Here is a 72089-nt window from a genome sequence, read left to right as displayed (position 1 = left end):
TATCTTCCATGGGATTCTCTGTGTTTTGGACCTGGGTGTATGTTGCCTTCTCCAGGTTAAGGAAGTTTTCAGTCATTATTTCTTCAAATAAGTTTTCTGCCCCTTTCTCTATGTTTTCTTCTTCTATAATGCAAATGTTAGTATGCTTAATGTTGTCCAAGAAGTCCCTTAAACTATTGTAACTTTTAAAAATTATTTTTTCTTTTTGTAATTCTGACTGTGTGATTTCCACTATCTTGTCTTCCAGATCTCTGATCTGTTCTTCTGTATCTTCTAATCTGCTGTTGATTCCCTATGGTATATTTTTCATTTCAGTTATTGTATTCTTCAGCCCTCATTTGTTCTTTCTTATATTTTCCAATTCTTTGTTGGAGTTCTCATTGTGTTCATCCATTCTTCTCTCTAGTTTAGTAAGCATCTTTATGACCATTACTTTTAATTCTTTATCAGGTAGATATCTTATCTCTGTATCATTAAGGTCTTTTTCTGAGATTTTGTCTTGTTCTTTAATTTGGAACGTATTTCTGTTTCCTCACCTTGCTTGGCTATCTGTGTTTGTTTTTATTTATTAAGAAAAACTGCTTCCTCTTTCACTCTTCAAGGAGTGACCTCATGCAGGTGATGATTTTTCTTGTTCAACCCTACCATAGCTCTTTGTTGTCTCTAGTGTCTAATTTATTCTTAATGTGTCCCTCTTGTTGAGGCTGTGTTGAGACCTGTCAACGTTCCAGGGCAGGAATCTCATTTAGCACCTAGTTTCAGGATTATTGGAAGCCCGACACTCAGGCAGCAGCTTTTAAAGTATGCAGATATATATTATCCTGTGGATCTGCAATTGTAATCTCTGCTGGGCTCCTAACCAGATCTGGAGGTGTTTCCTGGGTGACAGTTGCATAAACTGGGGCCCCTGATGAGTAAATAAGCTCCTTTCTGGGGAGTATTATCAAGCTGTAGTGAGGCCAAGAGGGTGTGCTAGGATGGTGTCTCCCTGCTTTCATTCCCTGGAAGCTCCTCGTTAGCTTCCAAGACATGCAGGAAACCTAAAGCCTGTCCCTCAGGATGAAGTTCCAGGTTAAGGAAATAGGTCTTTTTCACAGGATGACTGGGGTTATGTTTCGGTCTGATTTCTGTGCCGTGCCCTGCGGGGTGGGGGGCGTGGCCTGCCAAACACTGTTTTGCTGATTGTTACAGTTCTGTGAAGCTAAGGAACACCAGTCCTTTGGCCACTAGGGCCAAGGGATCCAGGGGTGTCCCTGTGTGGATCACTTGTGCCTGCTGGATTTACCTAGACAGCTGGAGAGTTCAGGGGACAAAACCTGCTCTCTCACTTCAGAAAGGCAGCAAGGAAATGACTTCATTTCTTGCGCCTGCAGACTTCAGCCATACAGCAGGAGAGTACCTCATCTGTGTGTCCATTGGCTTTAGGCCAGGAGCAGAAGAATGCTGTGACTGCTCATGCTTGCCAGTCCCAGCCAGGGGACAGGGAAGTGTCAAGCTGCCTTTAGGCTGGGAGAAGGATAGCACCATGACTGCTTGTACTTGCCAGCCCCAGCCAGGGCATGGGTGGTGTCATAATCTCCTCCCCACACTCACAGACTTTAGCTATGAGAATGCTCTGAACATCCATGCATGCCCACCCCAGCTGGGAGTGGGGGAGTTCTGAAACTGCTAGAGCTCTCAGTCTTCAGCAAGATGGTAGGATAGTGCCATGGTTGCTCATCCCCACATCCAAGCTTGCACACTCATGCTGGCAGGTTAGATGGGGAGTACAATAGTGGCATCTGTCAGTCCTTCTGTATCTAGGGAGCACTTCCACCATCCCTCACCCCTCCAGATGATGCTTTCAGATTCTCAAATGACTCTCCTTCACATATAGTCTTGGCACTTTTCAAACTGCTATTATTTCTCTGGGTCTTAGGGCAAGTGCGATCACAAATGAGACCTTCAAGAGATAAGTCTCAGTTTTCTATATCACTTTGGGACACTTTGACATCAGCCTCACTGATTTTTCTAAGCCAGGCATCTTGGGGATTCCTCTCTTCAGTGTAGATCTCAGGAGCTGGTGTGCCTGATGTGGGGCAAAAACCCCTCTTTCCTCTGGGAGAAGTGCCCATCTTATGAGATCCCTATCTATGTGTGCCACCAGGCTGGGGGTGGGGTTTTTGGTGACAGCATTTCTCTGTCTCTCCTACCCATCTTGATGTGGTTTTTTTATCTTTTGTTTTGGGGCAGGTGTTCAGCTAGTTCTCAGATTCTTTTCAGAGGGAATTTATCCATATGTAGCTATATATTTGTTGTGTTCATGGGAGGAGGTAAGCTCAGGCTCTTCCTAAGTCATCATCTTAAACCACCCCCAAGCTGTGCTTCTGAATGTGCTAACATGACCTAGGAATAGGAGAAACAATCAAAAGAAGGTTTTGAGCCCTGGATTTTAGCCTGTTACTCTAGCATGTGCAGATCGCTGGGTGAGCTTATGCTCAAGTCCATTTAAGAGGAAGGATTGAAAATGTCCTAAACTTAGATTGTGGTAATTGTTGTACAATTCTGTGAATATGCCAAAAAACATTGAATGGTACAATTTACATGGATGAATTTTATGGTCTGTGGATTACATTTCAAGAAAGATATTTTTTTAAGGAAAGAACAAAAGGAACAAATCAACCTGGATACTGAACTACTCTGTAGGGTGGCACATCTATTATTAACAAGAGGAAGGAATTCACTCTAAGACTTATACATGAAAATCAGAAGAATATAAGTAGTTTATTGTCAAAGGATAAACATATTAAAGAAACTAAACAAGAAGCACTCAGTGGTTATAGTTCAAACCCCTAATTTTTACAAATGAATCAAGCATCTTGCTCAAAGTTACACAGCTAGCTAGGAGCAAACCTGGTTAAGACTCTGGTTCCTTGGATGCCAGTGCATTGCCCTTCCTCCTATACCAGTGGTAATGGATAGTGTTGAAACTTGGAAAAAATTTATTTCTGAATTTAAAGAGGCAATAAATAAATTCCAGAAACCATAGATCATTAAATATGACATCAGTTTGCATCAACTTCTAGACTTGATTTTAAAATATGTGATATGTGAACCTTTAGAAAAAAATAAAAGCAAGGATTTTTACATGAAGTCAACATGGATTACCAAGAACGAGTCTCATAAAACTGTTCTATTTGCTTTATGAAAAATATTCTAATATACTAAGGGTGACATAACTGTACTGAAGCATTTGATAAATTCTTTTACATTATTTGCAAACAAGATGCAAATGTGACCTAGATGATAGTGAGGTTTGGAATATGCATTTCTTATTGAACAACTACATTCAAAGAATGTTTGGATGTGTCTAGTAGTGGGTGAAAGGGTCTATTCATGGCTCTAACATTTCCATTGTTAATAGGATGGTAGAAACCAGGCATGGTAGTTGTCCATGTGAAAATTATATATTAATGTTAATTGAAACATCAGTATAATCTTGGACTGCATTAATATAGGATCACTGTATTTCGTGCTGTTAAACCACATCTGGGGATTTAAAACAGACGGTGACACAATGAAATAGCTTCGCAAAAAGGTAGTTAGTATGGTGGGGATGGGGGTGGTTCTAAAAAACCCACCATGGTTCATATGAAGAACAGTTTAAAGAACCAGTGTCATTTACACAGAAGAAGAGACTTGAGGGACTTCTGAGATCTATCTGCTATGTGAAGATGGATTATACTTAGTCCCTTGAGGCTCTGGAGAGAGAACTAGGTAAGGAGTTGTGTGATGGGGAGGAAATGGAAGCAGTATTAACTGGCATAACTGAAATTACTCTATACACCTGGGTCTAAAGCCTAAGTGCTCTAAAATTTATCCCTAGACCAAGAGAGGTAGTTGAAGGCTAATTACTTTAATGACATGGTTTTCGACTGCTGCAGAATTATTTTCACAGATATTCATTTTCTATTATATTTTCAAGTTACATGAAGGATAGTTCATTTAAAAAAACTATTTGATTGGAAAAATATGATTGAAGATATGTCCCGCACATAACTATTTGTTCCTTACCTGAAGAACACATAGAGGAATTTTCTTTTGCTCTAACTTCCAGGATAAATTTTGCTTCCTCTAAAGAACTTAAGGCCTCATTATCTTTCCCCTAGAACTTGATTGTCTCCTAACATCTGTCTCAGTGAATGGTGGCCACATCCATCACTCATCTGACATGCATTCTATTCAGACGGTCCCCATGTCTTCATTGCCAAGTCCTGCCAGTTCTCATGGTATGACACACTCACACGGATTCTCCTAGGTCTACCACCTTGGTTCCAGCAGAGCAAATGATATCTTGGATAAGAAGGAGGTCATCTCCTTTAAGTCTTCACTCAAATTTTCTCTCAATTACTTCAAAAGTGCCTTCTCAATGGACACTACCCAGACCACCATACTTCAAACTCTCCCCACCCCCAACCCTCTTGACATACCTTACCCTGCCCATTTTTTCTCTTGTTTTTTTCCATATAACTTCCATCTTCTAACACACTATATAATTCATTTTTAAAAATAATTTTTATCGGAGTATAGTTGATTTACAATGTTGTGATAGTTTCAGGTGTATAGCAAAGTGAATCAGTTATACATATACATATATCCACTCTTTTTTAAGATTCTTTTCCCATATAGGCCATTACAGAGTATTGAGTAGAGTTCCCTGTGCCTTACAGCAGGTCCTTATTAGTTATCTATTTTATATATAGTAGTGTGTATATGTCAATCCCAATCTCCCAATTTATCCCTCCATCTTCCCTCAGTAACCATAAGTTTGTTTTCTACATCTGTGACTCTATTTCTGTTTTGTAAATAAGTTCATTTGTACCATTTTTTTTAGATTCCACATATAAGCGATATCATATGATATTTGTCTTTCTCTGTCTGACTTATTTCATTCAGTATGACAATCTCTAGGTCCATTATTACTATAATTTCTTAAGTCTCATTTAAAAGCCACTTAGCATTTTCAATTTATTATGAATTATTTCAATCATACAGAAAATGCAGAGCATATTATAATAACCATAGGTGTAAGCACAACCCAATTTTATAAAATCTTAACATTTTGCCACTTTTGCTTCACATATATAATTTTTTTTTAAAAAAGACCCAAAGCATTAGGGAAGCAGGTAATGCTTCATGTGTTGTCCTTACTGGGCCCAGCCTCCCTTCCTTCCAGAGGTAACCACTTTCTTAATATGGTGGTTCTCCTTCCTCTGCATAGTTTTAGTTTACTGGCTATGATGTATCCATAAATAATACTGGGTTACACTTATTTAACCTTACAAAATGGATATTGTACTGTACATATTATTTTGAAGCTTATTTTTTTATACATTTGTGTTTTTGAGATCCATTCATATTAACCTATGTAGTTCTAGTTCATCATATTTCTGTTTCCTTCTCTCTGAAAGTAAGATTCATGAGCTCAGGAATTTTCTTCTGATATTTTTCATTGCTGTATCCTAAGCACCTACAACAGTGCCTGGCACAAAGTATGCAAGGAAAAAATGTTTGTGGAATGAATGAATAGACAGTACAAATGATACATTAGGAAAACTGGTGAGCAATGTCACCTGCTAAAGATACAGAATGAGGTAGAAAGTGCTATATGAGAGAACGCTCCTCCAGCTACAAATAAATTAAAATATTAGTTAAATATACAAACTCCAGAAAAAAATTTCAAAGAAGCAGCCATGCTTAAAAGAAAAAGAAAGGGAATTCCATGAGCCATTAATAAAGGAGCTCAGATCTGGAGATTTAAGAAGCTCTGACATTGCTCTAGCCTGAGAGTATCAGATGAGTGCACTGGCTTGAGACCCTGAGGTTTAGGGCTTTAATGCCTGTGAAGGGACACAAAACATGATCTGGGCCACCCAAGGTGAGAGGACACTTGAACAGAAACCCCTGTATAAAACTGGCGCCTCAGAGAGCTGCCCTGACTGTGAAAAGGAAACTGATAAAACACCACCCACCAGCCTCTGGGAAGAAGAAAGGAAACTTTCTGCCCATCCAAGACAGTATATGGGCAGAAAAGAAGCACCCCTGAGATTAAGAAACCCAACTCTGGCTTCATAAATAGATGCAGCACAAACTTGCCCTTATCTTCACTGTGCAAGAACCCTAAGCAAAGAGGCTAAAATAAAATCTGGTCCTAGGCTCATGGATCCCATAAAACACTGGAAGAAGCTAACATAAAACCATTTTGAAGAAGCCTCTACAACCTAGTATAGAGTATAGGACTTGGACAGAGAAACGCACTCCTACTAAAGTGTTATTTTGTGTTATTTTGCCCATAACACAAAATTACAAACTAGAGGCTAAAACAAGCTATTCAAGTGAAAGAACATAATAGCATGTTGAAACAGACGAGTTTGGAAAAGAATGAAATAGAACTTTTCAAAACGAAAGGGTACAGGGTCATTTAAATTAGAATTTAAGACAGGTGGAAGGAAGTGGCAAGAGGTGAATCATCTGAAACCAGATAATAACCGATTTTATATAACACCTAAGGAAGTCTGGACTTTATTCAGTAGTTACCAAAAAGCCTGAAGGTGGGTTTAAGCAAGGTCATGATATTGTTACATTTATGGTTTAGAAAGAAAACACTGGCAAACTTGTAATAGAAGATGGGCCAGAAAATTAAAATCAGGAAGACCATATTAGGCCTCATTCAGTTACAAATGACAAGAATGACATTCAAACTGACTTTGGCCGGGCCAGGGGTGGGGAGGTGGGGAGTGGGCTGTGGGGTGGATGGAGGGATATTATCAGCTCACTTAAATGAGAAATTGCAGGTACTTTATGGTTCATGAAGTGAAGGCCTGATCAAGATGTTCAGCAATATGATCAGAAAGGATCATAAAAACTCCATTTTTGCACTCTTGGCTTGTGGATGACGTATATTCAATGCATGACCTGTGGAATTTTTGAGCAGACAGTGTGACCTGTAACAAGTAGCTGAGACAGAAGGCCAACTCTGAGTGGCTTGTGGGTTTCCAGGCAGAAGATAAATCTCAGGACCTCAGAAGGCATACCTCAGTGACAGACGTGAGAGTAAAAGGGCTTTCCAGATCTGCCACCTCCTGATCTTGGCAATAAATACTCAAAAAGCTGGGGAGTCATATGTAACAGCTGTCAGGTTACTGTTGTTGCTGTTTTGTGATTATCAAACTTATTAATACAACTCTGTGATAAAAATTCCCATCCTATTCCAGATCCTCCCAGAAGTGTTAGGAGACCAAATGGAGTAATATGCCCTTACTTTTTCCTCCATCATTCCCTCCTAGTATTCTTACATGACATGATATGTTCATGGTTTTCCTCCTCTGCAGGACTGTCAGTTCCACAACAGACCTGTTTCCTTATCTATGAGGCCTTGGCTCTCAGTAAATACAGATTCACAGAGTAGAAGCATCCTTACTTCCTTCATCTCATATGTTCTTGTTTTCACAATTCGCCCACCATGCTGGTTGAAAGACTCTCTCCATTTATTAGTCTACTTGAACATGGGAAATATGATAACAGCTAAAACACAGTTGACACTTAATTCCGGCGGCCAGGCACTCTGCTGCTCGGGGCTCACAGTGACAGAACCAGCTGAAGAAACATGCTAACTCAGAAACCCCAGCCCTGGAATGCCAGGCCCTGCCCTCTAGCATAAAACCTCTCTGAGAATAGGAAAGAAAAGCAACCCAAGTTTTGCTGACTTGTGCACATTCTAAAGCATCCAAGAGATAGAAAAAGAAAGAGAGAAGTAACAATTGTCTATTTAAAAATAGCTGCTATTGGAGAAAACAGGATCATCTCTTCTGAATGTCCCAGAAAATGTTTCAAACTTACTGGATACATGTTGAACAAATCACTGAATAGTGGAAACCTTTTTATCTTCTGCTTACTCAATGTTTGATAACTAGAATCAAAATATCTAAAGATATTTTTAATCTGCATTATGAATGTAGCACTTAGCACTGTCTAGGATAATTGGAAGGCATTCATTACATATTTGTTGGAAGGACACTAACCCCATTGTAGGGACTCCACCCTCATGACCTCATATAAACCTAATTAGCTTCCAAAGGCCACATCTCCAAATACCATCACATTTAGGGATAGGGCTGAACATAGGAATTTGAGGGGAACACAAACATGAAGTCCTTAACACTGTCATTTTCCTTTTCTACATCCTTGGCTGAAGTCATCTTATACCCCAAGAGTATTAGAGTATCAAACTCTTGGAATGGGAAGAAACTCAACTGTCAGGGGGTGCAGGATATGCTGAGCATTTTGGAATAAGATCAGGGTGATTTAGGACTAGGGGCTCAGGAGTATCTGAATCCTGCTGTCGACCAGTTGTCCCTCCTGAAGATCCCTAAAGGAAATAGACAGCGCTGGCCCTCTCAGGCAGGACTGGTAGACGCCAACCTAGGACATGTCTTGCAGGATTAGAGGAAGCCAAAGTGATAGAGAAATGATGGGAGCTTCTCTAATGAAGAGCTGTCCCAGAACTCTCTCCATTCGGCTTCATAGAAGAAACAGAAGGGCTCTTCCCACTACATCTAACTTTGAACACCCACCAACAATGGCCAGTAAATGTCCCTGGCTTTGAATACCATTTCTCCTCTATGATGGAGTAGAATGAAATGCTGTGGTCTAACCCTGAAAAGGACTGAGAAAGAGGCCACATTTTAGCAATCTTCAGGGCGTGTCTGAGCCCAGTATGGTGAGGGACAAAGGCTTTGGAGTCAGAGAGACCTGGATCCATTCCTGACTCCATGTACTAATTGTATGCCCTTGTGAAAATCACTTCAATTCTCTAAGACTGAGGTTCTCCATCTAAACATAGATGATTCCTACCACATAGAGTTGTTATGAACATTAAATGGATAATGTTTATAAAGCCCTTAGTGGAGTGTCTGGCTCAGGGTAAGTGCTAAATCAGTGGTAGCTGTTGTTATCTTTATATAAAATCCAGGAGCCACTTTTGCAGCATTACTGACAAATTATTATCTAATTTCTGTTGGAATATCTCTGGAGACCTGTGCTCATTATCTCACAAGGGAACCTATACTATTACTGGGTAGCTGGAGAATATTATTTTTCTTTGTTTGAGATGGACATTGCATGCTCTTGCCTCATTCCCTGGAGTGATATAAAACAAGCACACTCCTCCTTACATGTGACAGTTCCTTACATATTTGAAGGCAGCTGTCATGTTCCCCTGAGTCTTTTCTTCTCTAACATCAACCCCCCTCATATTCTTAGTCATTTTATATGAATTCGTTTCTGGGCCTTTCACCACTCTGATCACTGTCCATCATACCAAAGAGATGATACAAAACTCTCTAATCATTAGTCTTCATTTTGTTGTCTCACAAAGATGTCTCCCTAAGATATCTCATACTGGACTTTTCATCACAAACACTGACTAACCATGGGAAGAAAGTCATGCTATTTGAAGTAAGGTAATTTATTAACAAAACTACCTAGCCTTATTCATCCATCCATCCAACAATGTCAGGCACCTTATTAGATGAACAAGACAGACCCTAGGTTGGCCCACAGGGATCTCACTGTTCCATGTGGGAGACCAATGGCAAGTGCACAGGCAACCAAACTGACACCACGAATGAACATGCTGAGAAGAGAAAGACTGTGACCTCCTGAGGGCAAGGTTACACCTCACTCATTCTCCATTCCCCACATTCCATAATCCTACTCCCATACTGCAGTGGACCAAGTGTTTGTGTCCCCCCAAAATTCACACACTGAAACCTAATTCTCCATGTGATGGTATTTGGAGATGGGGCCTTTGGGGCATGCTTAGGTCATGAGGTGGGGTCCTCATGAAAGGGATTAATGCCCTTATAACAGAGACCCTAGAGAGCTCCCTCACCCCTCCCGCATATGAGGCCACAGTGAGCAGAAGGTCATCTATAAACCAGACACCATGTCTGCCAACACCTTGCTCTTGAACTTCCCAGTCTCCAGAACTGTGAGAAATAAATATATGTTGCTTAAGCCACCCACCTATTGTATTTTTGTTATAGCAGCATGAACAAAGTGGCACATACCATGCTGCTGGAGTCATATTTTTTAAACATAAATCATATTATGTCATTTCCGTGCTTAAAAAGCCCCAGTGTGTTATATTTCCAAGGCATATAATTAAGTGAAACAAGCAAGGTGCAGAACGATATCTACAGTAACATATCATACGTGCAACAGAAAACAAAGCAGTTACATTTTCTAAGGAAATGATAGATAGATGAGAGAGAGGTATATAGAAAAGAAAGGGAAGATAGATAGATACTTTCGAAAAAAACTCACCAATGGTTTTCCAATGCACTTAGAAAACTCAAGCATCTTACCCTTGCCTATGAAGCCCAAACATCTCTCTCCACCTCTTCAACCATTCTTATACTGCTCTCCCCTTCATTGTGCTCCAGCTACGAGGACTTGCCTTTTCATGGAACACACCAAAATCATTTCTGATACAGAGCTTTCATACAAGCTGTCCCCCTGTTTGGAATTCTCCTCTCCCTGATCTTCATAGGACTTACTTTTCTTGCCATTCAAATAGCACAAGTTCCCCTCCTCCAGCAAGACTTAACTACCACCCAAACTAAAGTAGCCACCATGTTACTATTATATCACCCAATTTTAAATTCTCTGTTTAGCACTTTTCTAAATTACTCACAAATATTCATTGTAGGTGAGCTCATTTTCAGTTCTCCCCATCAGCATGTCAACTCCATGAATGCAGAATCCTTGTCTGCCTTGTTTACCAGTCACCAGGACATTACCTGGCACATAATTGCTATTCAGTAAATCATTGTCAAATGAGTTAATGAACTGTTATTGGTCCAATATCTAGCAGAGAGTTTGGAACCTAGTAGGAGGTCATAATATGCATTTTGAGAGAATGGTGACTTGGGACAGAAGAGAGAGCAGCAGGAGTTCACCCAATTCCTGGAAGGCAGAGACAGACCACGAAAGCAAACTTCCCAGGCAGCATGGTTTTGCTGTGTGTTGACACTGCCTGCCACTCAACTGTCATTCATTCCATTCTTACCCATGTGGAAGTAAATTTATTATAGGCCTGAAAGTCTCCTAATCTGCTCTGGTGTCATGTCCATACTGTTAGGAGCCAGATAATCAAAGAAGTAATCTCAGGGTTTCATCATTTATGGACCAGGGCTCCCCCATGGCTACAGGCTTTGCACCTCCATGGCTGCCTGGCTGCTGACTGGTGGGGCTGCCACCTGCCTGCTAGTCTTCCTTCAGCTGTCCCAGTGTCTACAATTGGGACAGCTTCTACCACATTCCCAGTCACCAGCACCTTCATGTACAGCAGACTGAAAGCTGAGACAGTAGTTTTCATAAGTTACAAGGTACTAGAAGATTCTTCCTACATTTGAGAAGTTTATGGGGGAGAAAAAAATGGGGTAGAACCAATAAATTATTAGGTGGCATAGTCAGGAAAGGATTTTTGTTGATGAGAAAGTCCTGGTCATGTTTATAAGGAGCCTTTCTCACACCTGTTTGACTGCAGTTCCCTTGTTAGGCAGGCAGAAGAGTGAGGTGGTTGAGAACATGCGTTGGATCTGGATTGAATCCTGGCTCTTCCAGTTCTTGTCGGATGAGTAGTTCTTCCAGTCAAAGCTCTGTTCCTTTTCCTCATCTGTGAATGGGACCCACAGCTTTCCTAGTGTGCCTGTCTGTATGACTGAAGCTGCAAAGCCAAACACTGCATTTCCCTGGCTCTCTTTTAGGAGAAGGCAAGCCGTATCTATGACATCTGCTTTGGTGGTGTGGATTTGGCAGCTGGCCTGGTCCCTGGCTCACAGTTAAGGCAGTGTATTCCTAGAGCAACAGCTTCCTGATCTCAGGATGACGGCCGATGAGAAGCATCCTGAAGACAGCAGTTCACAGAGCAGGTCCCTGACTGTGGCAGAGTCAGCAGTTCCTTGGTGGACAGTCAGTTCTGTGTGTTTTCTGGGAGTCATTTCTGAAGGACTAGCTTCGAGCCTGCTCCCCTATCACCCCCATGATTTTGTCATTGCCTAATTCCTCGTTTTAAATCCTTTTATTTCAAACAATAAGGGTGGTTTATGTTACCCACAACTAAACCTTAACTGATACTCCCAGCCATACAACTTTTTGTGAAAATTAGATAACTTGAGTGAAGCTCATGCCTGGGGCTTAGCAAATTTATTATTTGCATTTAGTAAATGGTAGATATTTTTGTTGTTTTTACATTGAACATCTCCTGGAAATTTTTTCTCCAGGACACTTGAAGTTTATAGCCTTGGTGAGGAGACCCTTTTTTTTCTCTGACCCAGCAGGGATGAAGATTATGCAGAGATGGAGCCCTTTTGAGGAAAGGGGAAGGTAGTTAAGAGTATTTGTTTTGAATGGTTTTCATCTGCCCTCAGATACTGAGCATGGGAATTTTGAAATCATAATAGTGCTATGTGTGAGATAATTATTATGTTGCAATAAATATTATAATGAGAACAGCAGCTCCTTTGACAGGGACAAAACTTAAGATCAGTTTTTAAGGCTCCAGGTAGAGAGGTGATCCATTGTGTTTCCCAGTGTTGTCCAAGAATATAGCCCTGCTGAGCAACATTTTAAATGCAGCAGACCTAGCAGGCAAGACCAAGACCAAACGGGAGCCTGAGTGGCCTCAGCCTGGACAGCTGCCTGTCAGGGGCCCTCCTGCTGCTATGACCTTGGGCACCCGCTTCTTTAGCCCTTCAAAAGCCATTGCTGGCTCTGCCTGTGGCCTCCTTGGCCCAGACCTGGGCTCACACGTGGTATCGCTCTGTCTTCCTCCAGCTCTACCTGTTCTCACTGAGCCTGACTTGACCTAACTGAGCACATGGCCTGCAGCCCCTAGGGTCTGCCCCATAAATCCCCGCATCAGTGGGGCTCAGAAGACCCAGCCCCGGTTCCCACTGGCCCAGATGCAGAGGTGAGTGAGGTAGGAAGAAGGCAGCCAGAGCACACACTGGCCTCCTTGCTATTTTGCCTAAAGCACTGATGGCAGCTGCAGACAATCATTCCTGGTGTGGAAAGCGAATTCCTGATTCAGGCTGAATTTTTCCCCATGTGGCACAGGGTTGAATTCTTTGAGGTCCTGTCTTATTTTCTATGCTTCCAAACTTAACTATGTCAGGTCAGTTGTTTTAAGTGATCTCAAATTTCCAGTCAAAACAAAATCATTTTGGCAGCATACTATTTTAATATCCCTAGGGCTTCTCATGAAACAAAAGAAAATGGGTAGATAAACTAGACTAGCAAGTCAAAAATAAAAAGACAGCATCTTCAACAAAATGAGATGACAAGGAATTCCACTGGGCCCCAAAGTGTACGTGGTTAACGCCAAACCACCATCCACAGCAGAATCTGCTCAGGACACGTGTGGGGTTATGGCCTGTGGAGGTGGTGGAAGGGGAGAAAAGGGAGTTCCAATGGCCTTAAGAGACTTGAAGCGCAGAAACTGCATCAAATGTTCACCCCCAACAAGAGAGAACCACACCCTGAGTGGAATCCTCAGCAAGAAAACGTGGAAAAAAGCAGTTGGTAAAACTGGAGGAAAGCTACCCAGACTCTAGGGAGCAGATGAGTCAAAAAAGACATACTAAGCACCCACGAGAAAATCAGAAGGTCCAAGGCAGCCTACACCCTCAAGAGGCTCAAATATCCAACAAGATCGTTCCCTCTGGAATGAAAGACTTACTCTGAGGGAAAGAAAAAAATGTACTATGGCTATAGAGAAAAGAAATGAGCACTGTAGAAACAATGGTGAAAAATGGAGAGAAGATTCAACTTTGGAAAGAAGAGAGTCCAAAGGAAACAGGACAGTTGAACTGTTGGGCTATAATTTTCAATATATCCAGGTAACAGCAGAGGAGGGAGCCTTAGAACCATTCCTCTAGAAAAACCACCCCAACCTGACTCCACAGGAATCTCCTAAAAAAATAAAAGTGGCATCTCAAATTAACAAGAGAAAATGAAAAGGATTTCAATTAAACCCCATATTAGGACATTGTGTGAAAAAAAAAGAGAAAAATAATCATTATTGAAGGCATTCCCTGCCCCGCCCAAAATAAGACCACAAAGCTGATGAAAACTACAGCTTAACATTAAAAGAGAGCTAAGATAAAAATAAGAAGTACAGGAGCTATGAAAAATTAGCATAACCTAGAAGTAAAATCTCAGAGATTAGATGAGTAAAAGCCAGAAGGATATGAAAAGTTCTGTCAGGGTTTAGGAAAAAAATTGTTAAAATAAAGAAAAAGAAAACCACTTTAGAATGAAGACTAAACCAAAAGAAACATGAGAAACCAGACAACAGAGAGAGCGGAAAATAAGAGAAATAGAGGACAGAAGGGAGAAAATAAAGAAATCAAAAAAGAAAGAAAAATAAGACTATAAAAAAGAAAACAATAGATATAGAATATGAACAAAGAAACTAATATGTGTGGTTAGAATCCCCAAAGGAAAATCCAAAGCAATGGCAGAATACAATTCCTACAAACTATAAAACAAGATAGCTTTCCTGAAACAAAAGTAGCCTGTGTATTGAAAGAGGACACCACGTATTTGAGAAAATTGACCCAGACATCAACACCAAGGCATATTTTACTGAAACTAAAGGACTTTTGGCAACATCCTTTAGGCACTAAAAATAGATTAAGCTACTTATAAGTAGGATGGTCATATAACTTATCCAAACAGGGATACTCTTAAGGGGCACCATTAATAATTGTGCTGAGTGAATAGACATAAACTCAGACTGTGCCTGGACAACTGAGATGTAAATTCACCCAGTATTATGGAAAATAAACAATGGACACCTTACTTTTAAGGGAAATAAAGCCTAGAAACAGTGACAACACGAGAGTGATCATACCTAACACCCATATCGTAGTCTTTTTTTAAAAAAAAAGACATCTTTATTGGAGTATAATTGCTTCACAATGCTGTGTTTTGTGTCTGTTGTACAACAAAGTGAATCAGCCATATGCCTACATATATCCCCACATCCCCTCCCTCTAGAGCCTCCCTCCCACCCTCCCTATCCCACCCCCTAGGTCATCGCAAAGCACTGAGCTGAACTCCCTGTGCTATGCTGCTGCTTCCCACTAGCTATCTATTTTACATTTGGTAGTGTATATATGTCAGTGCTACTCTCACTTTGCCCCAGCTTCCCCTTCCCCACCATGTCCTCAAGTCCGTTCTCTATGTCTGCATCTTTATTCCTGCCCTGCCACTAGGTTCATCAGTACCGTTTTTTTAGATTCCATACATGTGCATTAGCGTATGGTATTTGTTTTTCTCTTTCTGACTTACTTAACTCTGTATGGCAGACTCTAGGTCCATCCACCTCACTACAAATAACTCAATTTCGTTTCTTTTTATGGCTGAGTAATATCCCATTGTATGTATGTGCTGCATCTTTTTTATCCATTCATGTGTCTTTGGACACTTAGGTTGCTTCCATGTCCTGGCTATTGTAAATAGTGCTGCAATGAACATTGTGGTACATGTCTCTTTTTGAATTATGGTTTTCTCAGGGTATATGCCCAGTAGTGAGATTGCTAGATCATATGGTAGTTCTATTTTTAGTTATCATTTCCTCCTAACAGGAACAAGAGTTGCTGGGAGAAATTGTTGATTTCGGAGGTTGAGCAGGAAATGTATAAGATGAGCCTGAGATGTATTGCTCTGGCAGGAGGGAAGAAAGCCATCAAAAGGACACAGGAGCCCACAATGCAGTCACTATGATGATACTGAGGGATGAAATGCAGCTTTTGGCAACATAAAGTGCCTCTTTCTCTGAATGCTTGTAATACAATCAAGAATTTTCTCTCTTGGAATTGGTGATTCTTTGAAACAGAGGCATAAGGGTTTCAAACAAAAAATTTAACATTTTCTCTACTTTTTCTGTTCCAAAAGATATAGAGAAAATGCATCTAGTGCTTCTGTATCTTCCAACTCTTTTGTGCTGTTACAGAATGGATAAGCCATTCTATTATTATATAAAAGTGGTGGGACACCATTGGGATAGGAAATTTACAATAGACAGTAGAAGTGAATCCTTGAAGATGTGACAAGCCAATTCAAGTTCCTGTTTTCAATTGGGAGTAAAACCCTTTGATTCATTATTTTATTTTATTTTATTTATTATTTTTTTTTGCGGTACACGGGCCTCTCACTCTTGTGGCCTCTCCAGTTGCGGAGCACAGGCTCCGGATGCGCAGGCTCAGCGGCCATGGCTCACGGGCCTAGCCACTCCGTGGCATGTGGGATCTTCCCGGACCGGGGCGCGAACCCATGTCCCCTGCATCGGCAGGCGGACTCTGAACCACTGCGCCACCAGGGAAGCCCTATTATTTTATTTTTTAACTCTGATCCTACTTCCTTCTTCCGTCCCCCAACAAATACAAATATAGAACCAAAGAGTGGTAGGAAACAAAATAATTGCACTCGTAAACATTTTTTCTTAGGTTGTGGTTATTTATTACCATTGATTTGATATGTTTCTTAGGTCACTAGTAAACTCTTACTATGTTTGTTATTTATATAAAGGAAAATTTCAATCAGTGCTCCTCTATTTGCAACATTTTAGTTTGTAATACATTAAAAACAGTCCTCAAAAACATTGTTTTTTTCTATTAATCAAGCAATCATCACAAAATAAATCACAGAAAGACATTTGAAGTGGGTTGAATGGTAGCCCTCAGAAGTATATGTCCACATCCTAATCCCCAAAACCTGTGAATGTGATATTATTTGGAAAAAGGGTCTTTGCAGATGTAACTAAGTTAAAGATCACATGATGATCTGGGTGGGCCCTAAATCCAAAGTCAAGTGTCCATATGACAAGAGACACACAGAGAAGAGACACATAGAGGAGAAGACCTTATAAAGGCAGGGATTAGGGTGACACATCCACCAACCCTAAGAATGCCAAAAGCCACCAGGAGCTGGAGAAGGCAAGGAACAGGATTTCCCCTAGAGTCTCTGGAGAGAGTGCAGCAGTGCCCACATGTTGACTTTTAGCCTTAGAAACTGTAAGAGAATAAATTTTCTATTTCTTTATGCCACACACAAAAAAAGATACAAAAGTTAACAGTAAAAAGTGCCCATTTGCCTAAAATGGAGTAATGTAAGGAACACAACAAATGATGTTTGCAATGATTTTATATACTATATATGTGTGCTTTTATTTTAAATTTATGTATTTGTCTATATATTTTAAATACATATAAATATGTATTTTTTAATTTAAAAATAATGTTTTTTTTTAAAAGCTACTGAGGATTGCTGGAACATTAAGTTAAAATTGATAAAGGAAAAGAATCAAGTGTTTATCCTGCATTTCCAATATGCTCTATATTTCAAGGTAACCAAATTAATAAGAGAATGAAAGTCTTTACAGGATAATTCCAACTAATAAATGCAGAAGGAATTATGGAATTAAAATACCACCATTTTATAAATAATGGATATAGAAAATAATCATTAATGGACACTATAAAACAGCAGGCATAAGTTTAATAGAAAATTTAATAATGGAGACATGGCTGATAGCACCTGAATCCACTGATAGTCTTAGCATTAATAGTAGTGGGATAGTCAGAAACATATTCCTCATGATGTGATATAATTGGAAGTATATAGTACCAGCTTTGAATTTTTATTTCCTAAAAGTTTGAATCTGAATCAAATTGAGTTCCAAGATTTGACAGTTTATAAGAAATATAGAGGATAAAGAAACACATTGAAAGATACCATAAGAAAACAATCAAATCTTTTGTCTGCAGGAAAAAATGTGTTGTTTAAGAAAAAATCAGTAGTATTTATCAAAAATAGAGGGGAGAGTTTATAAAATAAAGAGACATAGATACTAAATGCAATGTGTGGTTCTTATAGGATCCTCACTTGAATAAGCCATCTTTGAATATGACTGTGTCTAGACATTTTTCATCTGCTTTTCTAGAACCACTCTATACCCTACTTGACTCTCTCTGTGCTCTAGGAAGCTGGTCTTTATGAACTAAAAGGGTCAGCAAACTATGGCCTGAGGGTCAAATCTAGCCAGTGGCCTGCGTACAGCCTGTGAGCTAAAAATAATTTTTACATTTTTAAAAGGTTATACATTTTATTTACTTTCTGATCCTTGTTACTTATTTCCTTCTACTAACTTCAAGTTTGTTATTCTTTTTCTATTTCATTGAGATGTAAAGTTAGGTTGTTTCCTTGACATCTTTCTTTTTTCTCAATGTAGGCATTCATTGCTATAAACTTCCCTCTTAGAACTGCTTTTGCTGAATCCTGTAAGTTTAGTATGTTATGTTTCCATTTTTATTTTTCTCAAGATAGTTTTGATTTCTCTTTTGATTTCAAAAGATCAATGAAACTTAAGAGCATATTTTTAAGAAAAAAAAGATAAACAAAATTGACAAACATTTAGTTAGATATACCAAGAAAAATGAGAGAGAACTCTAATAAATACAAATTATAAATGAAAGAGGAGGCATTACAGTTGATACCACACATATACAAATAATCAAAAGAGACTACTGTGAAAAATTTTAGAGCAACGAATTGGAAAACCTAGAAAAAAAATGGATAAATGCTTAGAAACATACAACCTACCAAGACTGACTCATAAAGAAACAGAAAATCTGAACAGACCAATTACTAGTAAGGAGATTGAATCAGCAATCAAAAACCTCCCAGCAAACAAAAGTGCAGCACCAGATGGCTTCACTGGTGAATACTGTCAAACACTTAAATAATTAATACCAGTCCTTCTCAAGCTCTTAAATTCTAAGTGAGACAGGAACACTTCCAAACTAATTTTACAAAGCTAACATTACCTTGATACCAAAACCAGAAGACAGACACTATAAGAAAGAAAATCACAGGCCAATATCCTTGGTGAACATAAATGCAAAAATCCTCAGCAAAATATTAGCAAAATGAATTCAGTACTTTCAGTACATTATAAGGATCATACACCAGGATCAAGTGAGATTTATTCCAAGGATGCAAGTATACTTCAGCCTCTGCAAATCAATACATGTAATACACCACACATCAACAAAATGAAGGATAAAAATCATATCATCTCAATGGATGCAGAAAAGGCGTTTGGCAAAATACAACATCCTTTTGTGATAAAAATGTTCAACAATTGCGGTATAAAGGGAACATACCTCAACATAATAGCCATATATGACAAGCCCACAGCTCATACCATACTCAATGGTGAAAAGCTGAGATCCTTTTCTCTAAGATCAGGAGCAAAACAAGGTAGCCACCCTCACTTTTATTCAACATAGTACTGGAAGTCCTAACCATAGTAATTAGGCAAGGAAAAGAAATAAAATATATCTAAACTGAAAAGAAGTAAAATTGTCTCTGTTTTCAAATGACATTATATATAGAAAACCCCAAAAACTCCACACACACAAAAAAAACTTTTAAATCTAAAAAATGAATTCAGTAAAGTTGCAGAATGCAAAATCAACATACAAAAGTCAGTTTCATTTCTATACACTAACAACAAATTATCAGAAAGAGAAATTAAGGAAATAATCCCCTTTACAATAGCATCAAAAATAATAAAAAGAAAAAAAAACTTGGGAATAAATTTAACCAAGAAGGTGAAAGATCTACATAATGAAAACTGTAAGACATTGCTGAAAAAGAACTGAAGAAGGAACAAATAATTGGAAATATATTCTGGGTTAATGGATTGGCAAAATGACTATTGTTAAGATGCACATACTACCCAAAACAATCTACAAATTCAATGCAATCCTTATCAAATATTCCATGGAGGTTTCACAGAAATAGAAGAGACAATCCTAAAATTTCTGTGGAACTGCAAAATACCTCGAATAGCCAAAACAATCTTGAGAAAGAATAAAATTAGAGGCACCACACTTCCTGGTTTCATACTATATTACAAAGCTATAAAAATCAAAACAGTGTGATATTGGCATAGAAACATAGATCAGTGAAAAAGAATAGAGAGCCCAGAAATAAACCCATGCATATATGTTCAATTAATTTATGACAAACGAACCAAGAATGTACAATGGGGCAAGGACAGTCTCTTTAATAAATAGTGTTGGGAAAAACTGGACAGTAACATGCAAAAAAAATGAAACTGGACCCTGACCTTACCCCTTACATGAAAATTAACTTAAAATGGATTAAAACGTAAATTTAAGACCTGAAATCATAAAATTCCTAGAAAAAAAACATAGGTGGTGAGCTCCTTGACATTGACCTTGGTGATAATTTTTGGATTTGACACCAAAAGCAAAAAAGAACAAGTGGGGCTACATCAAAGTAAAAAGTTTCTGCAAAGAAAAGAAAACCATTGAAAAAATGAAAAGGCAACCTCTGAAATGGGTGAAAATGTTTACAAACCACTTATCTGATAAGAGGTTAATGTGCAAAATATATAAAGAACTCGTACAACTCAATAGCAATAGGTAAACCAATCAATCAATCAAAAAAATAATCCAATTTAAAAGTGGGCAAAGGACTTGAGTAGACATTTCTCCAAAGACATACAAATGGCCAGTAGGTATATGAAAACAGCACTAATCAACAGGAAAATGCAAATCAAAATCACAATGAAATACTCCTTCACACCTGTTAGAATAGCTATTAAAGACAAAAGATAACGAATGTTGGTGAGCATGTGGAGAAAAAGGAACCCTTGTACACTGTCAAGAAAATAAAAGTATACAGTGTACAATACACAATATTGTTGAGAATGTAATTGGTACAGCCACCATGGAAATGAATATAAAGTTTTCTCAAAAAATTAAAAATAGAACTACCATGTGTTCTAGGAATCTTTCCAGTTATCTATTCAAAAGAAATGAAACCATTGCCTCAAAGAGATATCCATAACTTCCACGTTTATTGCAGCATTATTCACAGTAGCCAAGGAATGGATCAACCTAGGTGTCCATCAATGGATGAATGGATAAATAAAATGTGGTATATATACAGTGGAATACCATTCAGCCTTAACAAAAAGAAGGAAATCCTGTCCTTTGTGACAACATGGATGAAGCAGGAAGGCATTAGGCTAAGTGAAATAAACCAAACAAATAAAAACAAATACTGTATGGTATCACTTATATGTTGAATCTTAAAAAAAAAAAAGTTGAACTCGTAGAAACAGAGAGTAGAAAGGTGGTTGCCAGGAGCTGGGGATTGGAGGAAATAAGAAGGGGTTGGTAAAAGGGTATAAACTTTCAGTTATGAGATGACTAAGGTCTGAGGATCTAATGAATAACATGGTGACTATAGCTGATAACACTGTATTGTCTACTTGATATTTGCTAAAGAGAGTAGAACTTAAATGTTCTCACACACATGAAAAGAGAAAGATAAATACATGGGGTGATGGTCACATTGTACACTTTAAATATCTTACAATTTGACTTATTAACTGTATCTCAACAAACCTGGGGAATAAAGGGTTATAAAGAGAAAACAACAATATGGGACAGAGACTGTATGTGGCCCACATACAGCCAAAAATATAAACTTTCTGGCCCTTTACAGAAAACAAAATTGCCAACCCTGCATTAATTATTTGGGATCTCTTTTCCTCTGAATTCTGATTGGATCTGGCCAATGAGAGGCACCAAGAGGACCTCTGAGGGTAAAAAGATAGTAAGCAAAATGTTTATTCCTCATCTACCTCCCTTCCATCAGGCTTTCTCTCCAAGTTCCAGGATGCTTCTTCCCCTTGTTTCTTCAGCCCTAAAGGTGATAACAGCATTTCATTATTGCTGGCCTTCAGGGATGGCATCCCTTGCTGATTTTCTTTAATTATGGCTACAAATTTATAAATAGTCTCTGTATTAAAACCTCTTCAATTACCTCTTTTGAATATACCATCTGTTTCCTACCAGGACCCCGACTCATATAGACTCTGTGTTAGATAATAACATTTTTTGGTATGATAATGTCATGGTGACTATGTTAGAAAATGTCTCCAGATAGAGATACATACTGAAATATTCATGGATGACATGATATGACAGTTGGAATTTTCCCTTAATTACTCCTAAGAAATAAGTAGAGAGATAAATTAAATGAGCTATATATATACATGTATGTATATACATATATATGTGTATACACGTATATATGTGTATATATACATATATACACGTATATATGTTTATATATACATATATACACGTATGCATGTGTATATATACACATATATGTATATAATACACATATATACGTGTATATATACAGGTATATACGTGTATATATACACGTATATACACATATATATGGGATCATATGCTATTGGGTGTTTATGGGATCCATTATACTATTTCCTCTAGTTTTGTGTATAATTTTTAAAAATTCATAACATGCAAAGTAAGAAGAAAAGAACAATTATACTTTAACCCTACATTAGTTGTTTAATTAACTAAAGAAAAGGACAATCATATTAAATGAGTTTTGTTTAAAGGGCCAGCAAAGATTAGGATAAGCCCTGTGGTTAAGAACATGAACTTTAGTGATGAAGGCCTGGGTTTAAATCTAATTTCACACACTGATTAAGTAAGTGGAAAAGCTTTCTAATCACTTCTCAGTCTCATTTTCTCATCTGTAAAATGTGGATAATATCTATATCATTGGACTCATTAAAATAACTAAATAAAATAATAGATGCTTAATAAAGTATTGTTGGCACTGCTGTTAATATTGATTATAATAGTTTATATTCAGAGAATAGATGGAATTGAGTTTGGGAGCATAAGGAGAAAAAAAAGGGAAAGTGGGAGTTACCAAGAATATTTTAATAGGTATCTCTGTCCTCTGATATAGATTGGATTTATTGTGAGATTTGTCACTAGAGACCTAAAATTTTTTACAGGCTAATTGAACCGTATCATTTGAGATAAGAAGTGAAGTCAAAGCTATTTAAATAGCATGTAGTAATTAGGAAACGAGTTTAATGGAGAAAATCTCAAAGGGGATCAATTTTTTTCCCTGTTTGACAGAATGAATGCTTTAACACTTTAATAGGAGCACGATATTGGTTCAAACCTTTTAATTGGGATGATTTCCATTCTAATTCCATAGAAAGCTAAAATCACATTATAATAAGATGATGAAGAAGCACAGATGTTTTGTAATTTGACTTTATGCCTGTCCTTTTGAATGGTTCAAAAGAGAGACATAGTGATGTATTATGGGGCACATTTGTTTTCATATTTGGCTAGAGATACTTGATAAATTATTAACTGATCAAAATAATGTCGTATGAAAGGGCTATAAAACAAAATTATGTCTCCACCGAGATAAGTGAGTGGCAAAGATGTACTCATTAGTGGTATCTCCACATGAAAGGAGAATGACAAATTGAAACCATTCTGCTAGTAACCTCAGTCCAAAACCACTCTAACTTGATGTATTCACTTGATTGACGAAGAATTGCTTGAGGCTTTAAAATTTCTAAGTAATTGCTCCTATTTTCTCCCTCACATTAGTTTAGCTGTGCCTGCAAGCACAGATGGCCTGTGCTTTGTTTTACCACAGAAATTTGGCTGTTTAGCTGGCCACTTAAGGGGCAAAACGAGCTTCCTCTGGGTTCTTTGAGCCTCTTTCAAGAGATACCCTCTTAGGTGGTTCCAGTGGGCCTTTCCCCAGTATCCAAACACCTTCACCTTTCTACACACTCCTCCAACCTCATCAATCCTGTTTTCAGTGTCACACTAAGGTTGCTAAAGCATAATACATTTTTACCTTTTCCAGGAAGGTCAGAATTTCAACAGGAAATCAAATCTTAAGTGTAAAGAGTATTAAGCTCTAATAGGTACAATTTGGGGCTCAGCATATTTCGGGGGGTGGTGAGAGAAGGTGGATAATCAGAGGGGAGTTCAGGCTTAGGGACATCAGAAGGCAAAAGGGGAAGTAGCAGAAGGCAGCCTCTAGCTAGCGTGCATCTACCATGATACACAGGCTATAATGGAGCAAGGCCTCTTCACTCTGTCACTAAAGTGGACCTTGAATGCCACACTAAAGAAACAAGTGAAACCTGTGTCCAGCCTAAAGACAGAAGCTCTGCATACAATATTTTTATGTAACATCTAGAGAACATCTATCCCTGTGTTACCAGAATGTTTCCATTCACTGTGCTACCTGATTTTCTGATGGACTCTGAGCCATTTGCTCTCTTAGCCTCTGAGGTTTTTATTATAAGAGAGGGAGAAATTTAATAAGAAAATAAGTATAGCCATAAGTGTCACCTGAGAAAAGAAGCTATGCTTTCACATGTCTCATGCTCCTTAGAGGCAAGATGTCCAGGAAGCTATTTCTTCAAGTCCTTCCCTCTGGCAACTCAACACTTTCTCTTAGGAGCCAATCTTGGTAATATCCTCCTGGAGGCAAAAGTCTTACTAGACTTCCTCTCACAGGTTATATGTTTATTTTCAACAGAGATCTTTTGGATATAGTATTTTAAAACAAAGCAGTGTTCTTCAGAAAAATGTTCCCAACTGTGCCTACAAAAACGTTCCATGGTTCATGAAGTTTAGTGAATTCTGGAATCTTAGTGATTCAAAAATGCATGTCAGGGCTTCCCTGGTGGCGCAGTGGTTGAGAGTCCACCTGCCGATGCAGGGGACACGGATTCGTTCCCCGGTCCAGGAGGATCCCACGTGCCGCGGAGTGGCTGGGCCCGTGAGCCATGGCCGCTGAGCCTGCACATCCGGAGCCTGTGCTCCGCAATGGGAGAGGCCACAACAGTGAGAGGCCTGCGTACCACAAAAAACAAACAAACAAACAAACAAAAGAAACATGCATGTCAGTGATTAAGGCTCTGAGAAGGCCTGCAGTGAAGAGAACTATTTGACTTTGTATAACCCAGGATTTTTCTGAACCTTTTTTTTTCTTTGCACACTTATTTTGAACCATATGAAATAATGTCCAGAGATCACAAGCTTATAAAATGCTAATAAACTCAGTGGCTCCCTTCAATGGGCCATAAATTTTGCTGATAAAGCATGGAGTACACGGAGTGGGGGAGTAGGGAGTAAGGATGGAGACCGAGAGGTCCATGAATCCACATGATTACAAAGCATTATCTCTAAACTTAATAAATAATATAGCTCATTGAGATATGGGTGACTATTTTTCAACTAATTTAAGCTGTTACTATAATTTATTAAATATGAAACCATGTAAAAGCACCACTGAGATTTTAGTAGCTTTTGTTTTGTGTCTTTTTTCAGTCACCAGAAACTAAAAATATAATGATTATGCACAAAATCTGTAAAAGGTTTTGATATTAAAAAGCGTTCTTTGGGAGGTGCAGTCAAGATGGCAGCAGGGGAGGATGCAGGGTTCATGTCTCCAAACAACTAGGGTGCCTGCCGGACGCTGGTGGGGGACCTCAATGCCCAAGGAGATGGGAGGAAGCCCCGAGCTACCGGGTAGGAAGTGGGGGGAGTGAGGAGGGAGAAGAAGTGGAGGTCAGAGAGGACTGGCACCCCTGAGGGGTGGCTGGGAGGGAGGAAGGATTCCCACGCCTGGAGGGACCCTCAGGGGCTCAGAGGATCAGGGGTGAGCATACCTAGGGGTGAGCCAATTGGGCAGGGAAGGCCTGTGGGGCTCCCAGGACGGGTCCTCCACCCTGCCAGGCCCCTTCCAGGCCATGTTGGTCCTAGGGACATGGGAGGGAGGCAGTGGGGGAGAAAAGGAGAGGCAGATGGGGAGGGCCCCTCTGGGATCAGAGGATCAGGGGGGAACACACCTAGTGTTTCCCCTGCTCACTCAGGCCCAGTGAGCCTGCTGGGGTCCTGGACCTGGTCCTCTGCCCTCCAAGGCCAGAGGCACTCCTGGGCCCCTCCTGCTGAGATGAGCCTAACTTCCACCCTCACCTTCCCCAGGTCCTTTTCCAGCCTTGTGGGTCCTAAGCAAAGGCCCTGCCAACCCCCTAAAACCTGCCCCTGCCTGAGCCCCACACCCCACAGCCAAGGCCTTTTCCATTTTTTTTCTCCTCTTTTTTACTATTGTGGTTCTGTTTTACCTTCTAGTTGTTGTTTCATCTATATTTTAATTTTTTTTTCTTTCTAACATATCTGTTAGATTTCTAATCTTATTTTATTTTTTACTCTTTGTTATTCTTCTGCTCCTTTTCTCTTTCTTTCTCTCTTTTTTTTTTTTTTTTGGCTGCCCTGCAGAGCTTGCAGGATCTTGGTTCATGAGCTGGGGGTTGGGTCAGAGCCCCTGTGGTGGGAGCTCCAAATCTGAACCACTGTACTAACAGACAACCTCTGACCCCAGGAAATAGTCATCAGTGTGAGGTCCCACAGAGGTCCTAATCTTGGGACCAAGACACCAGTAGCCTACAAACTCTAACCAATAGCCTACAAACTCCAGTGCTGGAAACCTCAGGCCAAACAACAAGAAAGACAGGAACACAATCCCACCTATCCGAAAAAAAAAAAGTGAGATGACAAAAATAAATATCACAGATGAAGGAGAAGAGTAAAAACATAAGAAACCAAATAAATGAAAAGGAAATAGGCAACCTACCTGAAAAAGAATTCAGAGTAATGATAGTAAAGATGATCCAGAATCTTGGAAATAGAATGGAGGCACAGATTGAGAAAATACAAGAAATGTTTAACAAAGATCTAGAAGAGCTAAAGAACAAACAAACAAAGATGAACAGCACAATACCCGAAATGAAAAACACAATAGAAGGATTCAATAACAGAATAACTGAGGCAGAAGAATGAATAAGTGAGCTGGAAGACAGAATGGTGGAAATAACTGCTGAGGAGCAGAATAAAGAAAAAAGAATGAAAGAAATGAAGACAGCCTAAGACCTCTGGGACAACAGTAAATGCACCAACGTTCAAATTATAAGGGTCCCATATTAGCTTGGTGCTTTGTGACAGCCTGGAGGGGTGGGATAGGGAGAGTGGGAGGGAGGGAGACGCAAGAGGGAAGACATATGGGAACATATGTATATGTATAACTAATTCACTTTGTTATAAAGCAGAAACTAACACACCATTGTAAAGAAATTATACCCCAATAAAGATGTTTAAAAAACAAAAACAAAAAACAAAACAAACAAACAAAAAAAAAACAAAAAAAATATTATAAGGGTCCCAAAAGAAGAGAAAAAGAAAGGGTCTGAGAAAATATTTGAGGAGATTATAGTGGAAAACTTCCCTAACATGGGAAAGGAAATAGTCACCCAAGTCCAGGAAGCACAGAGAGTCCCATACAGGATAAACCCTAACAGAAACACCAAGACATATATTAATCAAACTATCAAAAATTAACTACAAAGAAAAATATTAAAAGCAGCAAGGGAAAAGCAAAAACTAACACACAAAGGAATCCCCATAAGGTTATCGGCTGATTTTTCAGCAGAAACTCTGCAGGCCAAAAGACAGTGGCAGGATATACTTAAAGTGATGAAAGAGAAAAACCTACAACCAAGATTACTCTACCTAGAAAGGACCTCATGCAGATTCAGTGGAGAAATCAAAAGCTTTCCAGACAAGCAAAAGCTAACAGAATTCAGCACCACCAAACGAGCTTTACAACAAATGCTAAAGGAACTTCTCTGGTGGGAAACACAGATAAGAAAAAGACCACAAAAACAAACCCAGGGCTTCCCTGGTGGCACAGTGGTTGGGAATCCGCCTGGCAATGCAGGGGACATGGGTTTGCACCCCTGTCTGGGAGGATCCCACATGCCACAGAGCGGCTGGGCCCGTGAGCCATGGTCGCTGAGCCTGCACGTCCGGAACCTGTGCTCTGCAACTGGAGAGGCCACAACAGTGAGAGGCCCGCATACCATACACACACACAAAAAAATCCCCAAAAGAATTAAGAAAATGGTAATAGGAAGATACATATCAATAATGAACTTGAATGTAAATGGATTAAATGTCCCAACCAAAAGACACAGACTGGCTGAATGGATGCACAAACAAAAGACCCATATATATATTTTCTACAAGAGACCCACTTCAGACCTGGGTACACATACAGACTAAAAGTGAAGGGATGGAAAAAGATATCACAAGCAAATGGAAATCACAAGAAAGCTGGAGTAGCAATACTCATATCAGATAAAATAGACTTTAAAATAAAGACTGTTACAAGAGATAAGGAAGGACACTACATAATGATCAAGGGATCGATCCAAGAGGAAGATATAACAATTATATATATTTATGCACCCAAAATAGGAGCACCTCAATACATAAGGCAAATGCTAACAACCATAAAAGGGGAAATCAACAATAACACAATAATAGTAGGGGACTTTAACACCTCACTTACACCCATGGATAGATCATCCTGACAGAAAATAAATAAGGAAACAAAAGCTTTAAATGACACAGTAGACTAGATAGATTTAACTGATATTTATAGGACATTTCACCTGAAAGTGGCAGAGTACACTTTATTCTCAAGTGCTCACAGAACATTCTCCAGGATAGATCACATCTTGGGTCATAAATCAAGCCTTGGTAAATTTAAGAAAATTGAAATCATATCAAGCATCTTTTCTGACCACAATGCTATGAGATTGGAAATCAATTACAGGAAAAAAAACTGTAAAAAACACAAATATACAGAGGCTAAACAGTGTGCTACTAAATAACCAAGAGATCACTGAAGAAATTAGAAGATACATAGAAACAAATGACAATGAAAACACGACCACCCAAAACCTATGGGATGCAGCAAAAGCAGATCTAAGCGGGAAGTTTATAGCAATACAATCTCACCTCAAGAAACAAGAAAATAATTTAACCTTACATATAAAGGAACTAGAGAAAGAAGAACGAAAAAAGCCCAAAATCAGTAGAAGGAAATAAATCATAAAGATGAGAACAGAAATAAGTGAAATAGAAACAAAGAAAACAATAGCAAAGATCAAAAAAGCTAAACGTTGGTTCTTTGAGAAGATAAACACAATTGATAAGCCATTTACCAGACTCATCAAAAAAAAAAAAAGGCAGAGGATGTGAATCAATAAAATTAGAAATAAAAAAGGAGAAATCACAACTAACACTGCAGAAATACAAAGGATTATAAGAGACTACTACAAACAACTATATGCCCATAAAATGAACAACCACAAAGAAATGCACAAATTCTTGGAAATGTACAATTTTCCAAGACTGAACCAGGAAGAATTAGAAAATATAAACAGACCTATCACAAGTAATGAAATTGAAACTGTAATTAAAAATCTTCCAACAAACAAAAGTCCAGCACCAGATGGCTTCACAGGAGAATTCTATCAAACATTTAGAGAAGAGCTAACACCAATCTTTCTCAAATTCTTCCCAAAAATTGCAGAGGGAAGAACACTCCCAAATTTGTTCTATGAAGCCACCACCACACTGATACCAAAACCAGATAAAGATATTACACAAAAAAGAAAAGTACAGACCAATATCACTGATGAACATAGATGCAAAAACCCTCAACGAAATACTAGCAAACAGAATTCAACAGCACATTAAAAGGATCATACCCCATGATCAAATGGGATTTATCCCAGGAATGCAAGGATTCTTCAATATACACAAATCAATCAATGTGATACACCATATTAACAAACTGAAGAATAAAAACCATATGATCATCTCGATAGATACTAAAAAGCTTTTGACAAAATTCAACACCCATCTATGATAAAAACTCTCAGAAAATGGGCATAGAGAGAACCTACCTCAACATAATACAGGCCATATATGACAAACTTACAGCAAACATCATACTCAATGGTGAAAAACTGAAAGCATTTCCACTGAGATCAGGAACAAGACAAGGATGTCCACCCTTGCCACTCTTATTCAACATAGTTTTGGAAGGCCTAGCCATGGCAATCAGAGAAGAAAAAGAAATACAAATTGGAAAAGCAGAAGTAAAACTGTCACTGTTTGCAGATGACACAATACTATACATAGAAAATCCTAAAGATGCCACCAGAAAACTACTAGAAGTAATCAATGAATTTCGTAGGGTTGCAGGATACAAAATGCACAGAAACCTCTGGCATTCCTATATAATAACAACAAAAGGGCAGAAAGGGAAATTAAGGAAACAATCCCATTTACCATTGCAACAAAAATGATAACTAGGAATAAACCTACTTAACGAGGGAAAAGACCTGTACTCAGAAAACTATAAAGCACTGATGAAAGAAATCAAAGATGACATAAACAGTTGGAGAGATATACCATGTTCTTGGATTGTAAGAATCAATATTGTGAAAATGACTATACTACCCAAAGCAGTCTACAGATTCAGTGCAATCCCTATCAAACTACCAATGGCATTCTTCACAGAATTAGGACAAAAAATTTTACAATTTGTATGGAAACACAAAAGACCCCAAGACTATACTACAAAGCTATAGTAAGCAAAGCAGTATGGTACTGGCACCAAAACAGAAATATAGATCAATGGAACAGGATAGAAAGTCCAGAGATAAACTCACGCACATATGGTCACCTAATCTATGGCAAGGAGGCAAGAATATACAATGGAGAAAAGACAGTTTCTTCAATAAGTGGTGCTAGGTAAACTGGACAGTTTGTAATGTATATGTAAAAAATGAATTTAGAACACTACCTAACACCATACACAAAAATAAACTCCAAATGGATTAAAGGCCTAAATGTAAGACCAGACAATATAAAACTCCTAGAGGAAAACATAAGCAGAACACTCTGACATAAATCACAGCAAGACCTTTTTGACCCACCACCTAGAGAAATGGAAATGAAAACAAAAATAAACAAATGGGACCTAATGAAACTTAAAAGCTTTTGCACAGCAAAGGAGACCATAAACAAGACAACCCTCAGAATGGGAGAAAATATTTGCAAGTGAAGCAACTGACAAAGGATTAATCTCCAAAATTTACAAGCAGCTCATGCAGCTCAATATCAAAAAAACAAACAACCCAATCCAAAAATGGGTAGAAGACCTAAATAGACATTTCTCCAAATAAGATATACAGATTGCCAACAAACACATGAAAGGATGCTCAACATCACTAATCATTAGGGAAATGCAAATCAAAACTATAGTGAGGTATCACCTCACACCGGTCAGAATGACCATCATCAAAAAATCTACAAATAGTAAATGCTGGAGAGGGTGTGGAGAAAAGGGAACCCTTTTGCACTGTTGGTGGGAATGTAAATTGATACCACCACTATGGAAAACAGTATGGAGGTTCCTTATAAAACTAAAAATAGAGCTACCATATGACCCAGTAATCCCACTACTGGGCATATACCCTGAGAAAACCATAATTCAAAAGGACACATGTACCCCAATATTTATTGCAGCCCTATTTACAATAGCCAGGACATGGAAACAACCTAAATGTCCAACACTAGATGAATGGATAAAGAAGATGTGGTACATATATACAATGGAATATTACTCAGCCATAAAAAGGAACAAAATTGGGTCATTTGTAGAGACATGGATGGACCTAAAGTCTGTCATACAGAGTGAAGTAAGTCAGAAAGAGAAAAACAAATATCGTATATTAACACATATATGTGGAATCTAGAAAAATGGTACAGATGAACCTATTTGCAGGGCAGGAATAGAGACATAGATGTAGAAAACAAACACGTGGACACAGAGGGAGAAGGGGAGGATGGAATGAATTGGGAGATTAGGTTTGACATAAATACACTACCATGTGTAAAATAGACAGCTAGAGGGAACCTGCTATATAACACAGGGGGCTCAGATCCATGCTCTATGATGACCTAGATGGGTGGGATGGGGGTGGTGGGAGGTCCAAGAGGGAGGGGATATAGGTATATATATAGCTGATTCACTTCATTGTACAGCAGAAATTAATACAACATTGTAAAGCAATTTTACTCCAATTAAAAAAAAAAAAGGGTTCTTTGTACTAAAGAAAAAAAAAAAATAGCGAACCACTGCCTTAAGCCAAAGGAGTGACTCTAGTGGTTGGGAATTCAGGCAAAGTGCCAGCAGATGGGGAGATTCTGGGGGCACAAATGCTGATTCCTCCCAAATAATAACACACCGTGTCACCCGGTCCACCCATGAGCAGCCTGAGGGTGTAGAGTCCAGTGCTGTGGATGGAGCCCTTTACATGTCCTTGAGGCCAGGGCTCTGTGGGGCGCTTGGCACAGCGTGCATGGTGAAACTGATGTTTCTGTATCCCAGCTGTATAAATGAGCTGCAATGGCCAGATGTGACCGTCCTGACCCTGTTTGTGTGCAGCATGTACATGCAGCCTCAGTGACCCTCAGGGACCTTGCTGGCTCTGGGATTCTGTGACAGCAGACTTCTGCAAGTTGTGCATCAAAATGTAAGACAAACTCCCATTTAAAAGAAAATTGTATTCACAGATGCCACTCTCTCCAAATAGAGGGCAAATGCAGGTCTATCCAACGAAAGCAAATTCAACAATGCCCTTAATCACACGGATGATCATCCTGATCAGCCCAAAGAGTATGGCTAGCATGGCACAACCTCATCATTACTCTGCAGTCATTACAACCCTGATGGTGAGATGATCATGGTGATTATCATAGCATGTAGTTATGCTAATAGCACATTATGTGACTTGGATCACTTTTTTCCATAGTCCAGCTGATAGACAACATTTAATTTTGTTCTTGGTATAAGAAAACCATCATTGCTCTGAAGTGTTTGGCCTTTTACAAATGCTCTGGATTAACTGAACTTTAAGAAATGTCCACATTTAAATCATATCCCTTTACTCTAAGGTCGAAATGCAAGCTGACCAGGAACACAAGCAGATGCAACCAGATTCTGCTTCTCTGTACTTCAGAGCTGGTGGCCACATCCTGCAGAGGTGGCTGAGTCAGTGCTGTTGGCAAGGGCAACACATTGACTCCATCTGGGGAACAGAGGCCTGTCACAGGCAATCAGGAGCTCTTGGACTCTCGTTTTCCTTAATGACTCAGTAGTGGTTGACCTAGAAAAAAATCCAATCCAGAGGAGCAACATTTTATTTAATTTATTTTATCCTTAGCTGCAAGTTTTTGACATTTTCATCCATGTCTCTAGATCCAAATTCATTGATACCTTACTTTGTCAGGTCATTTCTCCCCTGAATGCTTTTAAATTTCTCTTATGACATGGGGTTTACAGTTTCCATCAGATTTTCTATGCTGCATACTCCAAACCGTGGTTTTAGAGTTTTCACTTTCGAATCTTGTTATAGGTTGTCTTGAAAAAGAAACATTATGGCTTAGATGGATAACAGTGAAAAGATCAAGAAAAGTAAAACAGTAACTTGCGCTTTTAGCTTCAAAATTCTTTCAGGAAGACCATGGCTATTCCTTCTTGGTTTTGCCTAGTTTCCATTCTACTCATTTGCCAATAAAAAGACACTTACTATTTATAGCTAAAGGTCCCTGGCATGGAGCCAACTAACAATAATAAGATTGTCTACATAATGTAAAGCACCAGATTAGTACAATGTGAACTGGAGGAGTTGTAGAACAGAAAGGAATAAATTAGTCAATGATTCAAAACTCCTGGCTGTATCTACACAATGTTAAGGATTTGGAAGAAAACTGAACATTCTAATTAGAACTTAAGGAGTTTTCAAATATTTAGGTTGATTGTAAGCAAGGTTTTCTCAGTTTTAAGTGCTGGGTATTTGGTGAACAATAGTCTTTCATGAAAGTTGTTATTCACACTCGGGAATTACTGATTCTTCACTCGTTGGGCCCTTTACCCAGGAGTGATGTCATTTTAGATTTAGACCATGTGTGCATGATATCAAAGGCTTTCTGAAGGAACTGACCGATTCATTTGGCTTTGTCACTATGTGAGGTCCCATGAAAATGTTTGCTCAAGCAGAGAGTTTTGCTGGACCGAGTTGAGGTTTTCAGATGAAAATATGATGTTTGATTCTCTGGAGATCTGAATAAACCATCTGAGCTTTGATCAATCCATGCCTTATTTGTTATTTGTTTCGAAATTTGCAGAAAGGCAGAGGTACTATCCCATTTAGGAAGTCAGATTAAAGTATTCCAAAGAGGGAGAAGCCCTGTGAGAACAAATAAGGAATGGCTAAGGGGAGATAGAATGGCTTTCTATATATCTTCTTCAAGAGGCACTTCAGAGGCAATTGGAAACCAAGTGAAAAGGAAAGGAGAGCTGGCCCTTGGGACATTCAGGGTAGTTAGGAAGCAGCCTGGCAAAGTGCAATGTCTCCTTTGCCTAAGTTCCACAGACCGTGAGCCTCTGAGTGTTAATAGATGTGCTGAGGGAAAAGTGCACCAGGCTCAAGTAAGTTTGGAAACATCTGGGTTGCACAGAAATAAGCAGGTTTCTTCATTGCAGGACTTCTCAGAGCCTTTAGTATGCTTGTATATTGTGAATTTCCAGGAGAAGAATAGACTGTCAAATTTCCAAAGGTAACAATCACAGAACAACCTTTTTGAGACATGCCTATTAATATCTCCTCACTTAATGTTTCTAGAAAACCATTTTAGAAAGTTTTGGTGCAGTGTAAAGAGTTCTGGCTTCAGAAGCAAACACATCAGAGGGTAAATCCCACCTCCATCACCTACTAGTTTTGTGACCTTAGGTAGATCACTTCCTACTATAAGTCAGGTTTCGCAGCAGTAAAATGTAGATTTTTATCTGTACAGTAGAGAATTCTCATAAAAACAGTAATAAACTAAAGTAATAAGCAATGAATTACAAACAAGTGTAGTTTGTATTCTTAGAAATCCAGATGATGAATTACAAAAATCATCTTCAGATATTTATATTAACAAATTTTTAGTTTAGAAGTTTTAGTTCTGGTTTTAAGGGCATTGTCAATAAAAGTGATATTTAACTGAAAAGATACATTCATCTCCTGAAACTAACACATTTTAAATTAACTATACTTCAATTTTAAAAATGGGTAAAAAAAAAACAAAAGTTGCACTCATAGTTGATCACATTCTGCAAAACCGTTCCTTTTCGAGGACCCCAAAACAGTTAGCAAAAAGCCCAAAAGGAGTATCCTACTTTTTACTACAAGATACTTGAGGAAAATCTGCCCAATTCTACCCACAAAAATGTTGCAACCAACTCCCTGAGTGTTTGGAAAGGACACAGCTAGTTTAGGATTTATGTCTGGTCTTTAAAGTCTGAAATAAGCTGAAATGTGTAAACATTTTGGCACAGTATGCAGGGAGTTAAATACATTACTCTTGGCATTATTAACAGGTGGTGTGGGAATAAGTTGCTATGGAAAGTTCATGCTGCAGTGTCAGCAGAAGAAAATGTATTTCATAGGCTTTCAGGGAGAAAGAGGGGGGCAACAAAGGTTCCATAGGGTCTGATGCATGGAGATGACTGAAAAATCCTTTCCAGCTGTCACAACTGCACATGGGGTTGGACGATTTCTTGTAGTGTTATGAATGTAAATGCTATTCAATTAACTGTTTCAAAAGCAAGAGCCTGCTTCTAAAAGAGCAATTTCTAGGCACCTGAAATGCTTGAAAGCCCCTATTATTTTCCAAGTTGCTCAGTCTCTTGAGAGAGATCACCTCCCTTCTAAAGAAGGCTTCCTAGTGCTCCGAGGATATAAAAATAGACATACAAGGAATATATTCTCTTTAATAAGCAGAGCAGCTGTCAACTTCTACAAAGCTGAGCTCGAGTCAGGACTCAGTACAGCCACAAAAAACCCCCATATCCTCCAGCCACCCCCTCTTCCGTGTAGCCAGTTTCCAAATAATAATGCAAGAAGAATTAGAGGGAAAGAGCTTAAATCATAGGAAAACAAACTTAGGTTGGAACTCAGGAAGAATTCCTGTTGACCAGAGCACAGAAGACCAAAGGAAATTATAGAATCTCTTTTACTTGAGTGCAAGGCAAAAGAACTCCATCTAGGATGATTAAAGTGTCCCTGCAAGATCTCTTCTTATATTTTGAGAATGAGCAAAAGGAAACCATTCATTGTCAGAAAGGGAGAAACAAATATTCTCTATTGTGGTCTAGGTAGGAATAAAATCCAACACTCTGCCTGATGATAGGAAAAGCAGGTGTTGGGAAGGAAAATACATTCGGTCGTAAGTATGAGTGGGGCTGTACAGAGAGTTAGCCTGCGCTGGATACAGGTTTCGATGGTGTTGTGAACCTGTTGAACTCCAAGTCACCTAAGGTTTCGCCTGGCTAACTCTGTAGGGATTTTTGCCAAGCAGGTGATGAGTTTTCATAGTCCCTATTATTTCATTATCCCTGTGTGAAGGATGAAAGGCAATCTTTTTATTAAGCTAACCCTGTGACTATAGCTCCATCACTCAGGAAGCCACATGGCCCCATTCCAATTATCTGTCTTCCAGCACTTCAAAATTCCCAAAGGCCCTGGCATTACTGGCATCCTCAGTTTAACAACACTCCACACTCACTGGGCTTAGGACAATATAGTCCAGTGTTAAGAACGTTGGCTTTGGAATCTGAGAAACCTATACTGAGGTTCAAGTCTCCATTTTGCCACTTAACTTAGCCATGTCTTGCTGGGCAAAGTACTTAATGTCTCTTCACCTTTGTTTCCTCATCTGCAACATGGTGATAACCACATCTCTCCTTCCAGGGCTCTTTCAGGATTAGATGAGATAATCCATGTAAATCACAGTGATAGGTGATAGCTACAGTTCACGCTGAGAGTGAGAGTGTTTTTGGTCTCTACAAGGAGAGGATTGCTTGGGTACTTGCCATGATTTTGTGAAGACACGCAGGCTCCAACCCATGATAGAAGCAAATTATCCAACATCTCTTTTCTCATCACTACAGAAATTTGGAGAGCGATATGAAAAAGTGACAACACTTCAGCCCCAGCTTCCCAATTTTACCCCCAAAACTCCCTCTCACCTACATCCGAAAAAATTGTGATCCAAGGCCTGGGCCAGGCACTCTGATCTTGTAAGCATTTACAACAACCGAACTGGGTAAGAACGCCTGCTTTTCTCCAGTAATTTAAATAACTATATTTGAGTTTCTAACAGTGTGTCTGGGATAGCACAGGACCTGCCAACATGCATCTGTGTTTTTCAAATGAGAATCATTCAGTTGGCAGAAAAACCACCCAAGCCCTTGTAACCAGGAAATATGATTACAATATTCAAAATTGTCATTTAATTTGTTTTAGTATTCAATCTGTCCTTCTACATCCAGAAATTCTACACCCAAGCGATGAGAAAATGAGGTCAATTTGTATTTACTGCAGTTGCACTTGACTGTATAATATATCTACTGTGGCTCCTCCAGGCATTGAGAGAGACCATGAAAAGCCTGAACACGAGGGCTTTAACCACAAACATGAATTCAAACCTCTCACAGGTCCCACCTTATGGCCACATGGTGAGCCTCTCTTCTGGTACCCAGATCTCTGCCTGCCACGTGTTATACAAACCCTGGTAACTGGGCTTCTGTCAGAACAAGGGTAACTAAAGTTGGTTCTATGTGATGCCAAAACCACCCATCCAATTTAATGAGGACATTAAATTGCTTTTTTTTTTACAAGATGTTAAACAATTAATTTGCTTCTCATTAAGTTGACAGATTTAGAGGTTATTAGAACTCAAATCCTAACTCTCCTAATCCCTTATTGTACTAACCAAAAAATGTGAGATTTAGTACTCTTATGGCCCTTTCCTTCATTCCTCCCAAAACCACTTAAAATTAATATTAAAACCACTCAAATATGGTGCTGTGGTCAAACAGGTGTTTGACTCAATTTTTCCCATTTAAAACTGTCTTCTGATTATCCCATCTGACATTCTACCATGCTATTAAACTAAGCATTTACAAAACTGTGCTCAGCCTTACTCCTAATCTAGCCCACCAATCCCCTCTCAACATAAAACCATGGCCTTTATCCTTCTGTGCTCCCTAACTTGGGGTTCATCTCAGTTTAATCTTTATTCATCATTTATTGTGTGTAGGCATTGTGCTAAGGGTTGGGATCCATGACAATAGTAGGTTAGGTTTAGGAAGAAACTACTTTTCTGGAACCATGTGACAGATATGGAATTGGGGAAGCAGGAAACCAAACTTACTACTAGTGACAAGCACTTCATACGCATTATCTTACTAAGTCTTCACACTAACCCTGTGAGGATATGTATTATCTTGCATTATACTTCTGGAAAAGGAAAAACATGCTAAGAGAAGTTAAACAGTTTCTCCAAAGTCATATAGTAAGTTGTGGAACTGGAATTTACACCCAGCTCTGTCAGATTCTAAAGTCCAGTCATTTTCCTCCACGGGAAAAACTCATCACTCTTCTAGTCCCCCAGGCTGAAAGCTTAGAGTCACTTTAAACTTCTCATCTCTCTTACTCCATCAAGATGACTTCAGCTTTCAGTCACAGAAAATCCTGACTCCAGTTAGCACTAGCAATTAGGAAATGTTTCTCACATGACAAGAATTTCATAGATCAGGTGACACCGTCCTCACTTCTCTGAATCCCCTTGGCTTTGCCTGGTTACAAGACCACTTCCCACAGATTCCTGTCACAACATCCAGACAGGACAACATCCAGAGAAAGAAAGGGAACATGTCTAATAGTATTTCCTTCTTAAGAGTAAATGAAACATTTTCCAAAGCCCCAGGACAGCTTACTTCACATCACTCTGGCTAGAACAGGAAACATGTCCACTTCTAAATCAATCCCTGTCAAGGGGAGTGGGATGAATAGGATTGGGTTACAGGCTAACCAGGATCCACCCACTGGTGCTTGGGATGGAGTTAGTTTCCTTCCCCCTTTAGCCCAGAACAAATGGAGGAGAGGTACATTCCTGAACAAAATTGGGATTTCATTGGGAAGAAATAAAGAGGAAAGTAGATGCTAGGTAAACTACATTCATTTCACAAGTTCTGCCTGTTGTGTTTCTTAATGTTGCCCACGTGTATTCTTTTCTTTCCATTGCTCCAGTTTAAGCCCTTTGTATTTTTTTCCTAGGTTGTTATAATAGCAACCTATCTGGGCTCTCTATCTCCAATTTTCTCTTAGGTCTATGCCAAATTAAGCTTCCTAAGGTACACTACAATCAATTGCCCCTTTCTCCAGAACCTGTGATGACTTTTGAGTGGTCCATTGAAGGCCTTCTAAGATTCAGACCCAGTTTAGCTCTCTAGCTTTATCTCATGCAAATTCTGACTCATTAATCAAAAGGAATGCACAACTTAACTACTTTGAACAGGTAAGAGGGTTTCAAAAGGGTAAAATTAGGGCGAAGGGAGCTCAGAAAGGCATTATCGCTAATGATATGTATGTCACGTGTTAAGACATAGGTCCAGAATGGAAGGATGAGGAAGATGATGCCGTTGCTAGTATTGCTTTGTATAATGAGCATGCCTATCTGACTTGCCTTTAGAGTAGAACATCTTCAAGGACAACTTCCACCTTGATGTCAGAAGATGAAACTGACATCCTTTCAGATGTCCGTGAGCCCAGAGCTACCCAGATCGACACTGCCACCCATAGGAAACACCTATTCTTTTATGAATATGAATCACCAAATACCCAATGACACTTCTGAGGAGCAGGATTTGGAGAGATACATTTCAGAGGCATCACTAGTCTTGACCCTTGTTCTTAGATCATCTCTAATTAGCATCTGCATAAAAACTATGTACTACAAAGGCAAATTAAAGATACCTTGCTTGGTTGAAATGATATTCAAATCCATTCATTTACTATCACAGGACCTTGTGTTCTCCCTCCCTGCCCCCCTCTCCCCTACACACACACACACACACACACACACACACACACACACACACACAAGCTGTGAGGGCTATGACTTGGGATTACGGAATAATATAGAGAATACAGGCACCAATCTGGCAAAAATAATCTTCAAGTTTCTTATTGATCTCATGACTCCCACCAACATTCAGAGAATACACAATGCAATATCTCTAGCCCAGGTATGTAAGAATTATGTTACTATTTACTTTCTACAGCCCCTCCCAGTTCAGCCCCACCACTGCCCTGTCTCACAATCCCTGCAACAACCACTTCTCATGGAAAGCAGCTGAGGGATATCAGGGAAGATAAGATGATTGAGTCTCCATATGTGACCCTCACCACAAATTACAAGACTTCATCCTGGGGTGGGTAAGGGGTTTGTCTCAGAGGCCTCTTTTGAGAGTCAAGCTAATAACTCATCTCCTACTAGGATCAAGGCACTCTAGCTTCTTGGAAAGAGGGGACAGCATTCAGAATCATTAGTTTCCTCCCTGATAATCAGACTCAGTAGATAAAGCCTACATAGCAAATATGCGAGAGGAAGAGAACAATTTTAATACAATAAATGTTTTAAGGAAAAAGAGCATACAGGTTATGCAGGTACCAATTCTTTCTTTCTTTTTAAAAGAACTCCTCAAACTCAATGTTGTCAGTTGATGACTGAACTGATTTTCAAACTGACTGAAAGGCTCAGACTGTTTGCTACTGCTATAGTTAATTCTTCGGAGTCTGCCAAATAGATTGGTATTGCTCATGAGCTGTCTGGCTCTCGAACTAACCAGTCCTGCCTGCTACTAGCTGCTTCACTTTTAAATTCTGGTCAAAACTGAGTCCAAAGTTAAGGCTTAAAGAAACAAAAAGCAATTACCTATAAACTAGGAAATTCTCTCCAAATCTTCAAAGGTTAAGAGTTGAAATTCAGCCATCCATGGAATGGGATCCTCCTTTGTTTGTAGTATGTGAGCTGATGTGTGACAGAAACAAGGTGATGCAGATGTTAAGGTCAAGATTTTGACAGCCAAATAGGACTAGGTTGATTCCTGGCTTTGGTACTTAGTAGTTTCATAGCCTTGAACAAGTCATTTATCCTTAGTCTCCTCATCTATAAAGTGGACATAAGTTAGTACACTGCATAGACAAACGAGATAATGCCTGCAATGCACTTAGTACTATTCCAGACACACAGTGAGTTCTCCATAAACAAAGCTGTTCTCAATAACTGTATTGTAATTATCACATGGTTTTTAAAAACGCACTTGACTTAAAATCAGTCCTAATATGTGATAGTTATTCAGCTATCTTTCTTTCTCACTTCCCCTTCAACCAGCAATGGTCCAGATGGTGAGGCTTCATCAGCCTGGGCTGCTGAGCAAGGATGACACAGAGTAGATCTCCAGCTAACCCCAATGGACACTTATTTATTTATAAGAATCAAACATTATGTTAAGCCGCTGAACTTTTGAGATTGTCCATAACCACAGCATAACCTGGCCTATCCTGTCCATTGCAGACACTAAGGAATTCTCAAGTAAATGGACAGTGAGACCAAATTCAAGAATTACAAAACTCCTTCAATTCTTCTAAAACAGTTTAAATAGAACTTGATAGTTTCAAAAGATCATGAAAGGCAAGTCATTCAAAGGTAAACAAAAGCTGAGGAACTTGTCATCCTAGATATCGAGATGTGTTATAAAGTCACAGTAATTAAGACAGTGTTGAATTGGTACAGAGGAGATAGACAAAGACTGATGGAACACAATCAAGAGCCCAGAATCATACCCACACATGGATACACACTTAACCTATGACAGAGCTCAAAGCAATGACAGGGTGGACTTTTCAACTTTTCAAAGAAAGGTACGGGGGCAATTCGTTCTCCACAGGTGAAAAATAAAACTTGACTCTTCTCATCATCCACAAAAACCAGTCGCAAGTGGATTAAAGATATACCCATGAAAAACAAAACTATAAACTTTTGAGAAGATAACACAGGGAAATATTTTCATGACCTCAGGTTTGAAGGATTCCTTAAATAAGATATAAAAGGACAAACAGGATAAGATTAGAAAATTTAGCAACATTAATATTAACATCTTTCTTTAAAAGACACTCTAAAGAGAGTGAAAGGTAAGCTACAAACTGAGAGAAGATATTTGTAACACATATAACAAGCATATTCAAGATGTATAATATTGAATATTATATATTCAATATATAATATTGAATAATATTATTATATTCTAATATTCAAGATATATGCTAATAGATTGGTATTCAAGATATATAAAAGATATATAAAAAGATATTCAAGATATATAAAGATATATAAAAAGAAACCCTTCAAATCAGTAAGAACAGGGCAAAAAATAACACAATAGAAATATGGGTGATAGGCTTGAACACTCAATTAATAAAAGAGAAATTCAAATATCCAATATATTATTTAAAAGATGCTCCATTTTGTTAGCAACCAGATGAATGAACATTAGAACAAAAATAAGACATCATTACCTATGCATCAGATAGGGTAAAAAATAAGTTTGACAATATCAAGTATTCATGAGGCTGTAGAGCAATGGGGACTCTCACATACTACTGATGGGAGAGTAATTGGTATGACCTCTTTGCATTTCTGTTTGGAATCACCTAGTAAAGTTGAATATGAGTTTATGTTATGTCCACTAATTCTACTCCTAGTTATATATGTTAGAGAAACTTGTGTGTGTGCATTCAAAAATACATACAAGAATTTATTTTTATTTTTTTTTCTTTTTTGTGGTACGTGGCCCTCTCACTGTTGTGGCATCTCCCATTGCGGAGCACAGGCTCCGGACGCACAGGCTCCGGACGCACAGGCTCAGCGGCCATGGCTCACGGGCCCAGCCGCTCCACAGCATGTGGGATCTTCCCGGACCGGGGCACGAACCCGTGTCCCCTGCATCGGCAGGCGGACTCTCAACCACTGCGCCACCAGGGAAGCCCATATACAAGAATTTTAAAGCACCATTGTTCACTGAAATGAGAACAACCCAAATGTTAATCATCAATAGATTGGAATAACTGTAGTATAGTCATACACTGGAATATCATACAGTAAAAATAAATAAATAAATAACATCAATTAGATGAAGGAGTCTCGGGAATGTAATATTGAATTTAAAAATCCTAGAAAAATTCACACAATGCAGAATAATCCCATTGATATAAACTGATAAACATACAAAATTGTTCATAGATACAAATGTCTGTTGTAAGCCAATAAAGAAAAAAAGAATATAGTAAACATAAAAGTGAGGAAGGTGGTACCTCCGGGTAAGAGACAAGAAGATGTAACTGGGAAGGGACACATGGCATGATGGGAGGTGGGTTTTCAAGGCACTGGGGATATTATGGGTTTTTTTTTGTTTTTTGTTCTTTTTGCGGTATGCGGGCCTCTCACTGTTGTGGCCTCTCCCATTGCGGAGCACAGGCTCCGGACGCACAGGCTCAGCGGCCATGGCTCACGGCCCTAGCCGCTCCGCGGCTCCGTGGGATCTTCCCGGACCGGGGCACGAACCCGTGTCCCCTGCATCGGCAGGTGGACTCTCAACCACTGCACCACCAGGGAAGCCCGGATATTATGTTTTTAAATGGGGCAGGCGGACTGTGTTCACAAAGGTGTTCCCTTTAAACCATACATATTCTTTAATATACTCTTCTCTGTGTGTATTTCACAATTGAAAAATTATCTGGAAACAATTAAAGATTTACAGGAAGTTGCAAAAATAATACAGAGGTCCCCTGACTTTCACAATTTTGAAAAATGCCTCTCCCCCAACACCCTGTAAAAAAAAAAAAAGAAACAGTGAGGAAATGAGATTTGCAGAATGTGATTTTTGCTGTACAATAAGTGTGGGGAAAAGCTGATAAAATAGAGTGATTTTTACTTGTCTTGTTTCTCATATTAGAGATGAATATGTTAGTTCAACATTATTCAGGTGAAAAGAAATGAAACAGGACCAAAGGGATTGTATTGAAGTGTCACGTTTAAGTAGTTGAGAAGTGACATAATTCCAAGGTGACCTAAGACCAATTTAAGCATTCTCACCAGAAAGGCAAGAGAACTCTCATGTTGAGGTTATTCGGGAATAATTTCCTCTGAAACCAGAAGACGACATTAAGTTAAATGGAAACACTCAGAGTACATCCAAAATACCCTTATATGGTTTTAGAAACATCAAGCCTGTTTGGATTTTAGATGTGGGAAATTGGGTTGGCCTTGAGATGAAGCTCCCAATTCCCTCTATCAGTTCTCCCGAAATTGAAGATGTTACTAAAACTAGGTTTGCTCTTAACCAGAAACGTTTACTTAAGAGCAGAAGCACTTGAGTACTTATGGTCCAGCCTGGGAGAAAGTATCACTGGTGTGCTCCACAAGAGCCAGGCAAGTGACCCTGGAGCCAAATGAACTGGATTAAAACCCTGGCTTGGCCACTTAATAGCTGTGTGAGCTGAGTTAACTTGTCTGAGCCTCTGATTTGTTGTAAAGTGTGAATAAGAAGACCTACCACAAAAAAAGTCCTTGTGACTATTTGACTATTAGAGTACTTAGTATGTAGTGTTCAAAAAGTGTTGGCTGTCATTATAACTCCTGTTAAGAGCTTGCTTTTGTCAATAGAGAAACAAAAATAAGGCTGCCTATTAAGACATCTCTTCTTACTAGCATAACATGATCAACAGAATCCCTTTCTTTAGTGCCTCATCTTTGGGCCTTCCAAAGGCTTGGGCATTCTGTGTGTGTGTGAGGGGTAGGGGTAACAATCTGGATTATTTTATGTTTTCTAGGCATTTTGATAACCCATTAGCTTACGTTGTCCTCTAGCAACAACTAGGGCACCAAGAGATTGAGACTCAGGGCAGTTAGTTACCTTTCAAGGGAGAGAAGAGAGAATCAAGAAAAATTCAGAGCTCAGGATAGCATAGTGAGAGGGTACTGACACATCTTCACAAACCATGGGGACCAAGACAGAAAGTGGTAGATCTAGGGTTACAGCAGAAGTCACTTGCTGACAGCCCTCTCCCCTTCAGCTGGGCTGACATGTTTCCATGCCTCCTCTTCTCCACCTGGCCTGGATTCCACTTTAAAAGGAGGCTATGGATGAATTTTCCCCTAAGCACCTCCCTTCTCTTGTCCCAAATACTGCCAGCTGCTCCATCCTCAGTGTTGTCACTGAACCTTGTGTGTGTGCATTTGTTTTTATTGTGTTCCATAATAATCACTGTAGGTGACTCATGTGTCTGCCTCCCAACGCCACAAAGTCACTTATGACTTACAGCATACACTAAGCAGCATAGGACCTGGCACACATATAAAGCCTGTGATAAATGTTTACCAAACAGTCAAATACATTAATATTTCTGCTCCTTACATCCCTAATTTAGAAAGTTATCTCTGAGGTTTTTCAACACTCTGGGATTGGAAAAGTTCAGTATCTAAGCAATTGTTGCTCCTTGTACTCTATGCTAATTCATCACAACCCTTGCTAAGACTCTGAACCCAGACATCCCAACAGTATTTAACATTTATTGACACTTATAACTTGCCAGGCATTATACTAAACACTTTATGTATGCTCACAATAGCACTATGAGTTAAATATTATAGTCCTATAGTATTGTTGGGAGAATTGAGGCACAGATTGGTTAATTAACTTGTCCTAAGTCACACAGTGAGTTATAAAAGCAGGATTTCAGCTCAAATCTAATTCCAGAGTTTATATGCTTAACCATTCTGCTGTGCTGCTTCCCAGTGTTTACTGAGCACCCAGCAAGAGCAGGGTCCTGTACCGGGCACTGTGTAGAGAGAGGGGCACAGACCTTACGTGATTCTTGCCCTCTTGGTGCATGTGATCTAACTGAGGAGATAGATATTAAACAAGTAGACATACTGTATATTTTAAATTATCCAGTGAGAGAAACACTATGAAGGATAAACAGAGAGAAAATAACAAAGGAGACCATTTGAGATTGTAGTCAGTGAAGACTCTTATGAGAAGGTGATCTTTGAGTAGTCTCCCATGTGAAAAGTATGAACAAGAGCCCTCCAGGCTGAGAAAACAGCAAGTGAACATGCCCTGGGATATTTGAGGATAGAGTTAGGAAAGGACGAGATTGTAATAATTTGGGGTTTATTCTGTATGATTTTATTCAAATGGAGTCTTTTTTGGGGAGAAAGAAAGTCAGAATGGAAACTGGTGATTCAAATAAGCTTTTACCAAGAGGTCAAAGCAAAGCTCAAGAAGGATCTGCTGATACTTGCCAGCAGGGTTTGGGAGAGGAAGATCAAAGGAGTAAAAGGGCCCTAGGAGGCAAGACATGGTATCAGGAGGATGTTCTCTTGAGTAATGGTGGTGGAAACATTCTGGCCAGACCTGAGGGGTTAAGAGAAGTGAAGGTTTTGAAATGGCTTTCTGCATCTAATTGGAGAAGTTCGACAGACCTGTCATGGGAGGACTTTGCCCCCAAACGAACAGAGAGAAGGGGGCAGAGAGATAAGTCATGAAATTCAAGTGGGGCTCTGGCTTTCTTTTACCTTCTCATTACCTAAGGCTGCTCTGGTCCCTGCATGCCCCCATCTTCTACCTTCACCACTGCTACCCCCAACATCACCCCAGTCCTGAGAGTCTCAATTCCAATTGCCCTGATGAATCATGATCTTGATGGATACAGGAAGATCTAAGCATCTAAGACCTAAGATGGACAGACAGTATGCCCTTGGAGGCTGTACGGTTAGTGGTATTGGCCTCATCTGTACTTGAAAGTAGAATATGGTAACTGCTGCTCCACACCCAACAGTCCTTTCTCTCACTCTCTTCTCAAAATGCACCTGATTGAATATGGTGGGGATAATTAAGGTAAAGCAAAGTGGGGTAGGAAGGAGGAGAGAAGTCTTTGCCCTATGTGCTGCTGATCAGAAATAATAAATATAAAACCCAGAATAAGTTCTGAGGTTAAGTCTACATCCTCTTTACTGATCATAAAGAGCACAGGAAACAGGTTTAGTTATTAAGGTTAGTGAGATAAATTTGTCAGCAGAAAGATAAGAAATAACAAATGCTGGTAAGAATGTGGAGAAAAGGGAACCCTTGTATGCTGTTGGTGGGAATGTAAACTGGTACATCCATTATGGAAAATGCTATGGAAGTTCCTCCAAAAATTAAAAATAGAACTATCACACAATCCAGCAATTCCACTTCTGGGTATATATCTGAAGGAAACAAAATTACTATCCCAAAGAGATATCTGCATCTCCATATTCTTTGCAGCATTAGTTGAGATATGGAAACAACCTATGTGTCCATCAACAGATGAATGGGTAAAGAAAATGCATATATAAATATATAGAATGTGATTCTATTCAGCCGTTAAAAAGAAGGAAATACTGCCATTTGCAACAGCATGGATGGACTTGGAGGGCATTACGCTAAGTGAAATAAATCAGACAGAGAAAGACAAATACCACATCATCTCACTTATATGTGGAATCTTTAAAAAAAACCCACTGAACTCATAAATACAGAGAACAGCTTGGTGGTTGCCATAGGCAGGGGGTGATGGGTGGACAAAATAGGAAGGTGTTCAAAAGGTATAAACTTCTAGTTATAAGGTAAGTAAGCTCTGGGCCGTAAGGTACAACAGGGTGACTCCTAGGTAATAATACTGTAAATAAAAATTTCAAGTATTGCATACATGAAAACTGTTAAGAGTACTCTTTCTTTTTAACATCTTTATTGGAGTATAATTGCTTTACAATGGTGTATTAGTTTCTGCTTTATAACAAAGTGAATCAGCTATACATATACGTATAGCCCCATATCTCCTCCCTCTTGCATCTCCCTGCCACCCTCCATATGCCACCCTTATAGGTGGTCACAAAGCACTGAGCTGATCTCCCTGTGCTATGCGGCTGCTTCCACTATCTATCTATTTTACATGTGGTAGTATATATAAGTCCATGCCACTCTCTCACTTCGTCCCAAATACCCTTCCCCCCCCCATGTCTTCAAGTCCATTCTCTATGTCAGTGTCTTTATCCCTGTTCTGCCCCTAGGTTCTTCAAAACCATTTTCTTTTTTTTTTTTTTAGATTCCATATATATGTGTTAGCATAAGGTATTTGTTTTTCTCTTTCTGACTTACTTCACTCTGTGTGAAAGAGTCTAGGTCCATCCATCTCACTACAAATAACTCAATTTCGTTTCTTTTTATGGCTGAGTAATATTCCATTGTATACATGTGTCACATCTTCTTTATCCATTCATCTGTTGATGAACATTTAGGTTGTTCCATGTCCTGGCTATTGAAAGTAGAGCTGCAATGAACATTGTGCTACATGACTCTTTTTGAATTATGGTTTTCTCAGGGTATAAGCCAAGTGGTGGTATTGCTGGGTTGTATGGTAGTTCTATTTTTAGTTTTTTAAGGAACCTCCATACTGTTCTCCATACTGGTTGTATCAGTTTACATTCCCACCAACAGCACAAGAGGGTTCCCTTTTCTCCACACCCTCTCTAGCATTTATTGTTTGTAGATTTTTTGATGATGGCCATTCTGACTGGTATGAGACGATATCTAATTGTAGTTTTGATTTGCATTTCTATAATGATTAATGATGTTGAGCATTGCTTCATGTGTTTGTCAGCAACCTGTATATCTTCTTTGGAGAAATGTCTATTTAGGTCTTCTGTGCATTTTTGGATTGGGTTGTTTGCTTTTTTCATATTGAGCTACATGAGCTACTTGTAAATTCTGGAGATTAATCCTTTGTCACTTGCTTCATTTGCAAATATTTTATCCCACTCTGATGGCTGTTTCTTCGTCTTGTTTATGGTTTCCTTTGCTGTGAAAAAGCTTTTAACTTTGATTAGGTCCCATTTGTTTATTTTGTTTTTATTTCCATTTCTCTAGGAGGTGGGCCAAAAAGGATCTTGCTGTGATGTATATCATAGAGTGTTCTGCCTATGTTTTCCTCTAAGAGCTTGATAGTGTCTGGCCTTACATTTAGGTCTTTAACCCATTTTGAGTTTATTTTTGTGTATGGTGTTAGGGAGTGTTCTAATTTCATTCTTTTACATGTAGCTGTCCAGTTTTCCCAGCACCATTTATTAAAAAGACTGTCTTTTCTCAACTCTATATTCCTGCCTCCTTTATCAAAGATAAGGTGACCATATGCGCATAGCTTTATCTCTGGGCTTTCTATCCTGTTCCATTGATCTATATTTCTGTTTTTGTGACAGTATCATACTGCCTTGATTACTGTAGCTTTGTAGTATAGTCTGAAGTCCAGGAGCCTGATTACTCCACCTCTGTTTTTCTTTCTCAAGATTGCTTTGGCTATCTGGGGTTTTTTGTGTTTCCATACAAATTATGAAATTTTTTGTTCTAGTTCTGTGAAAAACGCCAATGGTAGTTTGATAGGAATTGCATTCAATCTGTAGATTGCTTTGGGTCATATAGTCACTTTCACAATGTTGATTCTTCCAATCCAAGAACATGGTATATCTCTCCATCTATTTGTATCATCTTTAATTTCTTTCACCAGTGTTTTATAATTTTCTGCATACAGGTCTTTTGTCTCCTTAGGTAGGTTTATTCCTAGATATTTTATTCTTTTTGTTGTACTGGTAAATGGGAGTGTTTTCTTGATTTCACTTTCAGATTTTTAATCATTCGTGTGTAGGAATGCCAGAGATTTCTGGGCATTAATTTTGTATCCTGTTACTTTACCAAATTCATTGATTAGCTCTAGTAGTTTTCTGGTAGCATCTTTAGGATTCTCTATGTATAGTATCATGTCATCTGCAGACAGTGACAGCTTTACTTCTTCTTTTCTAATTTGGATTCCTGTTATTTCTTTTTCTTCTCTGATTGCTGTGGCTAAAACTTCCATAATTATGTTGATTAATAGTGGTGAGAGTGGGCAATCTTTTCTTGTTCCTGATCTTATTGGAAATGGTTTCAGTTTTTCACCATTGAGGACGATGTTGGCTGTAGGTTTGTCATATATGGCCATTATTATGTTTAGGAAAGTTCCCTCTATGCCTACTTTCTGAAGGGTTTTTATCATAAATGGGTGTTGAATTTTGTCGAAAGCTTTCTCTGCATCTATTGAGATGATCATATGGTTTTTCTAATTCAGTTTGTTAATATGATGTATCACATTGATTGATTTTCATATATTGAAGAATCCCTGCATTTCTGGGATAAACCCCAACTGATAATGGTGTATGATCCCTTTAATGTGCTGTTGGATCCTGTTTGCTAGTATTTTGTTGAGGAATTTTGCATCTATGTTCATCAGTGATATTGGCCTGTAGTTTTCTTTCTTTGTGACATCCTTGTCTGGTATTGGTATCAGGGTGATGCTGGCCTCATAGAATGAGTTTGGGAGTGTTCCTCCCTCTGCTATATTTTGGAAGAGTTTGAGAAGGATAGGTGTTAGCTCTTCTCTAAATGTTTGATAGAATTCGCCTGTAAAGTCATCTGGTCCTGGGCTTTTGTTTGCTGGAAGATTTTTAATCACAGTTTCAATTTCAGTGCTTGTGATTGGTCTGTTCATATTTTTTATTTCTTCCTGATTCAGCCTCAGAAGGTTGTGCATTTCTAAGAATTTGTCCATTTCATCCAGGTTTTCCATTTTATTGGCATATAGTTGCTTGTAGTAATCTCTCATGATCCTTTGTATTTGTGCAGTGTCAGTTGTTACTTCTCCTTTTTCATTTCTAATTCTATTGATTTGAGTCTTCTCCCTTTTTTTTTTTTTGATGATTCTGGCTAAGGGTTTATCAATTTTATTTATCTTCTCAAAGAACCAGCATTTCATTTTATTTATCTTTTTCCTTATTTCATTATCATTTATTTCTGATCTGATCTTTATGATTTCTTTCCTTCTGCTAACTTTGGGATTTTTTGTCTTCTTTCTCTAATTTCTTTAGTTGTAAGGTTAGGTTGTTTATTTGAGATGTTTCTTGTCTCTTAAAGTAGGATTGTATTGCTATAAGCTTCCCTCTTAGAACTGCTTTTGCTGCATGCCATAGGTTTTCGGTCATTGTGTTTTCAGTGTCATTTGTTTCTAAGTATTTCTAATTTCCTCTTGGCTTTCTTCAGTGATCTCTTGGTTATTAAGTAGTGTATTCTTTAGCCTCCATGTGTTTGTATTTTTTACAGATTTTTTTCCTGTAATTGATATCTAGTCTCCTAGCATTGTGGTCGGAAAAGATACTTCATATGATTTCAATTTTCTTAAATGTACCAAGGCTTGATTTGTGACTCAAGATATGATCTATCCTGGAGAATGTTCCATGAGCTCTTGAGAAGAATGTGTATTCTGTTGTTTTTGGATGGAATGTCCTATAAATATCAATTAAGTCCATCTTGTTTAATGTGTCATTTAAAGCTTGTGTTTCCTTATTTATTTTCATTTTGGATGATTTGTCCATTGGTGAAAGTGAGGTGTTAAAGTCCCTTACTATGATTGTGTTACTGTCGATTTCCCCTTTTATAGCTGTTCGTATTTGCCTTATGTATTGAGGTGCTCCTATGTTGGGTGCATAAATGTTTACAATTATTATATCTTCTTCTTGGATTCATCCCTTGATCATTATGTAGTGTCCTCCTTTGTCTCTTGTAATAGCCTTTGTTTTAAAGTTTATTCTTTTCTGATATGAGAATTGCTAGTCCAGCTTTCTTTTGATTTCCATTTGCATGGAATATCTTTTTCCATCCCTTCACTTTCAGCCTGTATGTATCCCTAGGTCTGAAGTGGGTCTCTTGTAGACAGCATATATACGGGTCTTGTGTCTGTATCCATTCAGCCAGTCTACGTCTTTTGGTTGGAGCATTTAATCCATTTACATTTAAGGTAATTATTGATATGTATGTTCCTATTACCTTTTTCTTAATTGTTTTGGGTTTGTTATTGTAGTTCTTTTCCTTCTCTTGTGTTTCCTGCTTAGAGTAGTTCCTTTAGCATTTGTTGTAAAGCTGGTTTGGTGGTGCTGAATTCTCTTAACTTTTGTCTGTAAAGGTTTTAATTTCTCTGTGAAATCTGGATGAGATCCTTGCTGGGCAGGGTAATCTTCGTTGTAGGTTTTTCTCCTTCATCACTTTAAATATGTCCTGCCACTCCCTTCTGACTTGCAGAGTTTTGCTGAAAGAGCAGCTGTTAACCTTATGGGGATTCCCTTGTGTGTTATTTGTTGTTTTTCCCTTGCTGCTTTTTAAATTTATTTTTGAGGTACGTGGGCCTCACACTGTTGTGGCCTCTCCCTTTGCGGAGCACAGGCTCTGGACACACAGGCTCAGCAGCTATGGCTTATGGGCTTAGCCTCTCCACGGCATGTGGGATCTTCCCAGACCGGGGCACAACCCCGTGTTCCCTGCATTGGCAGGTGGACTCTCAACCACTGTGCCACCAGGGAAGCCCCCGGCTGCTTTTAATAGGTTTATTTGTATTTAATTATTGAGTTTGATTAATATGTGTCTTGGTGTGTTTCTCCTTCAATTTATCCTGTATGGGACTCTGTGCTTCCTGGACTTGATTAACTATTTCCTTTTCCATATTAGGGAAGTTTTCAAATATAATCTCTTCAAATATTTTCTCAGTCCCTTTCTTTTTCTCTTCTTCTTCTGGGACCTCTATAATTCGAATGTTGGTGCATTTAATATTGTCCCAGAGGTCTCTGAGACTGTCCTCAATTCTTTTCATTCTTTTTTCTTTATTCTGCTCTGCAGTAGTTATTTCCAGTATTTTATCTTCCAGGTCACTTATCTGTTCTTCAGCCTCAGTTATTCTGCTATTGATCCCTTCTAGAGAATTTTTAATTTAATTTATTGTGTTGTTCAACACTGTTTGTTTGCTCTTTAGCTCTTCCAGGTCCTTGTTAAACACTTCTTATATTTTCTCCATTCTGTTTCCAAGATTTTGGATCACCCTTACTATCATTACTCTGAATTCTTTTTCAGGTAGACTGCCTATTTCCTCTTCATTTGTTATATCTGGTGGGTTATTGCCTTGCTCCTTCATCATTTGTGTGTTCTCTGTCTTCTCATTTTGCTTAACTTACTGTGTTTGTCATCTCCTTTTTGCAGGCTGCAGGTTCGTACTTCCCATTGTTTTTGGTGACTGTCCCCAGTCGCTAAGGTTTGTTCAGTGGGTTGTGTATGCTTCCTGGTGGCAGGGACTAGTTCCTGTGTTCTGGTGGATGAGGCTGGATCTTGTCCTTCTGGTAGGCAGGTCCACATCTTGTGGTGTGTTTTGGCGTGTCTGTGGCCTTATTATGATTTTAGGCAGCCTCTCTGCTAATGGATGGGGCTGTGTTCCTGTCTTGCTAGTTGTTTAGCATAGGGTGTCCAGCACTGTAGCTTGCTGGTCGTTGAGTGGAGCTGGATCTTGGCGTTGAGATGGAGATCTCAGGGTGATTTCTGCCATTTGATATTATGTGGAGCTGGGAGTTCTCTTGTGGACCAGTGTCCTGAACTTGGCTCTCCCACCTCAGAGGCACAGCCCTGATGCCTGGTTGGAGCACCAAGAGCCTGTCATCCACATGGCTCAGAATAAAAGGGAGAAAAAAAAGAAAGAAAGGAAGAAAGAAGAATATAAAATGAAATAAGATAAAGTAAAATAAAGTTATTAAAATAAAAAATAATTATTAAAAAAAATTTTACGTAATAAAAAAGAAAGAATGAAAGAAGAGAGCAACCAAACCAAAAAACAAATCCACCAATGATAACAAGTGCAAAAAACTATACTAAAAAAAAAAAACAAAAAAAATGGACAGACAGAACCCTAGGACAAATGGTGAAAGCAAAGCTATACTGACAAAATCACACACAGAAGCATACACATACACACTCACAAAAATAGAAAAAGGGAAAAATATATATATATATTGCTGCTCCCAAAGTCCACCTCAATTTGGGATGATTCATTGTCTATTCAAGTATTCTACAGATGCAGGGTACGTCAAGTTGATTGTGGAGATTTCATCCGCTGCTCCTGAGGCTGCTGGGAGAGATTTCCCTTTCTCTTCTTTGTTCGCACAGCTCCTGGGGTTCAGCTTTGTATTGGGCCCCACCTCTGTGTGTAGGTCACCTGAGGGTTTCTGTTCTTCCCTCAAACAGGACGGGCTTAAAGGAGCAGCTGATTAGGGGGCTCTGGCTCTCTCTGGCTGGGGGGAGGGAGGGGTATGGAATGCGGGGCGAGCCTGCGGCGGCAGAGGCCAGCATGATGTTGCACCAGCCTGAGGCGTGCCATGCGTTCTCCTGGGGAAGTTGTCCCTGGATCACGGGATCCTGGCAGTGGCGGGCTGCACAGGCTCCCGGGAGGGGAGGTGGGGTTAGTGACCTGTGCTTGGACACAGGCTTCTTGGGGGCGGCAGCAGCAGCCTTAGCGTCCCATGCCTGCCTCTGGGGTCCGCACTGATAGCCACGGCCCGCCCGTCTCTGGAGCTCCTTTAAGCAGCGCTCTTAATCCCCTCTCCTGGCGCACCAGGAAACAAACAGAGAGGCCCGAAAAATTCTCTTGCCTCTTCAGCAGCTCCAGACTTTCCCTGGACTCCCTCCCAGCTAGCTGTGGCGCATTAGCCCCTTCAGGCTGTGTTCATGCCGCCAACCCCAGTCCTCTCCCTGGGATCCGACCGAAGCCCAAGCCTCAGCTCCCAGCCCCGCCCGCCCCGGCGGGTGAGCATAAAAGCCTCTCGGGCTGGTGAGTGCTGGACGGCCCTGATCCTCTGTGTGGGAATTTCTCCGCTTTGCCGTCTGCACCCCTGTTGCTGTGCTCTCCTCCTGGCTCCAAAACTTCCCCCCTCTGCCACCCGCAGTCTCCGCCCACAAAGGGGCTTCCTAGTGTGTGGAAACCTTTCCTCCTTCACAGCTCCCTCCCATAGGTGCAGGTCCCGTCCCTATTCTTTTGTCACTGTTTTTTCTTTTTTCTTTTGCCCTACCCAGGTATGTGGGGAGTTCTGCCAGCGTTTAGTAGGTGTTCTGTAGGAGTTGTTCCACATGTAGATGTATTTCTGATGTATTTGTGGGGAGGAAGGTGATCTCCACGTCTTACTCTTCTGCCATCTTGAAGTTCCTCCTCAAGAGTACTCTTAAAATTTCTCCTCATGAGGAAAAAAGAACTTGTAACTGTGAGGTGATGAATGTGAACTAAATTATGGTAATCACTTCAAAATAAATATATATATCAAATCATTATGCTGTACACCTTAAATTTATGCGATGTTATATGTCAATTATATTTTAATAAAACCTGATGAAAAAAGAAGCATCCAGGTCTGAAAGATCACTATGAAACCTGAAAGTGTTTTGCTAGTTTGCCTCTTGCTCATTGGGCAACTCCCTGCTGCCACCCTCCGGACCCTGGATTGCAGCCCTTTGCTCGGGTCTGAGCAGTTCTCCCTGCTTTTACTGAGCACCTTCCGAGACATTCTTTAAGCAGGAAGAGTTCAGGCTCTGGCAAGGTTTGAAATTGGGCCACCAAAGTGCTAGAGAGTAGAGATTGCAGAGTGTAGAGCAGAGTTTAAAACCTCTTGTATTCTGTGAACATGCTATTTTGGGATCTGTCCTTTGAATTCATACCTCTTGAAATGCCTCGTGGTTGGTTTGGTGATGGAGTTGCGGGGTCTGAAAGTCTCCTGAAACAGATGCTTAGGCCTCCTAAGCATCTGTCAAAGTCAAAAGCACCTGGTAGCGACTTCCCTGGCGGTCCAGTGGTTGGGACTTTGCCTTTCAATGCAGGGGGTACGGGTTCAATCTCTGGTAGAGGAGCTAAGATCCCACATGCCTCGTGGCCAAAAACCCAAAACATGGAACAGAAGCAATATTGTAACAAATACAAGAAAAGACTTTAAAAATGGCCCACATCAAAAAAATGAAAAAAAAAAAAAGTACCTGCTAACGGAAAGCCCAAGATAGTAATAGAAAATATTCCTTGTCCTAGACTCTGTATATTTAACTCCTAAATCCCTGGGGTATAGTCAGGGGTCAGAGTAACCTGGGGGTGGGATTTGACCGAAATTCATACTCAGACCCTGGCAGTACTTGCCGTTGCTAACACTGACCCTCTTGGCCCTGGCTATGCCCACCGACTTCATCCCACCCACTTTCCTCTATCTTTTGACCCTAGTCCAGCATTTTCGCCTCCCTACCCCCACTCTGGCTCACCCAGTCCCAGGAAGACATAAAAAGCCTAAAATTTGACTGCTAACCCAAAGGAAGTCCCATGAGAACAAGTACCTACCTCCATGATTTCACATGAAAAGATTATGTGCCCTAGTATTGTTACAAATAAAAGTATTTATCATTTGAGAAGTGCTCCTGTGCATCAGATGCTGTTCTGGTAAAATAAGGGTCTTGTCCACAAAGATCTTGTATTTTGGGAAGAGATACAGATAATTTAAGGTAAACACATTTTTTAAAAAGGAAGATAATTGCAGATAATGATAAATGCTATAAAAAATTAAAGGGTAATGTGATATGTAAAGGTTAATATGTAAGCTTATCCTAGAGACTGACCATGGATGGGGGTTATTTAGACCTGAAGAATAAGACGGAACTATCCAGGGAAGAACAAGGCAGACAGCTCCACAGACACAGGAAGAGCTAATGCAAATCCCTCAAACCAGAACAAATTTTGCAGGAAGAGAAAGGACTTCTGTATGGCTGGAGGGGAGCCAAGAAGAGACGTGAATACAGGAAAGGCAGGGGTCAACTCATGTAAGGCTTTGTAGGATTTCATTCTGAAACCAATGAAAAGTCTTTGAAGGACTAATTGCGACATGATCTGATTTATGTTTTATGAAACTTCACCTTGGGTGTTGAATGGAGAACAAATTATAAGGAGTAAAAGTCAGGAGGCTATTCAGAAACTGGGCAAGGGACTGTGGTAGCTTATATTAGAAAGAATGATGACAGCGGCAGTGGAGTAAAGTGTAATAATCCTTGAAATTTTAAAGAAAAGGAAACTGACATTCAGAAAGGTTAGGGAAATTGACAAGATTGCACAGCCAGCTAGTTGTATGCAGAGCCAGGATTCAAACTTTTATCTGTCTAATGCCAAAGGATGTTTTCCGTTCTCTGCATTTCTTTGAGTCTCTGTTTTCTCATCTGTAAAATAATAGTTTGGATTAAATTACCTATGAGATGTCTTCCAGTTCTAAAATATCAAAACTTCCCAGCTAATTCATCAAAACTTGAGCAAATTCCCTCCAGTTAGATATGGCTGATACTCCTTGGATGTAGTCTTATCATATGTGCCCCTCGGATTGTTTTTTGTCTCACGTGGTGAGGAAACATGCAAGTGTGTATAGAACACACATGTGGTCTTCAGTTTTCAGGAACTTTCAAGATAAGGGTGAGAAAGAGACCACGTTTATTCACAGCATCAGCAGGGAACCTTGGATTGTCTGCAGAGAGCAGTCCAGTCCAGAAAGGGCAGGTGAGAAGGAGCAGCTGAAGGGGAATAGGTTATCAGATAATCACTGGGAATAAATTCCAAGACATAGATAAACAAACAAACAAATTCATCACTTGTAAAATGAGAGTCCTTTAAAAATCAGGCTATGGTTTTTTACTTTTTTTTTTTAAGTTTTATTTTATATCGGAGCATAGTTGGTTAACAATGAAATGTGTTAGTTTCAGGTGTGCAGCAAAGTGATTCAGTTATACGTATACATGTATCTATTCTTTTTCAAATTCTCTTCCCATTTAGGTTATTACAGAATATTGAGCAGCGTTCCTTGTGCTATACAGTAGGTCCTTATTGGTTATCTATTTTAAATATAGCAGTGTGTACATGTCAATCCCAAACTTACAATCTTTACTTTTTGTTTTTAACACACTTTTATTATTTGAATTTTTGTATACAGTGTGTATTACTTTTGTAGTATAATTTTTTTTTTTTTTTAGCCACACCACACAGCATATAGGATCTTAGTTCTCTGACCAGGAATTGAACCCATGCCCTTTGCAGTGGAAGCAAGGAGTCTTAACCACTGGACCACCAGGGAAGTCCCTGTAGTGTAAATCTTTTAAACAAAATAAAGAGCAGCCAATTTATAATAGTAGATAGCTTTAAGTATTTCAGTGGTGTGGCAATACACTCCAGATATTCTGGGAGAAGCACAATTTCAAATATTTAGTGGTAGAGCAGAAAGAGGAAGCTTGACATTGATAAATCACTTAATAAGGTGGCTACCAGTTCAGATTCTGGAGCCAGATTGTCTCCTTTGAAATCCTGAATCTACCACTTACTGGCTGTGAGATTTGGAGCAAATTACATAATCCACCAGGCCTCTGAATTCTCATACATAAAATGGATTCAGTAATCATCCCACACCACAGAGTAACATGAAAACTATAAAAACTAAATGTTAATTTACGTAAGTATAAATGTAACCTACTTTCAGACCATGTATCCAATTTTTTCAGTTTTAGAAAGCATATTACTCTAGCATGGGGGCTCATTATTAGCATTTCTTTTCTTTTGAGAATTTTCTGTTACATTTGAGGTATTCTAGGGGTAAATGGGTAAAATGTGATGCATAAATAGGAAATAAATCATTTCAAATTAATCAATATTTAAAGGTAGAAAAAATTTCTAGGTAAATAAGTTTAATTGTGTAAGCAATGATATCTATCTTGAATTAAAATAAAAATTTTAAGTATGTATGGTGATGAATGCTAACCAGACTTATTGTGGTGATCATTTTGCAATATGTACAAATATTCAATCATCATGTTGTATACCTGAAAGTAATATAATGTTTATGATGTTATACATCAATTACACCTCAATAAAAATAATGAATAAAATTTTAAATTTGCTCTAGAATTAGATTATTTTTTTCATTTGTTAATTTCAAGGGTATATTCAAAAAATCACATTGCTATAATAGTTCTAATAGCTTTAGGAAACAAAAAAGTAGAAATAAATATACTTAAATAAAACATAAGATTCAAGTTAAATATAGTCTCCTGATGGCTATACTATCATAGATTTCTATTCTAAAAAATCTAGGTAATGTGGGAATAGCTGAGACATACAGATACCTGTTAATTATCAAAAAGAAAATACCTCTGAATTAAATATCTTTTAGGATTTTATTACGTCCCTAAATAAAATATTTACAATTTTACTCTATCATGTACAATTTTACTCAATTCTATGTAGTTTGAAATAATTCTAAAATGCTATTGCACTAAAGAGGGGTGTGTGCACTGCACAAAGAAGGAAGACTAAGTCATTATGAATTATTATTAGTTCTATGCAATTTAAATGAATATAAAATCATTAATTGCATAGAAATACACACATTTAAATTGCATATTAAATACCGTTAGCATGTGAAAAAATACTTTGTTTATTGAATTATAGTTGATTTATGATGTTATGTTAGTTTCAAGTGTACAGCACAGTGATTCAGTTATATATATATATATATATATATAATTAGAGTAGAATATATATCTATAATTAGACTATTTTAAATTAAATATTTTATATGCATTTTAAAGGCATGCAAATTTTCATCTCTGTATTTTAGCACTCTGTAGCTCTGGCGTGTTATACAGGCAAGACCTTTAATTAAAACGTGATGATTAGTGATTTGAAACGTAGGAAGAGAAGAAGCACATTCTATGGCATTTCCCCCTGATAAAGTTCTTGCACACAGGCCCAGGTTCTTTGAAGTTTGCTTTCCTCTGTATTATAGGCAAAAGCACTACGGGAAAGAGGGCCACCAGCAGAATGCCTTTATTCTCCTAAGTCAAGGGCAGAGTTTGGCAGCCTATTGGTTGCCTAAAACCCTTTCCTTTGGTCAGAGATTTAATATGGATGGATAATTATCAAGCTCTATCAAGGCAGCTTCTTGGAGTCTTCTTGCTCCAGGCCCTTCCAGAGCCCTTTGGATCCTTCTGCTATGAGGTTAGGTCTTGGTGTGTATTCCATGTGCTCTCAGAGACTAAACGGGATCTTTTCTCCTAATCAAAGCTCTCTGAAAGTAAAAAGAAAGCTTGGGGGTTGAGGAGAACCATGGATCTAGAGCTAAGGTCCTACATAATCCTTAAGAAGGAATGACTTAAACGAGATAGAGAATAGTCAACTCTTTAAATAGTCAGATGAAGGATGGGGGGAGGGGATAGTTAGGGAGTTTGGGATTGACAAAAAAAAATTGTATATCACTATATTGTACACCTGTAACATATAATATTATACATCAACTATACATCAATTAAAAAAAAAAACGGTGGCGATTCTTTCCCATCAGCCCATGGCTTTTAGTTAAGTGACATTCTGTGAATTTCACTGTGCAGAATTATATATGTATCTAGAGAATTTCATATTCTCTCTGAGCATACTTTCCTAGGTGAATGAAGTGTTTCTTAGTTGATGTAAGTGTAGCCACTCCTAACAGAGTTCAGAGATGGTAAAAATGTATGTGATACCGCCAGCACAATTAAAGCAAAAGTCAGTAAGTGTTATCCACCCTGACTCATCCTAACACATCAAGGCTGAAATGATTAGCTTAAGGGAAAGTCCTAAAAAAAGAAAAGAACTTTCAGAAACTCTGAATGAAAATGGCAATTCAGGACTCTCACTGTTTCTAGGACCCTTTCAGCAGCTGCTTTATGGTCTTATCATTTTTGCTCCCTAAGCTCTACTTCTTATCTTGTTACAGCAGGTCTTGGGAGACACTTACTTTCGTTCCTTTGACAAGGAAAAGAGACTGGAAAAATCAGAGCTTGCTCACTCTTCCTCTTCCAGAAAGGGCAAAAAGGAAAATGAAGCAACCAGATCTCATGTGGTTTTCACTTGTCCATCCAAGCTCCGGATGTTGAGTAGTTGGTGCTTTGGCTCCTATGTGCAGTCCCTCTCAAAAGCAGAAGACAACATAACGCTTAGGAGTCTGGGTTCTGGAGGAGACACACATATGGACTTGACTCCACAACTTGGTAGCTGTGTGACCTTGGGTTGATGACTTAAGCCTGTTCAGCTTCAGTGTCCTCATCTACAAAAGGAAGACTTAGTAGTACTTACTTTAAATAAGATCATGTATTTGGAGGAATCAGCCTAGCGATGATAGCTATTTTTATTCTGCTGCTATGTCCTAACAATAACAACCAAACCAAACTGCTCTTCCTTTGTTTGCTCTGCTCCAGCCACAAAAGCCTTCCTTTCTGTCCCCCAACAAGGCAGCCATTCCTGTCTCAGACTATTTAGTCTGACACCCTATTGAAAGGAGAAAGAAACATCAGAATGCAATGTGCATGACGCCTCCTGAGTTGTCACACAGAGGCCCTATGTCATCCATGATTTTTTGGTGTGACTGGTGAGTCTTGCAGGAATAGGGAAACCACAGAGCTGGTCCTTGTTGTGTCACTAACTTCTGCCTGAATGTCTCCTCCTGCCGAGGTCTTCATATGGCTGGATCCTTCTCCGCATTCCATCTCAACTGAAGTGTCACCTCCACAGAGGAGCTTTTCCTGACAACCCCAGCTAAGTGCTTCCCTGGCCTAATATTCTCTATGTCATTTCCCTGCATCATGCACCTCAGAGCAGTTGTCATTATCTGGAATGATCATATCTCCATATGTGTTTATTGTCTGTCTCTCCTCCTGATGGTGTAAACCCCATGAAGAGAGATCCCTTGTCTGTATTATACATGCTGTCTCCTCAGGGCCTGGCACAGAGTGCATAGTCAATAAATGTTTTTGGAATAAATAAATGAACCATAATTCTTGTATATTCCGTGGAGCGCAAAGCATCCTCTAGGACCATAGCCTTTGGCGCCAGATCTGAGCATATCCACATGTGCAGTGACAGCCAGTCGTCCCTGACTCCAGCCCTCCCACTCAAACATCTGAGAGGGTCTGATCCCATTCTGGTCACAGCTGCTTAATTTAGGAGGGAAAAATCATGCCCATAGGTTTGCACCTGGAATAATGCAGTGATTAAATGTTTTATCTGAAAAGCATAGAACATGTAGAAGTGGATAAATTAAGATTCAGTTCTGATGAAGGACTACAAAATTAGGAAAAGTGGAACCTTGGAGTGAGTCCCTGTTGTGTCACAAAGCTTTATCATTTATTCAATACATTTTCCCTGAGCGCTCATTACAAATCAGATCTTATTCTAGATGTTGGGAATATGAGGGTGTATGCCAAAGAAGCCATCCTGGGGCTCACAGCCTTGCTGGAGAGACAGACAAGTAAACAAATCACATTGTCATGTGACTGGTGTTATCAAGGGGTGTGGAAACACAGCAAGGAGAGCAGCTAACTGAATCTATCAGAGATAATTTCACAGAGGAGGGGTTGGAAAAGCGGTAATATGTCATCTGGTAAAGGCAGCAAACTTGTGAACCTGTTTTTCTTGCCAAATGAATCAGGCAGCATGAGAACATTAAATTATTGGAGGCGATGTGTGCTGGCACACTCCTGCTTCAGCCTTTGCACGCGCACACATCCCCCTTTCCTCAGGCTCCAAATGTCCCGCCCACACACTAACCCCTACTTCTGTTGGCTCCCCACCAAGATGTCACTTTCCAAGAGGAACCCCCTCTGCCTCCCGTGTGACAAATACCCTGCTCCTTCTGTGTATTTCCACAACGTTCATTTCTTTCCATCAGACTAACACTTACATGCTCACTCCGTGCCAGGCAGTGTTCAGGGTGCTTTACATGTTTTAACTCATTCATCTTCTTCACCAACTTATGAGGTATTATTACTATACCACTTCACAGATGAGGATACTGAGGTTCAAAGAGGTTAAGTAACTCACCTTAAAACGTGAAAAAGCCAAGATACAAACCCAGGAATGTAGTTGAAGGGGTCTGCTTTCTTACTTTTTTTTATCCATGCTGTACCTCCTCTTAAAGAGGTACATATACTCCTATATACAGGTACATATACATATAGGGAGGTACATATACATATAGAGAGGTACGTATACATATAGGGAGGTACATATACATATAGGGAGGCACATATACTCCATATAATCCTGCTCTGTCTGTCTCCTGCTCCAGTCTGCAAGCTCCTCAAAGGTGGAGACCATGTCTCACTCAGTTACGCCCCCAGTGCCAAGCCCAGTGTCTATTCAGTGATGCTTACTGAACTTTTTTTTAAATGTTGGAATACCACATGGTTTCCACTACTCACAAAGGAGCCACTATCTCTGCCAATATTCTAATGAGTGCTATGAGGGCCTCTCCTCCCAAGTGATGGGTCTGCTACTAAACAGATTTCTCCAGACTTAGTAGCTAACTCAAATCCAGAGCATTGGGACTCCTGGAATACAAAACCTGGAGGAATATCTGGTTGCTTTTTGCTGTAGGTAAGTCTTTGTGAAACACTGCCAAGTATAACTAGCTCCAGAATGTTTCTTTTTCATTAAATTTCTTTTCCTAAGATAGTCCTGTACTTCAAATGTTAGCCTCCCACCCCCACCCCGGAATGGGGTTTCGTGTTTGTCTTTTGTTTGTCCTTGTGGTACAATCCAGGGTTTAGAAGTAAATGTGATCCAACATTGTTTTGTATTATTAGCTGCCGTCTGCGCAGTGGCTTCCAGCAGTAATGGTGCAGTGCTTCGCTGCACCCCAGCTGCAGCCTTCTCTCTGCTAGATGTCATGCTTCATTTCACTTAGCTGCCTTCTCTTTGCTGCTTGATCTATTAATTCCTGGCCTCACCGGCAGTTCCCATTATACATCCCCATCTGGATCTAGGCATGCTCAGTGTCTTCAGGGGAACCTTGTGGGGATTAGACTGGGTAGATGAGATATCTCTTGGTTTTTTACTTTTCTGATATGTCAGAGCTGATCACATTTCAAAGGTACTCTGAAAATTATGGTCAGAACATGGCAAAGGTAACAATAACAATAGTAAAGGAATCCTTCAGTGTTACACAAAGCATTTTTGTCCAGGGGTTTGAGAGAGTCTTTGCTCTTTTTAAAAATCAGCTAAGACTCATTGACCATTATTTAGACATGTAAGAATTTAAAAGGGAACAATGTAAAAAGTGAAATGAGAAGAACTTTAAAGGGTACTGTTGTGAAAATAACAATCAACAGGTACCTATGATCTGGTCTAAAAAGTAAATGGTATGACTTAGGTACTTCTGATTAATTGTATGTCCATAACTGAATTTTATCCCATGGATTATTAATTCTCAAAGAATTAAAGTGAATTCAATTATCTTAGTTCCCAAACCAGGCATCATTTATTGTTTAACATTTAAAAGTTAATTAATTAATGTTATTTAATCAATCTTTGATACAGTAGGGGCTCTAACGAGTTAAGAAACGAGCATCACTTCTCACTGGGTGGGCTTGGACACACACAGAATAGAACAACTGCCAAAATCTATCCTCATTTGGCCCGACTTTGCTCATTTAAGGTGAGCTGACCTACCAGTGCCACGTGGCTAGCACCAAATGAAAAGGAGTCCTGGATACCCCATTCACAACTTGCCTCAAGCTCCTAGCCTTCCCAAGCCTTCATGTGGTTCCTGAACCCTTGCTCTGCTCTAAGCTTTCAGGTCAAATGCCTGAAATATCTTTTCTGGCTGTCAATCTTCCATTCCTCTCAGAAATAGGCAGAGTTTCACTCAGATCCACTCTGGGTGGCCCCACTGTGTTTAAAACCCGTCTTGGCCTCTGGGGCCTCACCTGGTCTAGTCCCCTACAAGGGGAATAGACTTACTGACCCCACTTCCAATACTCCTTAGAAGTTGTAATTTTTGTTCGGTGTGCTTAAATCCAAAACAATGTTGTGATTATGAAGTCAGAAGACCAGGAATTTTGAAGAGAAGGAAAGGAAGAAGGTAAAGTCTTCTGTTCATGAATCCATTGACACTGAGGAGTCTTAATGAAGAGACTTGGGCTGATGCAGAAGATTTGTCACAGAGCATTGATATTCAATCAAAGGAACATTTGAGGTTTTCTAAAGATACATTATTGTAGGGGGAAATGGAAAAAATTCCCTTAGGCATTATCTGTGGTTTGTGAGAGGGAGACTGAGAAGGTGTTAGTGATAGACAGTTTCCTAGCTTTCCATTGGAAGTAAGAAATGCTGCACAGAAACAGCGATTCCAAGCCACAGAACACCTTCATAAAGACGTTCACATGGAATGTGTTTGGGATTTTTTTCCACACAAATGATAAATTGCCAAGTCCTCCTGGCCCTAGCTCTTATGGGGCACTATTTTAACACATCCTGCCCTTGAATAGCACTTCCCTGAGTTTTCTGTAGCATTTTTCCACAGATGCTTGATTTGGGCCCCTCACCTCAGGCATTTCTCAGCAGTTCCAGCTCTTTTCAGCAAGGCCATTTAGGTCCCAAACCTATTTATTTTACAACTAGACATATTCAAATAGGTGGCTTAAGCCGCCTTTACCAAAATGACAGGATTGTTATTTCTCCCAACACCTCTGGCAGTGAGGTTTGGTATATTCTCCATTCCCAGCCCCCTTTGCACTATTTTGATACTCTTCTGCTCTGAGAGAATTAGGCTGATTTCTATTTTCCTGTTTGCCCAAACGATTGAGAGAGGCAGTAATGGTCTTTAGTTTCTGGAGCCCTTGAGGAGGTTACACGGTCACTTTTCATGGTCCAAGTTGTTCCAGTACACCTAGCTTCACTGAGGACAATGACCTATAGTGGATTTTCCTCTGGGATTTTTGCAAATGTTGCCTACCCTGCATATTAGTTCCCTACAGCTACAAACAAATTACCATAAACTTGGTGGTTCAAAACCACAAAAATTTATTGTCTCAAGTTCTGGAGACCAGAAGTCCAAAATCAAGGTGTCAGCAGGATCCAGTCCCTCTGGAAGCTCTGGGGACAAATCTTTCTCACCTCTTCCAGCTTTGGGTGGCTGTTGGCATTCTTTGGCTTTCAATCTTTGCCTACGTGCCTCCTCCTCTTTATGTGTTTGTTCTCTTCTATCTCTTATTAGGACACTTGTCATTGGACTGAGGGCCCACTCAGGTAATCCAGAATGATCTCATCTTGAGATCCTTAACATATTTACATCCACAAATATTCTTTTTCCAAATAGGGTAACATGTAGAGTGCCTGGGTATTAGGACATGGACATATCTGTTCAGGATCACCATTCAGCTTAATGCACCCTGTATTCTGACAAAAACTCACTGTGGATAACTGACATTCACCCTCACATGTTCACCATGGTCCTCAAATACCCATTTTAAACACAGTGAAGATCTGGTACTAGGTTTCCAAAGTTTGTTTTGCACACTCATGGAGAAAAGTGCATGTGATCTTTTCAGGTGAAAGCAGCTAGGGATGCTGGTGACTCCAAAACTAGGGCAGGGTAGCTAAGAGGTGTCTGTGGTAAGCCCCAGAGTTTCCCTAATGAACCCAAGATTTGGCTAAGGCTAAGGCTTCTCCACAGTCATGTTGGTTTCATCCCAGGCCTCAAGTCAACATTCAGTATTCTTTTCCTTTCCATAACTTCCCCACCATTTAGTTTAAGTTCAAAATGGATCTTTGCAACACTTCTTTCTCAGTAGATTAAAACTTAGTATTGTTGTAGAATACTTGAACAAAATAGATCTTGGTCAGAACGGCTCCCCACCCCCTTTTAGGGCCTCTGCTGACTGTGTGTCATACAGGTTGGTCTTCTATTACTGCAAATCCTTCATAGGTGGATCCTCTGCTTCCTACACCTCTGGATAGCTGACTCGGAGAAATACATAAAAGATAGTCTTTTCCATCCATTCATCCAACAGGTCTACATGTAGCAGCTCATTTATTAAGTACTTACTACATTGTGAAGAATTAAAAGATGAATCATAACAGCATTAAATCCTGTTCAAAGACATAAAAAGTGCTTTCCTATATACGATCTCATTTGACCCTCAAAACAAACTTTCAAGATTGTCGTTTCACAAACAATGAAACTGGAGGAAAGATTGGGGAAAGGAGTGTCCAATATTCCACACTAGTGAGAGGCAGACCTCAACTCAAAAGTCTCACTCCCTAGCCCTTCCCTGTGCCATGCAAATAATACCTTCCAGACAGATATCTGGTAAGGGAGTTTATCAGTCAGGGTCCCAGTGGAAAACACAACTCATTCTGGATGGTGCATATGAAACTACTTATGAAAGTACTACATACAGAGGTGTGAGTATGTTACAGAAATAAACAAGGGCTGTTGAGACATCCAGGCAGTGGCGACAGCAGTAAGCCATTACTGGTTCTATGGCTGAAGGAGCAAGGGGAGGAAAGAGTGCAGCTGGAATCTGATGAGAGCTGAGGAGTAGAAGAAAGGCAGCTTGACAGAAGCTGTGATCTTGGAAGGAGGCAGCTACTGGCAGAGATATGGTGCTAAACAGGGTGAGGGAAGGAAAGGCCCTCCTCCCCAACCTGATCTTCCTGCCGCTGAGTCCCATTGGCTGACACTAAATGGAAGCTGGCAGACAAAAGAGCCAGCTGACAAAGTGTTTAAGGATCAGCACCCCAGAGCATGCAACAAGATAGAGGCAGAGAATGCACCTGGTGGAAGTTGGGGTGGTACAAACAGGAATGAGCTCCGAAAGATAACACACTTCCCGTGAGTAACAGACTCCAGATGAGGAAGAGAACTTACAGCTCACACGTGGATGGGTGAGTTAGTGTGAACCTGGGGCTCAGGCTTCGTGGAGAAGTACTCTGGCTGGGTCTCAAAGAAAAGGTAGGATCTAGAAATACAGAGATAGGAAAACGGTCATTATCCAGCAGGATGAACAATATGGCAAAGACACACAGACACATGGTGTGTGGGGTGGAAATGTATGGAGGTGATGTGAAGTAGGCAAGGAGTAAGAGCCTTGGGGGAATAACTAGCTGTCCTCTTTGGAATATGAATGTAGGAAGGGGGGAATAAGGCTGGAAGGTAGGTTGAGCCCTGGCAGTGAGGAGCCTGAAACGTTCTGTGAAGGAGCTGGACTTTTATTCTGGGGGCAGTGGAGCACCAGTAGCCAGCCTATTAGTCTTGAAAGAGACTAATCCTCTAGAGCAGAAAACAGAGAGTGTACACAACATGGGGGAAGGAGAGTGTTGTTTCATGGAAGAAGTGTCTGCTGAAAGGCTTTTTCCTTTTGCTTAAAGCTAAATGAACCAGGTGACCCCAGGAAAGTCTTTACCATGTCCATTCTCCCATTGCCTAGGGAGGAATCCCTAGACAGTAAAAGTCAGGTTCAGACTCAGTAAAAAAATTTAGTCAACTGGATAGTTAGTTTAGTCTACTGGGGCCAAAATTTAAAGGACAATATTGAAAAAGCAGTAAATTCAATGAGAAACCTATTTACAGTAATAGACATCATGACATCACAGCCCAAACTCCTGAGAGCTCTCTGGTTCCACTGTCAGGGCAGGGGATGGAGGGGTGCTTCTCTTCTCTTGGAGTAAGATTTTTTGAATTTGTCTGTTGTCTTTTCTTCTTCAGTATTCACTGGTCTAATTTTTTTGGTAGTCATCAATCTCTCTTAAGCCAGAGTGAACCAACCTTCTATTCAGAGATTGTTTATTTGTTTTGTTTTGTTTTACTTTGGCCTAATAGAAGTTGGAACTTTTACACAGCCATATGGTCCAGATTCCAGGAAGCAAGACTCTCCAGATAATTCTACTAAAGTCCAAACCTCTCTCAATCTGGTTCCAGTTGCTGTTCAAATACTAGCAGAATTCCCAAAGGAGGGAAAGTGGATAGAGGGTAGAGATTCCTAGGAAAATTGTCTGATTTCCTGGTTAAGTGCTGTGGGGCACATGGAGATGAGTATACACAGTCCCTGTATGCCTGGGGCTCACAGCAGAGTGAAGAGATATATAGATGACCGATAATAGAAAGATAGATAGATGATAAATAGATAGATAGATAGATAGATAGATAGATAGATAGGTAGATAGACGATAGATAGCTAGAAATGACAGAGAGAGAGATGGTGGAGATAATAGATCAATGATAGATATAGAGAGGTGGATAGATGAGAGAGATAGATGATTGATAGAGATGATTGATAAATATATAGATGATAGATAGATAGATAGAGAGAGAGAGGGAGAGAGGGAGAGAGGGAGAGAGAGAGAGAGAGAGTGAGAGAGAGAGAGATGGGACAGCTAGATACAACATGGGAATGCCTTCCCTTAAACTGATTTTGCTGATGAGTGGCCTTTACAATAAAGCTTTGCTCTCTGCTGTTTCTGATGACAATGGACATGGCTGTGAGATTGGAAAGTGAGAAGTTCACCAAAATGAATGGGTAAATTAACGGCCATGCTTGACTAAGTCCCTGTTATATGATTTTCGTCATGGAGATTTGGCCTAAGAGTTATAAAAAAAAATTTACTGAAAACAGATAGAAGGTAATTCACTACCTATGGATAAGGGGATCCTTCCCACTTTGTGTCCTGGTTAGTGAGGGCAGAATTATAGAATCTTAGATATAAAAATGATAATAATTTAAAGGACCAGAAAACAGAGTTTAATGATTTTCCTTATGAGCTTCTCCTCGGATACTTTTTTAAAAATACCAAAAACAATAATAAAAAGGCTAACTCTTACTTTTTAGGTAGTAGTGTCATTTGCCAGTACAGCCTCAAAACACCCTTTGAAAACACAGACCTGGCTTATGACACTAAAATATGGCTCATTTTTTTAGCAGACTGTACACTCATTAAAAGAAACAAACTCCAATAGAATGAAGAGTGGTCGAGACACCAAGGATTAAGGATCTGTATTCATTAAACCCTCATAAGCTATTTTTTAGACACACACAAACACACACACACATGCACACACAAAGTCAGACAAGAGAAGATTTAGATTTCTGCCTTTTAGCAACACCCAGCACTTTGATTAACTCCACCTGGAGAAGAGAAAGCTTATGAGGATGCTTAGTCATCCCCAGTGAGACAATACATACAAAATGTAATTTTCGGTTCAAGAGATGAAGTTTCAGTGAATTGTCTGTCATTTGGGCTAAAAAGCATACCAAATGGTAAGAAAAAAAAATCAAAACATTTATCTTTGACTTGGAAATCTTTGGTATGTTTTCTCTGAATAAAATAATATCTACTCTGGGAACTCAGAAAACTCCAAAATAAAATCAAACAGTTAAGGAAGTAAATGGGGCAGAAAGACCGCAAATAAAATATTATGATATATTTAACCATTTGTTTCTTACAGGAACTTTTAAAATTGCAATGGTGATTTTTAAAGAGGAGATAAAGTCAAGAGCAGAATGAGTGAATGAACAAACAAAAACATGGACAAATCAGGGTGAAGAGCACTGAAATAATGACACAAAATTTCAAAATCCATGGACAAATCAGGGTGAAGAGCACTGAAATAATGACACAAAATTTCAACACTGAGAGGAACCTCAGAGATCATCTAGCAAAGGTTTGTAAGTTTTTTAGCTATGGAAACTTTTTTCAAATGAAACATTGCATGAAGGCTCCACATGTACACGGAATTGAACAAAATGGAGCTTCTCTAGTTGAAGCCGGGACCTGAACCGCCACTCAGGTTCTCCTCACCTCTGCAGACAGCAGGGCACCATGATATCCAGTTTGAAAACCACACATCTCATTTCATTCATGTGACATCATGACAGTTAGAGACCAGAGAGGTGAAGTGATGTGTCCAAGATCTACGGTAAGCATGTACCACAGTTAAGACAACTGTCCAATCCTCCTACTTCCTCATTTTCTTTCTACTGCACCATCTGTGTCAGTCTGATCATTATTACAAAGTCTATTTAAATTTTCTTGTGGAAATATTTCATCTGTCCCAAATAAATTTTAATCAAGCATTTGTGTGTCTGAATCATAATTTTAAAATGTATCCTTCCTTTGAAGACACACCACCTCTTTACAAGCCTTTCTTGGATATGCAGAACTACCATTTTAACAAACAGGCATGACATGCATGCCTCCTAAATTGTGACAGCATAGGAATGGGAAGTGATCTTTTTGAGGTGGGGCATGTCCCATTGTTTTTTCTCCAGTAAAAGTCACCAGAAAACCCAGGTATAATCTCTAAACCTGGATCTCACTCCCATCAAACCAGAAAGAAGAAAAGCAGTAGAGACAAATCACTTCTACATTCATTCTTTCCCATGTCCCATGACTCTCTTCAAGTTGAGGTGCTCATTAGTGCTGAAATAACCTGCAAGCAGGTGAGCAGCTAGAGAGGTTAAAGATTCTAAATAATTGGCAAGCTAGACAATCAAACCCAGATGATCAAGAATTTAAAAGTGCTTTGAAGAACAATTTGTTGGTCATCTGCGCTATACTTTTATTTTCTCTAAACATTTATAGGGAGCTCCCTGTAAATGAGTTTTCACATCAAACAACCCAAGAAAGATGGGATGAAGGATGGGGGATAATCATGTTACTATGCGATGGCCCCTACCATTTTAACCATCTGAGTGACAGGAGTGAAGCCTCCACTCAGTGCTAGGAAAGAGGACCCCACTGTGAGTGAAACGCTGGGTCACAGGCATGGTTGCAGACACCGTGGCTTTGCTAGGATTCCCATCTTTTGTTGCAGCCTAAACATGGGCTGGGAAGGGCATGACAAGAGCCCTGCATCAGTCAGGGCTCTCCAGAGAAACAAAACCAATAGGAGATATTTATTTGTTAACTTACCTGTTTGTTTGTTTTAAGGACTTGGCTCACATAACTGTGGAGGCTGAGAAGTCCCACAATCTGCAGTCCAAAGGCCTGAGAACAAGGAGAGCCAATGGAATAAGTTCCAGTTTGAGTCTCAGTCCAAAGGCAGTAGAAGACGATGTTCCAGCTTGAAGGCTTTCAGGCAGAGAGAGTGAATTCTCTCTGGCTCAGCCTTTTGTTCTACTCAGGCCTTCAATGGATTGGATGAGGCCCACCCACATTGAGAAGGGCCATCTGATTACTCAGGCTACTGACTCAAATGTTAATCTCATCCAGAAACGCTCTGACAGACATACCTCAGAATAACGTTTAACAAAAAATCTAGGCACCCCATGGCCGAGTCAAGTTGACCCATAAAATTAACCATCACAAGGACAGAAGAAGGAAGAAAGTCCTCTGTGGGTGTGCTCCTAAAAGCTTATTGCTACAGACAAATGGGGTCTATCTCACTGGGTGTCCACCTTACAGAGCC

This window comes from Delphinapterus leucas, chromosome 7 (assembly GCF_059928025.1).
Source record: "Delphinapterus leucas isolate spDelLeu-1000000601 "Yukka" chromosome 7, BTC_Dleu_Yukka2, whole genome shotgun sequence".
NCBI lineage: Eukaryota > Metazoa > Chordata > Mammalia > Artiodactyla > Monodontidae > Delphinapterus > Delphinapterus leucas.
The sequence above is the reverse complement of the archived record's forward strand: the minus strand, read 5'-3'. Positions refer to the sequence as shown.